Below are 72,089 nucleotides of genomic sequence, written 5' to 3'. Positions count from 1 at the left end.
CAAACTATTATTTGTAGTACTCTAGACGCTCGTATATTCGTGACACCAGTTCTAGAATTTGATTAGGATATCGACGTTTATCATTTTAATTACTCTATTTCACTTTATTCAGCTTATTGATTTTCATTTGATTTGAATTGTTAAAAATGGTTAATAACTACATCTAACGTTGGCTTGCTTAGCAAGTAGATATTAGGCGCCATCATGACCCCAAGATTGGGATTTCGGGTCATGACAAGTTGGTATCAGAGCACTAGGTTGCTTAGGTCTCACGAGTCATGAGCAAGCTTAGTAGAGTCTGGAGGATCGGTATGGAGACGTCTGTACTTATCTTCCAGAGGCTATGGAGTTTAGGAAAAATTTCACTTCTTTCCCTCTCTATCGTGCGATTTTATTCTACCATTGCTAATTGAACTGTTCTATTCTTGTTCTCTCACAGATGGAGAGAACACACATGATTTGCGGCCAAACTAGAGCCGGAGTCCCCCTGCGGTAGCTACTACTAGGGGCAGAGGCAGAGCTCAACCTAGAGCTAGGGTAGCAACACGTACAGTGGAGCCTCAGGTTGATCATAAGGAGAATGTCCCAGCTCAGACCATGCCCGTCGGACCAGCTCATGTCCCGGTCACTCCAATACTTCAAGACACTCTAGTCCACTTGGTGGGCCTTATGGAGAGTGTGGCTCAGACCGGTGCATTTCCGATGGCACTAGCTATCTCGGGCTTGGGGAGGAGCTCAGACTCCCGCTACTAACTCCCCGGAGCAGGTGGCTCCCCTATATCAAACTCCAGCAGCCCAGCCAGTTGGGATGGTTCAGCCGGTTGTTACGGCACATGCCGGTGATCGGCTTGCTATGTCTTCTGAGGCCTTGTTGAGGCTGGATAAGTTTACCAAGCTCTTTCCTATTCATTTCAGAAGTGCACCTTCTGAGGACCCAAACGATTACTTGGACTGTTGCCATGAGGTGTTACACAACATGGGTATAGTTTAGACCAATAGGGTGGATTTTGTAGTGTTCAAGATGATCAGTTCTTCCAAAATATAGTGGAGGCATTATGTGTTGACTAGACCAGCGCGTTCACCTCTACTTACCTGGGATCAATTTTCACGGCTATTTTTGGAGAAGTTCATTGTAGTCACTCTAAGAAAGGATTACCGCAGACAGTTTGAGCGCATTCAGTAGGGTGGTATGACTATTACCCAGTACAAGACTAGATTTATGGACCTAGCTCACCATGCCATTATTTTACTCCCTACTGAGAGGGAGAGAATGGGGAGATTCATTGATGGGCTCATTTTCAGAATCAGGCTACAGATGGCCAAGGAGGCTAGAGATGATATTTCTTTTCAGATGGTCATAGATATTGCTAGATAGATCGAGATAGTTCATGGTCAAGGGAGGGGGCTGGTGTCTGATATGAAGCCTCGTTACTCCGGTAGTTTTAGTAGTGCCTCATCTGGAGGCAGGGGTACTCTTGGTAGAGGCCATTTCAGATAGCGCTTCAGGTATCCCACAGTGCTTCAGGTTGTCATGGTCCTTATGTATCACATCCTAGGCAACTAGCCTATAGTGCACCATCAGCTCCTATTAGTGCACCTTCGATCCAGAGCTACGGGTCATTTTCAGCTTCAGCAGCCATAGCAATAGGAGGGGTGTTTTGAGTGTGGGGGTACTGGTCACATCATGAGGTATTACCTGAGATTATTGAGCAGTGTGCCACAACAGAGTTCTCATGCCATAGTTCCAGCACTAGTTGCTCCAGCGCCTTCTCAACTAGCTAGATGTAGGGTCAGGTTGCTAGAAGTGGAGATAAGGCCGTTAGAGGTTGAAGTTAGGCCGTTGAAGGTGAAGGTAATCCAACTAGAGGTTGTCCGAGAGACGGAGGTCAGAGTGGTGGGGCCCAGCCCTGATTTTATACATTCCCAACAAGACCTGAGGCCGAGTCATCTGACGCTGTTATCACGGGTATTATTCTAGTTTGCCATAGAGATACTTCAGTTCTATTTGATCCGGGCTCTACTTATTCCTACGTGTCATCCTATTTTGCTTCATATCTAGTTATGCCTCGTGATTCTTTGAGTGCTCCTATGAATGTGTCCACATCGGTGAGAGATTCTATAGTTGTAGACTGTGTGTATTGCTCGTGTGTGATTACCGTCGGGAGTCTTGAGACTAGTGTAGATCTCCTACTTCTTGATATGGTAGACTTTGATGTTATTTTGGGCATGGATTGGTTGTAACCTTCTCATGCTATATTAGATTGTCATGCCAAGATGGTGACCTTAGCCATGCCGGGGTTACTTCGATTAGAGTGGAGAGGGACTCCTGGTCATTCTACCAGTAGGGTTATTTCTTATGTGAAGGCTCGGCACATGGTCGAGATGGGATGCATAGCCAATTTGGCATATATCCACGATTCTAGTGTGGAGTTTCCTTCCATGGATTTGGTACCAGTTGTGCGTGAGTTTCTAGAGGTGTTTCCTGCATATATTTCGGGGATGCCACCCGATAGAGATATTAACTTCTATATTGACTTGGCTTCGGTCACTCAACCCATTTCTATTCCACCCTACCGTATGGCCCTGCAGAAGTTGAAGAAATTGAAGGAGTAATTACAAGATTTGCTTGATAAGAGATTCATTAGACCTAGTGTTTCACCTTGGGGTGTGTCCATGTTGTTTGTGAAGAAAAAACATGGTTCAATGAGGATGTGTATAGACTATCGGTAGTTGAATAAAGTCCTTATCAAGAATAAGTACCCATTGCCGAGGATTGAAGACTTATTTGATTATCTTAAAGGTGCCAAGTGTTTTCGAAGATCGATTTGAGGTTTGGCTACCATCACTTGACGATTAGGGCATCCGTGTCCCTAAGACAGCTTTTCGAACTCGGTATGGACATTATGAGTTCCTAGTAATGTCATTTGGGTTGAAAAATGTCCCAACATCATTTATGGATTTGACGAACCGGGTATTCAAGCCCTATTTGGATTCTTTTGTGATTGTATTCATTGATGATATCTTGATCTACTCTCGTAGTCGAGAGGAGAATGAGAAGCATCTTCAAATTGTACTTCAGACTCAGAGATAGTCAGTTATATGCCATATTTTCAAAGTGTGAGTTTTGGTTGGACTCGGTTTCCTTTTTGGGGAATGTTGTATTGGCCGTGGGTATTAAAGTGGATCCTAAGAAGATTCAGGCGGTTCATAACTAGCATATACCTACTTCAGCTACAGAGATTTGGAGTTTCCTAGTTTGGCGGGTTATTATCACTGGTTTGTGGAGGGGTTTCATCCATAGCAGCCCCATTGACTAGATTGACCCAGAAGGGTGCTTTGTTCAGGTGGTCCAATGAGTGTGAGTTGAGTTTTCAGAAGCTTAAGACTGCTTTGACTACAGCGCTAGTGTTGGTGTTGCCCATAGGTTCTGGATCTTACGCGGTGTATTGCGATGCATCGCATATTGGGCTCGGTGCAGTATTGATGCAGGATAGCCGGGTGATTGTATATGCATCATGGTAGTTGAAGGTTCATGAGAAGAATTACCTTGTTCATGACCTAGAGTTGGCAGCCATTTTTCATGCGCTCAAGATTTGGAGGCATTACCTCTACGACATGTCGTGTGAAGTATTCAAAGATCATTGGAGTCTACAATACTTGTTAGAGCAAATGGATCTCAACTTGAGGCAGAGGAGGTGGTTGGAGCAATTGAATGACTATGATATCACCATTTTGTATCACTCCCGGAAGACAAATATGGTGGCCTATGCCTTGGGTAGAAAGGTTATGAGTATGGGTTGCGTATATTCCGGTTGGTGAGAGAGCGCTTGTATAAGATGTTCAGGCTTTGGCCAATCAGTTTGTGAGGTTAGATATTTCAAAGCGCAGCCGTGTTCTAGCTTGCACAGTCTCTCGGTATTCTTTGTATGAGCGCATCAGAGAGCGTCAGTATGACGACACCCATTTGCTCATCCTTAAAGATATGGTACGGCACGGTGGTGCCAAACAGGTTACTATCGATGATGATAGGGTGTTATGGATGTAGGGTCGGATTTGTGTGCCTAATATGGATGGGCTTCGTGAGTTGATTCTTGAGTAGGCCTACATTTCACGGTATTCCATCCATCCAGTTGCCGCCATGATGTATCAGGATATGCGATAACATTATTGGTGGAGGAGGATGAAGAAGGACATAAATGCATATGTGGCTCAGTATTTGAATTGTCAATAAGTAAAGTAAGAGAATTAGAGGTCTGGTGGTTTAGTAGAAGTGGGAGTGTATTACCATGGATTTCGTTTTTGGGCTCCCACGGACTTAGAAGAAATTCGACGTAGTATGGGCCATTGTGGACAGATTGACCAAGTCGGTACATTTCATTCCAGTGGCAGTTGCCTATTCTTCAGAGCAATTGGCTGAGATCTATATCCGCGAGATCATTTATCTTCACCGTGTGTCGGTGTCCATCATTTTTTATCGGGGTACGCAGTTCACATTTCACTTCCAGAGGGACGTATAACATGAGTTTGGCCCATGGGTTTAGTTGAGTACAACATTTCACCCCCAGATGGACAAACAGTCCAAGCGCACCATTCAGATATTAGAGGATATGCTTCGCGTTTGCGTCATTGATTTTGGGGGTTCTTGGGATCAGATCTTGTCACTTGCAGAGTTTGCCTACAATAATAGCTACTAATCGAGTATTTAGTTGGCTCCCTATGAGGCATTATACGGGAGGCGGTGTCGTTCGCCAGTTGGTTGGTTTGAGCCGAGAAAGGCTCGGTTGTTGGTTACCAATTTGGTTCAGGATGCCTTGGAAAAGGTTAAGATGATTCATGATCGACTTCGCACTGCTCAATCTAGGCATGAGTTATGCCGATCGTAGAGTTTGTGATGTTGCATTCATGGTTGGAGTGAGGGTATTGCTTCGGGTTTCACCTATGAAGGGTGTGATAAGGTTTGGAAAGAAGGATAAGTTGAGCCCTAAGTATATCGGACCCTTTGAGATTATTGAGAGAGTGGGTGAGGTGGCCTACAAGCTTGCATTGTCACCTAGCTTATAAGCAGTTGACCCGGTTTTCTATGTCTCCATGCTCCGAAAGTATCATAGTGATTCATCCCATGTGTTAGATTTCAACTCAATCCAATTGGACAAGAATTCGACCTATGAGGAGGAGCCACTGGCTATTCTAGTCCACAGAAGTTGAGGTCTAAAAGTTAGCCTTCAGTTCGAGTGCAGTAGAGAGGTCAGCCGATCGAGGCAGCCACTTGGGATTCTGACTCCGACATGCGGAGTAGATACCCACATCTTTTCCCTAGTCCAGGTGTTGATACCCAATTTTGCCTTTTTAGTTTCTCAACTAGTATATATATACTCTCAAAATAGCATGTTTGCGTCATTATTTAGTTTACAAACCTTTACAAGCATTTTCCATAATTTTCCATAATTTTTAAGGGCCCTAAATTAATTAATTTCTACATTTTATTATATAAATATCTAATAATTATCCTTTAAATTATTTTGGGATGACTTAATCATCCAAACTTATTATTTACACCAACATGTATGTTTTATAATATTTTACTTTATTTTTCTATAATTGCATTTGCATTTTTAGGCTAATTGCACATTTTTGCAATAATAGCCTCATTCATGTATAATTACATTATTTGTGCTAAAATAGCATTTTTATATTTTTATAATATTGAGTTATTATTTTAATCATTTTATAAATTATTTTGATAAATTTTAGGTATTTAAATAACAACCCAATTTTTAATCAATTTCGGACCAAATGAATGGCCCAAACACTCAAATAGCTAGCCTAATTACCCCAGCACAAAGCCAAATGACCCTTGATTAATACCCGGTCGTGACCCACTTCTAAACGACCCGCCCCATCTAACTTTTTATCTCAACCGTTGATCTCTCAAGATTAATAGCCATCGTCCCTTCCCCCCTTTTAATTAACCTAACCCCAGACACCCTACCCCATTTCATAGAGACTCTCGCTACCCGCACTCCGGAGCAGATGGCTCCCTAGTTTAAGACTCCAGCAGCTCAACCAGTTGGAACAGTTCAACCGGGTGTAGTAGCTCACACCGAAGATGGAGCAGCTATGTCTACCGATGCTTTGTGGAGATTGGACAGGTTCACCAAGCTATTCACTACTACCTATGGTGGTACATCCTTAGAGAATCCGCAAGATTATTTAGATAACCGTCATGAGCTTCTTCGAAACATGGGGATAGTGGAGACCAATGGGGTCGACTTTGCTGCTTTTCGCCTGTCAGGTTCTGCCAAGACTTGGTGGAGGGATTATATTTTGGCTAGGCTAGCTGCGTCGCCTACCTTTACTTGGGATCAGTTCTCTTAGCTATTTCTGGAGAAGTTTCCTCTTATCACTCAAAGGGAGGACTATCAAAGGCAGTTTGAGCGTCTCCAGTAGGGTTTTATGACTGTCACTCAATATGAAACTAGATTCATTGCTTTGGCCCGTCATGCTCTTATTATACTTCCTACCAAGAGAGAGAGGGTGAGGAGGTTCATTGAGGGACTCGCTCAGCCGATTCGATTGCAGATGGCTAAAGAGACTGGGAGCGAGATTTCTTTTCAGGATGCGGCCAATGTGGCGAGGAGAGTTGAGATGGTTCTATCAGAGGGTAGTGGTCAGGGGTCTGACAAGAGGCCCTGACATTCAGGCAAGTTCAGTGGTGCCTCATCTGGAGGCAGGGATTCTTTTGGTAGGGTCCATCCTCCCAGGCCATTTCATTCAGCACTTCAGACTTCTCATGGTGCTTCAGGTAGCCGTGGTTCTCATATGCAGTAATCTATCAGCAGTCATACCATGCACCATCATCTCCTATCAGAGAACCTCCTATAGAGTTATTCTCTTGATCAGCCGGCCCGCCAAGGTTAGTCTCAGTTACCTCAGCCGCAGCACTCAGGTGGATGCTTTGAGTGCGATGAGTATGGTCATATCCGGAGGGCTTGTCCGAGACTAGTGGGTGTTCAGTCACAGCAATAGGGTTTCGGTGCTATGGTTCAGGCACCTGATATTCCACCACCTGCTCAGCCAACTAGGGGTGGGGGTAGAGGTGCTAGAGGTGGAGGTAGAGGTATTAGAGGTAGAGGTCAAGCCGCTAGAGGTGGAGGCCAGCCAGCAGGATGTCATCCCAGGGACGTAGCTCATAGTGGTAGGGCCCAGCCCCGATGCTATACTCTTCTAGCCAGGACTGAGGCCTCCGATACAGTTATCATAGGTATTGTTTTGGTCTTTAGTAGAGATGCTTCAGTTCTATTTTATCCAAGGTCTACATACTCCTATGTGTCATCTTATTTGCCCCATATCTGGTAATGCCTAGTGATTCTTTGAGTGCTCCTGTATATGTGTCTACACTGGTGGGTGATTCTATTATGGTGGATCATGTCCATCGTTCATGTATAGTTATGATTGGGGGTTTTGAGACCCGAGTAGATCTGTTACTTTTGGATATGGTTGATTTTTATGTCATATTGGGGATGGACTGGTTATCACCTTACCACGCTATATTGGACTATCATGCAAAGACTGTGACCTTAGCTTTGTCGAATTTACCTCATTTAGAGTGGAAAGGGACTTCTGGTTATTCCACCCGTAGGGTTATCTCATATATGAAGGCTCGGCATATGGTTGAGAAGGGATGTTTGGCCTATTTGACGTATGTTCGTGATTCTAGTGCCAAGGTTCCTTCTATGGATTCCGTGCCTATTGTACGTGAGTTTCCAGAGGTATTTTCTGCAGATCAGTCGGGTATACCGGCCGACATGGATATTGACTTTTGCATTGATTTAGCTCTGGGTACTCAGCCTATTTCTATTCCGCCGTATCATATGGGCCCACCAGAGTTGAAAGAATTGAAAGAACAGCTGCAAGACTTGCCGGACAAAGCCTTCATTAGACCTAGTGTATCACCTTGGGGTGTGCCGGCGTTGTTTGTTAAGAAGAAGGACGGGTCGATGAGGATGTGTATTGTCACACCTCCTTTTACCTCGCGCCCCCGAGAAGGGGCGCGGAAGGGAGTTTTTCCAATTAAAGGACAATCGAAACGGGATTTATTTATTTATTTCAGAGTCGCCACTTGGGAGATTTGTGGTGTCCCAAGTCACCGGTTTTAATCCCGAATCGAGGAAAAGAATGACTCTATATTACAGTCCGCAAACCAGAAATCCGGATAAGGAATTCTGTTAACCCGGGAGAAGGTGTTAGGCATTCTCGAGTTCCGTGGTTCTAGCACGGTTGCTCAACTGTCGTATTTAGCTTAATTATCTGATTTTATACAAATACGAACTTATGTGCAAATTTTAACTCTTTACCGCTTTTATTATTATTATTATTATTATTATTATTATTATTTTGAGAGAATAATTTTGGTTGTCGACACACTTCGACTCCATTGAGATTTGAATTTGGGTCATATCAATGTACACCTGCGTTTAAAAAAGTAATTTGTTAAAAGCGCGCCTAAAGCGACTAACGCATTATTATTTTTTGAGAAGGCCGTGAAATCTTGCTAAAACGGCCCATCCAAAGTCTAATTAATTATTAACCATTTATTGAGGGCCCCGCAGCTTGCGTTTTGTTTGGTGAGGCTCGTCTCATTTATTTTGAAAGGATAATTCTAAAGTGCCTACATTTTTTCTATTAAATTTGTCTCTAAAAGAAACGAGAAAAGTCTTAATTAATTACATGCTTGACAAGTAGTTATTAGATTACCGTAGATGATAACGGTAATTTACACTCGAACTCGTAAAAATGGAGAAATGTTTCGTGCATTTATTCTATAAGTGAACTACTAAAGCTGAAATTACAAAATGCATACAAAATTGTCAAGATATTCAAAACAAACTGACCATTCTCCAAATTGATTTAAACTAACATTCCTAAAATTGATTTAAACTATTGGAATTAACGGCTAGGAAATGTTATCAACACGGATTCGAATATTGGCCTATATGCTGCCTAACGGAATCAAACACTGCCTATTTAAAATCTGCCTCAAATACAAAAGAAAGCTAGAGATGAAATATGGCAACTAATCCCTTAACTTATTTGTTCATTCTACAAATTACATATTTAACTACATGGAATCTGTAATTGACAACTACAAACTATAGTTTGAAAACCAAACAGTTCCAGTTAAATACAAGACTACGTCATGCATTCCAGTTGAGTTATAAAACTAAACTATATAAATACTTGTCACATATCTTATTAAACTATAGATACAACACTAATTCATCAAACACCTTAACATTTCATTTCACTTTTACATCTCACAGCCACATCAGTATTGATTCGAAAGTGTACCTGGTATTGAGATAAAATAAGAGGAAGATGAGAAATCAGCAGGGCAGTAACAGTGCAGCAACAATAACAACAACAACCAGTAACAACCAGCAACGAGAAACCAGTGACAGATTTTAAAATCAAGTAAAACATCCAGCAATAACCAGTGAAGTAGTAGCAAATATCCAAGTAGTAACCCAAGAAGAAAAAACCCACTTGAGACCCTAGCAATACCAAATGCAATCACAGGAAGCAATAGAAAGGACCAGTCATAGGTGGTAGTTTTTTGGTTTTCAAACACTCAAAGAAAAGAAACTTGAAGCTTCAATGATACAGTAGCAAGCTAGCACTGATTTTTAACAGCGGAAGAAAGACTTCACTTTTCAGTTTTTTATCTCTCAACCCTCTCTTTTAACTTTCTCCAATTGCTGAACTTTTAGGTGTTAAAAATTCAGCCTATTCAACTCTAAAAATTACTGAATTCTGATGATAAAATCCAGCAGGTTTTTAACTTGAACTATGAATATTTTTCCTTTCTTCAAAGTTCAGCTTCCATTCGCTCTTAAACTCTCAAAGAGAAACTGAATATTTTAGCTTTCAAAATGCTGTCTAAGACTTCCTGAAGAACTGATTTCCTTTTTAGTATTTTTCAGAAGATGTTTTTTTTTAGTTCTCTCCCCTTCCTATAGACCTCCCTCTACCTTCTTATACAGACTTGCCCTCCTTTTTCACTTACTTCCCGACCCCCTTTCTCCCACTAAATCTGAAATTTTCCACTTAAAATCCACTAAGGAAAACTTTTCCTTAATTTCAACCCCCCCTCCCCCCATTCTCTTTTGTTCCCCATTACCACATTAATTTATAGACACCAACATCCCACTAACAAAACACTAACATTAACATATTATTCTAACTATTTCATTCCCAAATCACCCCTGAAACCCCTTAATATTACTGCCCCCCTAATACAACTATTCAAATATATTAAAACTTTTGATTCTAAAATCTGCTCAACTATCAATTAACCAAAACTAATTTGATTAACAGCTATAACCAATTCCAGCTAGTAATTTAACACAGAAAAATATATCAAATACAAGATTTTCAGTGATTCATAACAATGCTTATAATCAAACAGAATCTTAATTAATCAGACAATTTACAATTGAAAAACTATAAACAACAGAATGCCAAATAATTCAAACTATACGAATGACCTAATCAACGAAGCTTAATTAATCGATTACATATTACAATTGACACTAAACAATCAGAAACAGAGAATCAGGCAATTCACGGGTAATTTTAGTGGTATTGACAGAAACAGGGACTAACAGGAAACTAATTAATCGACGCAACTTATTAATCGATTATACATACACAATTGGTAACAACAAATAGAATCAAACATACAAACAGGGTGATTCATGGCTTTGGACAAAACAGAGGACTTATGAAACTAATTATTCGACGACATTAATCAAATCGAATGTGTAGTTTATAACAGGTACAATTAATCAACAAACAGAAAAATCGATCAAATAAAAAGGTCACTGGAGATGAGAAGATGAATTGATAAAGAATGGAAAAATCAACAAAACTAAACTAAACAGATACACAGATAAAAAAACATTAACACAGAACAAGGGAAAAAGAAAAAATACCTCAAAACATCAGAACTATACGGACCCAGGCTCGAACTCGGACTCAGACACTTTGAGGTCGAACAGACCTTAGTCGAAGTGTTCTCAACTGAGAACACTTCGATTAAGGTCGATTTGACCCCAAATCCTCACTTAATTTGGACGGATTCCATGATTTGGAATTTCTAGGGTTCTTACTTTTCGATTTAGGGTTCGAACGTTTCTAGGCAGATTTGAACGGAACCAAAGTTATTTATGGTATGAGGGAGGTCTGGGGATTGCCTGGTATGAGTTTGGAGTGGATTGGGATAGGTTCATGTTTGGCTCGAATCTTCAAATGAAGATTCGAGGAGTTTCAGGAAGATTCAAGCCAGATGGTTACTGGATCTGCAACAAGGGTGGTTAGATGGCTTAGGGGTGTTAATTTGGTAGTCATCAGAAGAGGTGAGGTTTCAGGCGGACTCTTTGATTGAAGATTCGAGACGTTGGGTATAGATTCGAGGAAAACTGATACCCGATCTGGAAAGAGGATGTCGTGGGGAGGATATGGTGTAATTTTGGGCGTGTTTGGACCACCGGAACCGCCGTGAGGCGATTTCCGGTGGGCGGAGGACGGTGGTTAAAGGTGGCGGACATGTCTGGTCTCTGAAGATCAATGACGAATGTGGAAAGGGGGGGTATGGCTTTGGGGGCGTGGGGGTAAGGAATTGGCCTTATATACGGAGGGGTTGTTTCAATCTTGGCCGTTAGATCAATTAAGATCAACGGCCAGGATCAAGGGGGTTAAACTATACGGCGTCGTCTAGTTTAAACATGGGGGGTCGGGCTTAACTGGGTAATGGGTCAGGGGTCGGGTTTGGTCACAACTTTGGGACCGTTTGATCAGCTGAGATCAACGGTCCAGATTGAGACGCATGAAACGACGTCTTTTGATAGAGGCTGGAGCCGGGTTGGATTGGGGGGTGACATTGGGCCTGGGTTGTTTTGTTGTAAAGCTGGCCCAATCCGAAATTTCTTTCTTCTTTCTTTTATTTTATTTTTTTTCTTTTAAAAACTTAAATTCTAAGTTGAATTATAAATTAAATTAACTTATTAAAATACTAATTAGCTCTTAATAATAATTATCAAACATGATTTAGTACCAATTAAAATATAAGATCACACAATTAGACCTTAAATGCCTAAAATGCAAAGTACATTATTTTGTGATTTTATTCTTAACTTAACAAATAAACAGGCACGAACGAATGCAAACAATACAAAAATTCACGACAATTGCAAATAACACAAAATTTATTCAATTTTGAATTTTCTGGGAGTAGTTCTCATAGGGCAAAAATCACGTGCTCACAGCTGCCCCTCTGTATCCGAAAACATAAAGGGTTTTCGTGCAAAGATGAAGTGAGCGGATACGAGCGATTTTTGCATGTTATGATACTCCATGTGAAGCATTTTATTAAAAAGATTTAACCGAACCTTTGCTTCAAAGGTTTCCTACATATCCCTGGCTAGAAGGGAATCAAGTTAATGTCGTTCAGAATTTTTTTATAGCTGGGACTACCATGGGACTGCAATTTTGTTATTACTGCTGCTGCATGTTGTTACTACTGCTTACCGATCTCCTTGTTACAATGTGCTCAAAAGAAAACAAGAGGCTAGACTAAACTAGGAATTACAAAATCTTATCTATCTTCCACTCGCTCTGGTTGCCTTGCTTTATTGTAGGCTTGTGTTTCCTCTGTTGTTTTTCTTCCGAAAACTGCTAGGGATGACACTGGCCTTTTGCTTTTCTGAATACAAGTTTTATCATTTCGTTCTGTCTGCTGGGGACACTGCTTCCTACATTAAAGCTTGTTATGCTGGAGATTTTTGTTGTAACCCTCCTCATTACTGACTTCTGATTTGATCTTGAAATATATTCCTCTGTTTTGCAGGCGGGCTCCTGACTCCAACTTGACTTTTGAAAGATGACACAACCTCCATTCTCCAGGCGGGCTCCTGACTCTTCCACAATTTAAAAATATAACAACCTCCGTTCTACAGGCGGACTCCTGACTTCTCCAACTTAGAATATAACAACCTCTGTTCTACAGGCGGGCTCCTAACTTCAATAACTTCTTCAAAATAATTCAGTCTCCATTCTCCAGGCGGGCTCCTGACATAAACAACTTCTTAAATGTAACACCTCCATTCTCTAGGCGGGCTCCTGACTTCAACAACTTCTTCAAAATATTTCAGCCTCCATTCTCCAGGCGGGCTCCTGACTTCAACAACTTCTTAAATGTAACACCTCCGTTCTCCAGGCGGGCTCCTGACTTCAACAACTTCTTCAAAATAATTCAGCCTCCATTCTCCAGGCGGGCTCCTTACTTCAACAACTTCTTAAATGTAACACCTCCATTCTCCAGGCGGGCTCCTGACTTCAACAACTTCTTAAATGTAACACCTCCATTCTCCAGGCGGGCTTCTGACTTCCACAACTTTTTAAATTTTAACACCTCCATTCTCCAGGCGGGCTCCTGACTTCAACAACTTTTTAAATTTTAACACCTCCATTCTCCAGGCGGGCTCCTGACTCCTTTAATTTGAATCATCTTCTTTCAACTGCTTCCCTCAAAACTGGTGTTTTATTCCTCTGAAAACTGTTGGGGATAACACTGATATTTTATTCATAAATATGTCATTTTCCTTCTTCAAAGACTACTTCCTTTAAAGCTGGTGCTTTCATTTCCCTGAAACCTGCCGGGAATAACACTGCTGGGAAATTATCTTCCTTCTTTTAATAATGGTGGGGATGATATTGATTCAAAGGCCATTACTTTTAAAACTTTGGGTTATCTTGCTTCTTCCAAGATTGCTTTTCTTTTAAAACTTGTATCTCCCTTCTCGTATACTATTGGGGATCTTGCTTCCTTCAAAACTTGTGTTATCTTCTCTCTTTCCCAAATGGCTATCTGATTTCAAGAAAATTTTCGTAATGAGAGAAATTTTTTTGCCCTAGTTTGATAATCTTCTTTGTGACCCTGTCTTCATGCTGTCAATAATATTTCTTTTCCCTGCTTTAAATCAAAGAAAAATTTGTTAGTTTAAAACGTGGCGAGTGGTCGTGCCATTTCTGTTGGGGATGGTTTTTCCCTTTTTCTTTTCCCTGCTTTGCTATAAAACTTGTTGGGGATGATATTATTTGTTGGGGCTGATATTCCTACTGGGGATGGTTTTTCTTTTCTCTTCTTTCCCCGCTTTGTGTTGTCCGACCATTGTGGAACTTGGTCGAGAATCTGTCGAAGTTGTTCCTGTATCTCGCAAATCTGCTGGGGATCCTCTTGGAATTTGATCCATAACTTTTCAACTGTTGTTCTTTCTGTTTTTCTCTGACTTCCCCTGGAAATTTGGTCCTCTTGGGATCTATACCCATTCGTCATTTGGTCTTGCGACAAACTTCTTTTCGCTTTGTCGTCTTATCTTTGGCCTGTCCTATTTGCATTTTGCTTTGCACCATTTTGGCCACTGGTAGTAAGCTCTGAAAATCCTTTTCAAAAACAAACTGTTGGGGAGGTAAAGTCTTTTAAACCAAGAAATGAAAAAGTGATAATTTCAAAAGATAGAAAAAGAAGAAGTCTTTCTGAATAAATGCTGGGAAAAAGGAAAGAAAAGAACTTATCTGAATGATATAACCAATCCCAACGATCATGTCATGCATTTCGGATTGATCAACCCAGTCTATTTGTATCAATCAATCTTTCGGATGGCCTCATCTTGGTAGGGATAAATAAACACTCAACTCTTTGCCAAATGTGGACCCTTTCCGCCAATCTTGCCTTGTCGCCTTATAGTGCCCTTCAAGGGATTTTCACTAATAAGACTCTCTCATTTCTCTCAACTCCCGTCGTCTCATGGTGCCTCTGAAGGTTTTCACCGATAAGACTCTCTCATTTTATTTTATTTTTCAGCTGGGGATTGGAGTGCTATTGATATGACTCTCTTTGCTGGGGATTCTTTCAGCTATCAATTCATTTCCAGCTTATGATCTTCTTCATTGTTGGGGATCAGAGTGTTATTCCCGACTTCCATTTGCGTTGACTTGGCACTTCTCAGATACTGATCGGGAGGTCTTTTTTGTACATCAATATGGGTTTTTGTGTATGGTTAAAAAGGAAAAAGGGGTATCAAAAGTTCAAAACACGACATTGATGGGTAAAACAGTACAACTCTTGGAATCAAACTTTCTTACCAAAATTACAAACGCAAACTTTTGCCCCAGTTTTTCTTGCTTGGGGATTTTTATTTTGTTACACTATGTTACATTATGCACACTATGATACATTATGACCGAGTCATGAGGCGCCTACGTATCCTTCTTTGAGGAATCAGGTCAAACGTAGTTCTCACTTCCTTTATTTTCTTGTGACTTTCTTTTGCCTTTATTATCATTATTTTTCTCTTTTTCTTTTTTTTTCTTTCATTTTAATTACTGATTCCAAAAGAGGGATATGAAAGAATAAATAAGGCTCAAAAGGGGAAGCAAAGGTTAAAGTGTTTGAATAGAAGAAAGAATTGCCTCCGTCATTTCATTCTCCGATAAATGCCAGCTACAAACAAACAACAATTACAATCAAAAGAAATCATACATAATTTCTCTTAACTGAGTCAGAATTGATAGCCATGTCGACGCATTTACCTTTGATATCTGTTAAACATAAAGCACCATTGTACAACAATCTTGTTATAATGAATGGTCCTTGCCAATTCGGGGCGAACTTGCCCTTTGCTTCGGCCTGATGTGGCAGGATTCGTTTCAACACCTGCTACCCCACTTCAAATTTTCTGGGGCGCACCTTCTTGTTGTAGGCTCTCGCCATTCTCTTTTGATATAACTGGCCATGACACACAGCTGCCAATCTCTTTTCATCAATTAGGCTCAACTGCTCCAATCGGGTTTTGACCCACTCGTCATCATCAATCTCAGCCTCAGCGATAATTGAAAGGGATGGAATTTCAACTTCTGCCGGTATTACTGCTTCAGTTCCGTATACCAATAAATAAGGAGTTGCCCCTACTGGAGTACGGACAGTGGTGCGATAACCCAACAATGCAAACGGTAATTTTTCATGCCATTACCTAGAACCTTCTACCATTTTCCGAAGTATCTTCTTTATGTTTTTGTTGGCCGCTTTAACTGCTCCATTCGCCTTGGGACGGTATGGGGTGGAATTGCAGTGTGCAATCTTAAACTGTTGACATACCTCTTTCATCAAATTACTGTTAAGATTAACACCATTATCCGTGATGATCACTTTTGAGACCCCAAATCTACAGATGATATGGGAGTGAACAAAATTCACCACTGCCTTCTTGGTTACCGACTTGAAAGTTTGAGCTTCAATCCACTTAGTGAAATAGTCGATGGTCACCAGAATGAACCTATGACCATTGGTAGCTGCCGGTTCAATAGGTCCAATGACATCCATGCCCCAGGCAACAAATGGCCATGGCGCTGACATTGTATGCAATTCTGTCGGTGAAGAATGAATCAAATCTCCGTGTATCTGACATTGATGGCATTTTCGCACGAAATTGATACAATCACGCTCCATAGTGAGCCAATAGTACCCTGCTCGAAGAATCTTTTTCGCCAATACATATCCGCTCATATGTGGCCCACAAACTCCAGCATGTACCTCTGTCATAACTGTCGTGGCTTGACTGGCATCTATACATCTCAGCAATCCCAAATCTGGGGTTCTTTTGTACAACATTTCTCCACTGAGGAAAAATCCATTGGCCAATCGCCGAATGGCTCTCTTTTGATATCCGATGGCCTGCTCCGGGTATATCCCCATCCTGAGGTACTCCTTGACATCATAAAACCATGGCTCACCATCCATTTCTTCCTCTATCATGTTGCAATAAGCATGCTGATCACGAACCTGGATATGTAGCGGGTCAACATGAATTTTATCTGGGTGATGCAACATTGATGCTAAAGTGGCCAAAGCATCGACAACCTCATTGTGAACTCTTGGGATGTGTTTGAACTCCACTGATCGGAATCACTTTCTCAGATCATGCAAACATTGTCGATATGGTATGAGCTTCAAATCCCATGTTTCCCATTCACCCTGAATCTGATGCACCATGAGGTCCGAGTCCCCCAAAACCAAGACGTCCTGGACATCCATGTCTGCAGCTAGTCGTAGACCCAAAATGCATGCCTCATACTCATCCATGTTGTTGGTACAATAGAAACGTAGCTGAGTCGTAACAGGATAATAACGTCCTGTTTCAGAAATAAGTACCGCTCCTATTCCAACTCCCTTCGCATTTGCGGCTCCATCAAAAAAGAGCTTCCAACCTAGTTCCTCAGGTAATTCCAACTCATGTATATGCATCACTTCTTCGTCAGGAAAATACGTCCTCAACGACTCGTATTCTTCATCAATAGGATTCTCAGCCAAGTGATCGGCCAGTGCTTGGGCTTTCATGGCCATCCTTGTCACATAGACGATGTCGAACTCCGTGAGTAATATTTGCCATTTCGCTAACCTCCCTGTGGGCATAGGCTTCTGGAAAATATACTTTAGTGGATCCAAGCATGAAATGAGATAAGTAGTATATGATGACAGATAACGCTTCAATTTCTGGGCCACCCAAGTCAGGGTGCAACATGTCTTCTCGAGTTGAGTGTACTTAACCTCATATACTGTAAACTTCTTGTTGAGATAATAGATGGCTTGCTCCTTCCTTCCTATATTGTCGTGTTGTCCTAGTACACAGCCAAACAAATTCTCCAGGACTGTTAGATAAAGAATTAACGGTCTCCCCGGCTCAGGTGGAACCAACACAGGTGGATTTGATAAATATCCTTTGATTTGGTCAAATGCCTCCTGGCATTCTGCCGTCCATTCTACCACAGCATTTTTCTTCAGTAGCCCAAAAATGGTTCACAAGTTGTTGTGAGTTGAGCAATAAATCTGCTGATATAATTCAACCTTCCCAACAGACTCATTACTTTTGTTTTGTTCTTCGGCGGTGGCAAATCTTGGATGGATTTGATCTTTGACGGGTCCAACTCAATACCTCGCCGACTGACGATGAATCCCAAAAGCTTCCCAATAAATGCACATTTGGCCGAGTTGAGCTTAATATCATACCTTCGAAGTCTTTGAAAAAACTTCCTTAGGTCTGCTACATGGTCTTCCTGATGCTTGGACTTTATGATCACATCGTCCACGTACACCTCAATCTCTTTATGGATCATGTCATGAAACACAGTGGTCATTTCTCTCATGTACATTGCCCCAGCATTCTTCAAACCAAATGGCATTACCCGGTAGCAATAAGTCCCCCACGGCGTAATGAATGTCGTCTTTTCCGCATCTTCTTCATCCATCAGAATCTGATGATACCCAGCATAGCAATCTACAAAAAATCCGATCTCACGTCCGGCACAATTGTCGATCAATATATGGATGTTGGGTAATGGAAAGTTGTCCTTTAGGCTCGCCCTGTTCAGATTGCGGTAATCGACACACACCCTGATCTTCCCATCTTTCTTCGGCACTAGCACCACATTAGCCAACCAATCAGGATATCGAGTGACCCGAATAACCTTTGTTTGTAGCTTCTTGGTTACTTCTTCTTTAATCTTCACACTCATGTCTTTCTTGAACTTCCTCAATTTATGCTTGACGGGAGGGCATGCCGGGTCAGTGGGCAATTTGTGAACCACTAAATCTGTGCTTAACCCCGGCATGTCATCGTACGACCATGCAAAAACATCTTTGAACTAAATAAGTGTTTTGATTAGTTCTTCCCTAATATTTGGTGCAATGTGGATGCTTATTTTAGTTTCCCTGATATCGTCTGCATCCCCTAAATTGATGGCTTCTGTGTCATTTAAGTTGGGCTTGGATTTCTCTTCAAACTAGCTTAACTCTCTGTTTATCTCTTCGAAGGTTTCATCCTCATCGCATTCCGATTCATTATCATAATCGACCTCTTGTATAGTTAGTTCGGAATCAGATTGATCTTTTAGACTAGGTTGAATATCCGTTGTGCATGCCATGTCATTAGAACCAGTATGAAAAGAACTGTTCAGAAAAAGAAAAGAAGGAAACAAAATAAAAAATAAAAAATAAAATAAGGAATGAAGAAGAAACTTTTCATTTTATTGAATTATGGGATAACAAGGTTTCACACTTTGATGAACACAATAAAATAGAAAGGAATCTGGATTACAACCCTGGAATAATCCAGAAAACAAGAAGGAAAATCAGAGTCAACTACCAGGACTCCCTCCGAGTAGGAAGAGGAGTAGCTGTCCAATTGTTGACATTGGCCCTCGGCCCTACAAACTGTATGTCTGCCTTACTGGAACCTTCTCCAGCTTCTATCATGTTGACATCGGCGAACAGCCTTTCAAAGCCTTCATTCAAATCTCCATCTGGCCCGATCAGTGGTCCGAGAACCTTTGATACCGATAACTCTCTAATACCTGCTCCGACAAATGATCTAGATAGACGTGGGATTGGCTTAGGAAGGACCCAGACTCTTTTATTCAACTTGCGGGCTCGCTTTACATCCGCTGCGGTAGGCTTGAATCTTAACCCAAAAGTATCCAGGTTCTTGGGTAAGGAAACTGGCTGAACAATACCCTGCAGATCAACCCCCAAACCTTTCCCTGGAACAAATCCGCTGTTTAACATTTCCGAGGCTATCATGAAGGTTGCAGCCGCGATTCTGGGAAGTGGAAGGCCCCCACCCTCAGGAATTTTGTCTACTAAGACTGCGTCAAAAACCTGATAAACCCATGGGCCCTTGTCATCGTCGGTTTCTATGAAGGGCACAATGGCATCACTAACGACATGTGTACCGTCATCCCCGTGTACCATAATCTCTTGTCTATCCCATTCAAATTTGACCATCTGATGCAGTGTAGAAGGCACTACTTTGGCTGCGTGGATCCAGGGTCATCCCAAAAGAAGATTATACGACACTGCCACATCTATCACTTGAAATTCCATGGTGAACTCGACCGGACCAATTGTCAATTCCAGTATGATATCACCCACTGTGTCAGTACCGCCCCCATCAAAACCTCGGACGCAGACGTTGTTCTTGTGGATCCTATCATCAGCAACCTTCAGTTTTTCAGAGTGGCCAAAGGACATATATTGGCACTTGACCCATTATCAATTAGTACTCGAGTGACCACCGAGTCTTCGCATTTCACCGTCAGGTAGAGTGCTCTGTTGTGTTCTGTACCTTCTACCGGTAACTCATCGTCAAAGAATGTCACTCAGTTTACCTCGAAGATTTTGTGCGTTATTTTCTCCAAATGGTTCACGGAGAGATTGTCCAGAACATGGGCTTCGTTCAGAATCTTCATTAATGCCCGACAATGATCGCTTGAATGGATCAACAAGGATATCAACGAAATCTGGGTCGGGGTCTTCCTCAACTGCTCTACAATGGAGTAGTCCTGTGCCTTCTTCTTCTTCAAAAACTCCTCTTCTTCTTCCTCCGTCACTGGCTTCTTCATTGTTACAGGATTGGCCCTTCTCAATTCTGCGAGAACAAAACACCTTCCCGAACGATTTAACCCCTAGGCCTCGCATGCTTCTTCCACAATCTCCTTCCCCTTATGCATCACTGTCACTTGACTGTAGCTCCATGACACAGCTTTCTCACTTGTTATTGGCAACTGCATTACTGGCCGGATAACACCTGGTTCTATGCGGGCCCCCTTTACTACCAACACTGGTGTGCTTGATACTCCCTGCAGCACTACCCTGACTGATTCTGGCTTCTTCGCAGCAATAGACGAACCTTTCCCCACTACCACAAATAGCTTGTCATCTACCTTTCCCAACTATACCGCTGCCTTTCCACTGGTCGGCTTTTCGCTTGGACTGGCACGAATCATCATTACCGTTTGTGAGGGTTTTTTGGGTTTCCCTCCTTCGTGCACTAGTTCGGTCATGTGGGCCTCATGGTGCACTGGTAACGGGTTTTCATTGATGTTGGGTGCCTTTGGTGCCTGAACCTCGATCCTATTTGTGTCAATAAGATCTTGTACGACAGTCTTCAACTTCCAACACTTCTCAGTATCATGCCCGGGAGCCCCTGAACAATATTCACAGCTTACTGAATGGTCCAAATTTTTGGGAAGAGGATTTGGCAATTTGGGCTCAACAGGGCTTAATATGCCTAACTGCCTCAACTTGTGGAATAGAGTAGTATAGGTTTCTCCCAGTGGAGTGAATGTTCTCAGCCTCTGCACCCTTTCGTTCCTGAAAGCCTGATTTCCGCGGAAGCTTGGCCCTGAAGGATTCCTGTAGGCCCTTGGTGGTGGATATGTGCTTTGTAGAGGTGGGTATGTGTTTTGTGGAGGTGGATATGTATTCTGGGGAAATGGCGCACGCCATTGCGGGCGAGCCAGAGGCTGGGTGTAAGTTTGGGCGTGATGGATGGAGAAATGTGGCTCTTGTGGTGGATAATAGAGTTGTGGAGGGTTGTATGGAGTGTGTGGATAATTTGGGTAATGGGGTCTGGGTTGGTAGCGAGGGGAAGGACCTCTGGATTTGGACCAAGTACCTGCTTCGACTGTTGCGACCTCCTCTCTCTTCTTTTTCCCGAGCGCACCTCTCGTGCCACTTTGGATAGCCTGAGTTGTAGCCTTGATTGCTGAATAACTCATTATCTTGTTGGACCTGAGTCCTTCTTCAACCATACCGCCCATTTTTACTACATCATTGAAAAATTTACCAACTGATGTCACCAGGTGACCAAAGTAAGTTGGCTCCAATGTCTGTAAGAAGTAGTCCACCATTTCACCTTCCCTCATTGGTGGATCGACTCTTGCTGCTTGTTCTCTCCAACGGAATCCGAATTCCCTGAAGCTCTCTCCAGGCTTTTTCTCAAGTTTTAACAGTGTGAGACGGTCGGGGACGATCTCAAGGTTATACTGGAAATGACCTGCAAATGCTTGTGCTAGATCGTCCTAGGTATACCACCTGCTAGGATCCTGCCTCGTGTACCATACTAATGCGGACCCGCTTAAACTTTGATCGAAATAAGCTATCAATAGCTCATACTTTCCACCTTCCCCTCTCATCTTACTACAGAAACCTCGTAGATGCGCCATGAGATCACCATGTCCCTCATATAGATCAAACTTTGGCATCTTAAAACCTGTTGGCAATTGAACATCGGGGAAGGGACACAGATCTTTATAGGACACACTGACTTGGCTGACCAATCCATGCATATTCCTAAAGGATTGCTCCAGGCTTTTTACTTTACGGAGCACTTCATCCTGCTCCGGATTCTTAGTTGGCCTCTCAGTTTCTGTCGGGAGCTGAAGGTGAGGGGTGTAAGTGTACGGCTCGGGTGCTTTGAAGGTGAGTTCAGGAGGATAGTATTGGTTGTCGTGAACCTGAAATACTGGTTCATCAGATGATTTTTGCAATGTGGCGGGTGGAGGTGCCACGAAAACAGGAACAGCTGGTGGAGGAGGGTTTTGTTTGGGTGGTGAAGCTTGAGGATTGTATGAAGTTTCCCCTTGATAGTATCGGGCAATGGGGAAGCTCGTTGATGGACTAGTGGAAGGGTGTTTCGGAGTCCGAGCTGGTAAAAGGGTAGGAGTAGGGGGAAGTATTGGTGATGTTTGTCCCTTAGCCCAGGCTTGGTGCATCCCAGCTATCTCTTGTCTCAACCTGTTTACTTCCTCCTTCATCATTTGCATCTCCGTCTTTTCCTCCTCAACACTTTTGTCCGAACCAGACATACTTTTCGGAATGGGCCCTTTTGATCTTGTGTGGTAATGGTAATCTGCCAGAACGTTCTAACGAGCTAACTGTTTTGAAATCTCTTTCTGATATAAACAATAAACTTGTTAGCGTTAGAGTTTAATACATATTGCAATTTCACATTGGGGAATGCAATGTTCCTAGGCAGTTTAACCATTTCTAATATGTATTTGCTTTGACTACATGCGTCATTCCGACTTATGTCCTTTCTTTTATTCGCTTTACCTTTTCTTTTTCTTTTTAGTGGTGGTCGAATCTTATGTGGATTGCCTACGTATCATGTCCCCGCATGAATCAGACCGGGCGTAGTTCTGCCACAAGTAAAAATAAAGACACAATTTTTTTATTTTTTTTTTGGAATTGTTTTTTCATTTTATTACCAAAATATTCTATTACAAGCTACCCATTTGAAAAAAAAGACAAACAAAATACAGACTCCACACTATTAACATTGTTTGATATGAAAAGAGAACAAAATGGTAGACAACAGACTCTTAAAAACAACAAGTGCAGACTTGAACTAGGGATACATTAAGGTCTTGAATTTCGGTGCCCGCGAGGCATCGTTCGGCCTTTCCGCGGGCTTTGGTTCAAGGCCTCTTTGCAAGCTTTTTAATTCCTCCATGATCCGGTGGACATAACCCATGATTGAGGCAAAAAGGGTATCACGGGGCATTTCCTCACAGGTTAGGCACCTCGTGGTGATGTTGTGCCCAATCTCATCGATCCTACCCCTGATTCTATCCCTTTCCATACACAGCTGTTCTATTCGTTGATTCTTTAATCCCAATACTTGAGTGTTGTCAACGAGCCGATCTTGGAACCTTTCCATTTGTTCTTCCATTCGGGCTATTAAATCATAGCAGCGCTCCCTGTCCGTTCTAGCATCTCGGGCTTGTTTAAGGACCCGATCTCTGAGAGTGGAATTTGTTTCTCTTCATATTTTAATGCTCCCTTCATAATCCCTTCTCACTTGCCATAGGTGCTTTTTCCGCGCTGCTGCACCTTTTGCCCATCTGGCCCGCATTCTTGCTATGCTAGCCTCGGATCTTTCCAAGTCCTTTCGGCTTTCAATGACCTGATTTCTTAACCCTGCTATCAGCCTTTTATCGGACCGGCTTCTCTGTTGGTTGTCGGCATCCATTATGACTTGTCGGTTTTGAGCTCTAAGGGAGTCATTTTCTTGGGCTGATTTCTTTCTGTTCCCTTCATCGGCCGCGGTCTGAATTTCTCTTTCAAACTGAAGATCTGTGACCTGCTGCTTCAACTTGCCTATTGTGGCCCTGTATTCTTCTTCTTTCGCCAACTAGTCCCAATGCTCTTGTGAGGACTTTGCAAACTCTTGAAGGTGAGGTCCTTTAGCCGACCTTCCAAACGACACTTCCCCTTTGTACCAAGCTTGATATCCGGGTGAAACTTCCCCTCTTGCCTGATTCAGTACACAAGTATTTGCCTCCAAGTATTGACATTGGCTCCAAATCTGGCGGACCCTTGCTTCAGGAAACTGGCCATCGGAACTGATCTCAGTCACTTGGGTGCTCAGGTCCTCATCTTTCGGCACTATCTGACACCTCCCAAGTTGCCTCAAAACCCGATACGGTGCATAAGGTTGAATGCTCTTAAGCCCTATCAAGAGAAAATGAGGCCTAGCTGCTGGCATATATATGACTTCGTCGATTGGTAACCATCCCATTGTCCACTGTATTTGACTGGCGTTGAGGGTCCGAAAGTATGAGGTCCATGCCGAGACTCCTTCAGGTAAGCGGACCTCATTAATTCTGGTGTAGAATTCCTCTATGCAGGTTTTCTCAAAAGATTCATGGCTCAGGAACTGGGCTCGGTGACATAGGTGTTCGTTCATCCACATTTGCAATAACAAGTTACACCCTTCGAAAAAGTTCCCTCCGGCTTTGCAGGCCGTGAGAGCTTGGAAGATATCAGATACAATCATGGGCGCAAGCGTGCTGTCATCTTGAGTGGGCAAAGTACTGACAATCCCAGCTACCATTATGTCAATATTCCCATCTTTTCTTGGGAACACTAAAAGCCCTAAGAAGGTTATCATGAAGGCAACCCGTCTATGTTCATCCCACTTTCGACGGTTACTTTTGTTGCACAACTTGTTTTCTGGCTTGTCGAATCCTCTTATGTGGTCGTATCTTTGGTATATGAAGCTCATAGTGCAAAACCCTTTCGCCAAGTCTGGGTTATGGATCGTTCTGACTATCTTTAACCAATCCAAAAACTGGTGCACCGCTACGGCTCTTGGAGAAACCAGGTATTTACGCCTCAACGGAACCTCAGCACTGCCGATGTACCCTGCTATTTCCTCTAAAGTCGGGGTGAGTTCAAAGTTCGAGAAATGGAAGAAATTGTGTGTCGGGTCCCAATAAGTGACCAGTGCCCTTATAATATCCCCTCGAGGCCTGATACCCAACAAACCCGTGAGACCTTTCAGATGTTTCTTGACTTCGTCTCGCCCTTCTTTGCCTAAATCATTCCACCATAGCCGCAACTGGAGGGGGATTTTATTCATGATTGAAAAAGGTTCATTTTGAGTCGTGCTCATCCTGCACATTTATTAATGTGATAAAACAAAACAAAATTTATTTGATTCAAAATGATTTGACTATTTAACTCAACACAATTTGATTATTTTTCATAAAAGAAAGACCCGATTTTCCGAACACGACCTTTCAGCACTTCAGAGACGAAGATTTTAAGGTTATGTGAATCAACCGATCAAAAATCCAAAAAATGACAGAAGTGGCCGTTTATGCAAAGTCAGCCTTACGACGTCCCTTTCGGGAACATTCAGCTATTTTTGACAAAAACGGCATCTCCCGACTCTATGACAAAAATTAAAATTTGACATTTTTGTCTATTTTTGCAAAATGGGAGGTTGGACCCAACGAGGGTTGCCTACGTATCTCACGCCCTGTGAGAATCAAACCGGCGTAGTTCACCCAACATAAACTAAACTTGTAAACAAAACTCCCTTCTTTTGTTTTTCAAATAAATAAAACTTAAAAAAAAGACAATTTTTTTTCATTTTTCAAAATTTCAGCAGGGTTTTGACACTACTTGGACACTGGTTTTATTTTTCTAAAAATAAGTAGTTATCTCCCTACACTGCTATTTTTCTTTTTCTCTTTTTCAAAATTTTTCAAAAATTTCCGATTTCAGAAGCCGGTCAGCATGCAGATCTGAAGCAAATAAATGTGCAAAACAAATAGGATGCAGCAGGATGGTCTTTTTTCATTTCAGGTTGCTTGTCCTAGACGGACCCAACCCCTGTGTTGAGTCCCCTAAGTCAAATGCAACATGATGAAAATAAACGTTCCTACTAGGGATCCGGCATGAAGTCAAGTTATTCTATGTTCAACTTGGGTATATGTTCTAGACAATGTACCCGAGCGGACAACTCGAGTTGAGGAAGGAGCTCCTTTCCGGGAACCAAAAGGCCAGCCGGCTTAAAAACTTTCCGAGCCTCTTTTATTTCAGGGTACGACACTAACAGAATAGGGAGTCTCAACCAGTAAGCACATCCCCGGAGGTGAGAAGAGAAGGTTTCGGCACAATTTATATGTACAGTTCAAATAATATCAAATCGGTAAAAAAAGCATCATTTTGCACATTTAAGCTCAATCATACGATAAAGCCAAATACAACAATTATTCTAAGCTCGAATTTCTAACCCTGAACCAGTGGTTCTAGGTTAAAAGTTATTTCCCCAGCAGAGTCACCAGAGCTGTCACACCTCCTTTTTACCCCGCGCCCCCGAGAAGGGGCGCAGAAGGGAGTTTTTCCAATTAAAGGACAATCGAAACGGGATTTATTTATTTATTTTAGAGTTGCCACTTGGGAGATTTATGGTATCCCAAGTCACCGGTTTTAATCCCGAATCGAGGAAAAGAATGACTCTGTATTACAGTCCGCAAACCAGAAATCCAGATAAGGAATTCTGTTAACCTGGGAGAAGGTGTTAGGCATTCCCGAGTTCTGTGGTTCTAGCACGGTCGCTCAACTGTCGTATTTAGCTTAATTATCTGATTTTATACAAATACGAACTTATGTGCAAATTTTAACTCTTTACTGCTTTTATTATTATTATTATTATTATTTTACAGAGAATTGCAACGTTGTGAAAATGTATCTCGAACCACGCCATAATCAATGTACCCGTGGTCGTCGACACACTTCGACTCCATTGAGATTTGGATTTGGGTCACATCAATGTACACCCGCATTTAAGAAAGCAAATTATTAAAGGCGCTCCTAAAGCGACTAGCACATTATTATTTTTTTAGAAGGCCGTGAAATCTTGCTAAAACGGCCCATCCAAATTCTAATTAATTATTAACCATTTATTGAGGGCCCCGCAGCTTGTGTTTTATTTGGCGAGGCTCGTATCATTTATTTTTAAAGGGCAATCCTAAAGAGACTACATTTCTATTAAGTTTGTCTCTAAAAGAAACGAGAAAAGTCTTAATTAATTACATGCTTGACAAGTAGTTATTGGATTACCGTAGATGATAACGGTAATTTACACTCGAACTCGTAAAAATGGAGAAATGTTTCGTGCCTTTATTCTATAAGTGAACTACTAAAGCTGAAATTACAAAATGCATACAAAATTGTCAAGATATTCAAAACAAACTGACCATTCTCCAAATTGATTTAAACTAACATTCCTAAAATTGATTTAAACTATTGGAATTAATGGCTAGGAAATGTTATCAACACGGATTCGAATATTGGCCTATATGCTGCCTAACGGAATCAAACACTGCCTATTTAAAATCTGCCTCAAATACAAAAGAAAGCTAGAGATGAAATATGACAACTAATCCCTTAACTTATTTGTTCATTCTATAAATTACATATTTAACTACATGGAATCTGTAATTGACAACTACAAACTATAGTTTGAAAACCAAATAGTTCCAGTTAAATACAAGACTACGTCATGCATTCCAGTTGAGTTATAAGACTAAACTATATAAATACTTGTCACATATCTTATTAAACTATAGATACAACACTAATTCATCAAACACCCTAGCATTTCATTTCACTTTCACATCTCACAGCCACATCAGTATTGATTCGAAAGTGTACCTGGTATTGAGATAAAAGAAGAGGAAGATGAGAAATCAGCAGGGCAGTAACAGTGCAGCAACAGCAACAACAACAACAACCAGTAACAACCAGCATCGAGAAACCAGTGACATATTTAAAATCAAGCAAAACATCCAGCAATAACCAGTGAAGTAGTAGCAAATACCTAAGTAGTAACCCAAGAAGAAAAAACCCACTTGAGACCCTAGCAATACCAAATGCAATCACAGGCAGCAACAGAATGGACCAGACATATGTGGTAGTTTTCTGGTTTTCAAACACTCAAAGAAAAGAAGCTTGAAGCTTCAATGATACAGTAGCAAACTAGCACTGATTTTTAATAGAGGAAGAAAGACTTCACTTTTTAGTTTTTTATCTCTCAACCCTCTCTTTTAACTTTCTCCAATTGCTGAACTTTTAGGTGTTAAAAATTCAGCCTATTCAACTCTAAAAATTACTGAATTCTGATGATAAAATCCAGCAGGTTTTTAACTTGAACTATGAATGTTTTTCCTTTCTTCAAAGTTCAGCTTCCATTCACTCTTAAACTCTCAAAGAGAAATTGAATATTTTAGCTTTCAAAATATTGTCTAAGACTTCCTGAAGAACTGATTTCCTTTTTAGTATTTTTCAGAAGATGTTTTTTTTTAGTTTTCTCCCCTTCCTATAGACCTCCCTCTGCCTTCTTATACAGACTTGTCCTCCTTTGTCACTTACTGCCCGACCCCCTTTCTCCCACTAAATCTGAAATTTTTCACTTAAAATCCACTAAGGAAAACTTTTCCTTAATTTCAACCCCCCTCCCCCATTCTCTTTTGTTCCCCATTACCATATTAATTTATAGACACCAACCTCCCACTAACAAAACACTAACATTAACATATTATTCTAACTATTTCATTCCCAAATCACCCATGAAACCCCTTAATATTACTGCCCCCCTAATACAACTATTCAAATATATTAAAACTTTTGATTCTAAAATCTGCTCAACTATCAATTAACCAAAACTAATTTGATTAATAGCTATAACCAATTCCAGCTAGTAATTTAAGATAGAAAAATATATCAAATACAAGAGTTTCAGTGATTGAGAACAATGCTTATAATCAAACATAATCTTAATTAATCAGACAACTAACAATTGAAAAACTATAAACAACAGAATGCCAAATGATTCAAACTATACGAACGACCTAATCAATGAAGCTTAATTAATCGATTACATATTACAATTGACACTAAACAATTAGAAACAGAGAATCAGGCAATTCACAGGTAATTTCAGTGGTATTGACAGAAACAGGGACTAACAGGAAACTAATTAATCGACGCAACTTATTAAACGATTATACATACACAATTGGTACCAACAAACAGAATCAAACATACAAACAGGGTGATTCATGGCTTTGGACAAAACAGGGGACTTATGAAACTAATTATTCGACGACATTAATCAAATCGAATATGTAGTTTATAACAGGTATAATTAATCAACAAACAGAAAAATCGACCAAATAAAAAGGTCACTGGAGATGAGAAGATGAATTTATAAAGAATGGAAAATCAACAAAACTAAACTAAACAGATACACAGATAAAAAACATTAACACAGAACAAGGGAAAAAGAAAAATACATCAAAACATCATAACTATACGGACCCAGGCTCGAACTCGGACTCGGACACTTTGAGGTCGAACAGACCTTAGTCGAAGTGTTCTCAACTGAGAACACTTCGATTAAGGTCGATTAGACCCCAATCCTCACTTAATTTGGACGGATTCCATGATTTGGAATTTCTAGGGTTCTTGGTTTTCGATTTAGGGTTCGAATGTTTCTAGGCAGATTTGAATGGAACGAAAGTCATTTATAGTATGAGGGAGGTCTGGGGGTTGCCTAGTATGAATTTGGAGTAGATTGGGGTAGGTTCATGTTTGGCTCGAATCTTCAAATGAAGATTCGAGGAGTTTCAGGAAGATTCGAGCCAGATGGTTACTGGATCTGCAACAAGGGTGGTCAGATGGCTTAGGGGTGTTAATTTGGTAGTCATCAGAAGAGGTGAGGTTTCAGGCGGACTCTTTGATTGAAGATTCGAAACGTTGGGTATAGATTCGAGGAAAACTGATACCCGATCTGGAAAGAAGATGTCGTGGGGAGGCTATGGTGTAATTTTGGGCGTGTTTGGACCACCGGAACTGCCGTGAGGCGATTTCCGGTGGGCAGAGGACGGTGGTTGAAGGTAGAGGACATGTCTGGTCTCTGAAGATCAAAGATGAAGGTGGAAATGGGGGGTATGGCTTTGGGTGCGTGGGATAAGGAATTGGCCTTATATACGGAGGGGTTGTTTCAATCTTGGCCATTAGATCAATTAAGATCAACGGCCAGGATCAAGGGGGTTAAACTATACGGCGTCGTCTAGTTTAAACATGGGGGGTCGGGCTTAACTGGGTAATGGGTCAGGGGTCGGGTTTGGTCACAACTTTGGGACCGTTTGATCAGCTGAGATCAACGGTCCAGATTGAGACGCATGAAACGACGTCTTTTGATAGAGGCTGGAGCCGGGTTGGATTGGGGGGTGACATTGGGCCTGGGTTGTTTTGTTGTAAAGCTGGCCCAATCCGAAATTTCTTTCTTCTTTCTTTTATTTTATTTTTTTTCTTTTAAAAACTAAAATTCTAAGTTTTATTATAAATTAAATTAACTTATTAAAATACTAATTAGCTCTTAATAATAATTATCAAACATGATTTAGTACCAATTAAAATATAAGATCACACTATTAGACCTTAAATGCCTAAAATGCAAAGGACATTATTTTTGTGATTTTATTCTTAACTTAACAAATAAACAGGCACGAATGAATGCAAACAATACAAAAATTCACAACAATTTCAAATAACACAAAATTTATTTCATTTTGAATTTTCTGGGAGTAGTTCTCATAGGGCAAAAATCACGTGCTCACATGTATAGATTATCGGCAGTTGAACAAGGTCACAATCAAGAATAAGTATCCATTGCCGAGGATTGAGGATTTGTTTGATCAACTTTAGGGTGCCAAGGTGTTTTCGAAGATTGATTTGAGATCTGGCTACCATCAGTTGAGTATTAGGGCATCCGATGTCCCTAAGACAGTTTTCGCACTCGGGATAAGCATTATGAGTTCTTAGTGATGTCATTTCCGTTGAAAAATACCCCAGCAGCTTTCATGGATTTGATGAATCGAGTGTTCAAGCCTTATTTGGATTCCTTCGTGAATGTCTTCATTGATGATATTTTGATCTATTCCCGCAACCGAGAGAAGCACGAGCAGCATCTTCGAGTCATTCTTCATACTTTGAGGGATAGTCAGTTCTATGCCAACTTTTCAAAGTGTGAGTTTTGGTTTAGTTCGGCTGCATTCTTCGGTCATGTCGTATCAGCAGAGGGTATTCAAGTGGCTCCTAAGAAGATTGCGGTAGTCAAGGACTGACCTAGACCCACATCAACTACAGAGATCCGGATTTTCTTGGGGTTGACGGGTTATTACCGTCCGTTTATGGAGTGGTTTTCATCTATTATAGCCCCGATGACCAGGTTGACCTAGAAGGGTTCGATTGAGTGTGAGGCGAGCTTTCAGAAGCTCAAGATAGCTTTGACTACAGCGCCAGTGTTGGTTTTGCCCACAGGTTTAGAGCCATATACAGTATATTATGATGCATCGCTTATTGGACTTGGTGCGGTGTTGATGCAGAATGACAAGGTTATTGCCTATGATTTACGACAGCTGAAGATCCACAAGAAGAATTATCCAGTTCATGATTTGGAGTTAGCAGCCATTGTTCACGCACTGAAGATTTGGAAGCATTATTTGTATGGTGTGTCATATGAGGTGTCCACGGATCACAAGAATTTGCAACACTTATTCAAGTAGAAGCAGTTAAATTTGAGGCAGATGAGATGGTTGGAGCTATTGAAAGACTATAATATCACCATCTTGTAACATCCGGTAAAGGCCAATGTAGTGGCTGATACATTGAGTAGGAAGTCAGCCAGTATGGGCAGCCTTGCATATATTTCAGTCAGTGAGAGACCGCTTGCTTTAGATGTTCAGGCTTTAGCCAATCGGTTCGTGAGGTTGGATGTTTTGGAGCCTAGTCGTTTTCTAGCTTACACAACCGCTCGTTCTTCATTATTTGAGTGTATACTAGATCGGTAGTATGATGATCCTCATTTGCTTGTCCTTAGAGACACATTGTGGCACGGAGATGCCAAGCGGGTTACAGTTGGAGATGATGGAGTTCTGAGGATGCAGGGTTGTATTTGTGTGCCTAATGTGGATGGACTGCATGAGTTGATTTTAGAGAAGGCACATAGTTCCCGGTATTCTATTAAGACGAGCGCCACTAAGATGTATCAGGACTTGCGGCAGCATTATTGGTGGAGAAGGATGAAGAAATACATTGTTGCATATATGGCTCGGTATTTGAATTGTCAACAGGTAAAGTACGAGCATTAGAGACTTGGTGGTTTATTTCAGAAGATTAAGATTCCTGAGTGGAAGTGGGAGCGGATCACTATGGATTTCGTTGTTGGACTCCCACAGACTCAGAAGAAGTTCGATGCAGTGTTGGTTATTGTGGATAGAGCGCATTTCATTCCTGTGGAAGCTTCCTATTCTTCGGAGCGGTTGGCTGATATCTATATCCGAGAGATTGTTTGTTTTCATGGTATGCCTGTGTCAATCATTTCTGACTAAGGTACGCAGTTTACCTCACATTTTTGGAGGGCAGTTCAGCGTGAGTTGAGCACACAGGTTAAGTTGAGCACAACATTTCATTCCTAGATTGACGGATAGTCCGAGTGTACTATTCAAATTTTGGAGGATATGCTCCGAGCTTGTGTTATGGACTTTAGAGGTTCGTGGGATCAATTTTTGCCTTTAGTAGAGTTTGCCTACAACAACAGCTATTAGTCAAGCATTCAGATGTCTCCCTATGAGGCATTATATGGTAGACGGTGTCGGTCTCCAGTTGGATGGTTTAAGTCGGTAGAGGCTCGGTTGTTGGGTACAGAGTTAGTTCAGTATGCCTTAGATAAAGCTAAGATCATTCAGGATAGTTTTCGTACAGCTCAGTCCAGGTAGAAAAGTTATGTCGACCGCAAGGTTAGTGATGTGGCATTGATGGTCGGAGAGTGGGTGTTGCTCCGAGTGTCTCCCATGAAAGGCATGATGAGATTTGGGAAGAAGGCCAAGATAAACCCTAGGTTCATTGGTCCTTTTGAGATTCTTGATCGAATGGGAGAGGTGGCTTACAGACTTGAGTTACCGCCGAGTTTATTAGCGGTGCACCTAGTGTTTTATGTGTCCATGCTTCGGAAGTATCACGATGATCCATCCACATGTTAGACTTCAGCACTGTCCAGTTGGACAAGGATCTGACCTATAAGGAGGAGCCGATAACCATTCTGGACGGGCAGGTTCGTCAGTTGCGATCGAAGAGTTACCCTTCTGTTCATGTTCAGTGGAGAGGTCAGCCTGCCGAGGCAGCTACCTGGGAGTCTGAGTCCGATATGCGGAGCCAATATCCTCATCTTTTCCCTGACTCAGGTACTTCTTTTCTATGTTTGTTCGAGGAGGAACAGTTTATTTAAAGGTGGAGAATGTGATGACCCAAGAGGTCATCACTTGTTTTAAAAGTAAATTTTGTATTTTGAGGCCTTAAAAACCTATTTTTATCTCACCTCAATTTGTGTGTGCGGTCAGGGCATATATCCAGAACGCTTTTATGTGGAAATTTGATAAAAATGTTAATTTGGCCTTTGAAATTGAATTTAAGTTGACTTCGGTCAATATTTTAGGTATACGGACCCAGACCTGTGATTTAACGGTCCTAGAGGGTCCGTAGAAAAATATGGGACTTGGGCATAGGCCCAGAATTGAATTTCGAGGTCCCAAGCTCGAGAAATGAATTTTTGAAGAAAGTTATTTAACTGAAATTTTAAGAGTTTTTGAAAATTTAAATGTATTTGAAATTGATGGTATCATACCTGTATTTTCTGTTTCAGAGCCCGGTACATGTCTTATATGGTATTTAGGTTGAGCTTATAAAATTTGGTAAGAAACGGACTTGATATGACGTGAATTGGACCCTCGGTTGTTAAAATTTGAACTTAAGAGTTCTTGAGATCTTTCTTTGATTTCGATGCTAAATTCGTTGTTAAAAGTGTTAATTTGGCGATTTGATCACACGAGTAAGTCCATATGATATTTTTGAATTAGTATGCATGTTTGGTTTGGAGCCCCGAGGGCTCGGGTGAGTTTTCGTAGGCCACGGGATGTTTTTACACTTACAAAAGTTGCAGGTTTTGCTGTCTCAGGTGCTTAGTGATTTCCCTCTTCACGTTTGCATGGCTTCGCTCGCGAATGCGTAAGGTAATTCCCTCAGGTGTCAATTTTTTCTTCGCGAACACAGAGCTCAGGACGTGAATGCGAAGCTTTGAGGGGAGTTACTCTTCGCGAACGCATTCAGGCTCACGCGAACACATAGGGTTAGCGGGCCTGGGGGAGGGAGTTCAATTTGTTCTACGCGAACGCGGCCCTTTGACCGCGAATGCGAAGGCTTGAGGAGCTAAAGCTCCGAGAATGTGGGGAACCCAACACGAACGCGAAGGTCATATGAGCCTGACCCATCGCAAACGCGGCAGGCCTATCGCGAACGCGATGAAGGCCTGGCCAGTCTTTTAAAAACAGTAGCAAAAACGGGCAGAACCCATTTAGTCCATATTTTCGAACTCCCAAGACTTAGAGGTGATTTTCTTCTCATAAATTCATTCCCAAAGTGTTAGTAATCAATTCTATACTTTACTCTATCAATTACCCAACTATTTTCATCACTTTTTAATCAAATATTAAGAGTTTTCATGGTAGAAATTGAGAATTTGGGTAGAGTTATGGCTTTTTGAATAATTGAAATTTAGACCTCATTTTGGGGTCAGATTTCATAACTAATTGCATATTTGGGCTCATGGGTGAATGGGCGATTGGGTTTTGGTCCGAACCTCGAGTTTTGACCAAGCGAGCCTGGGGTCGATTTTTGATTTTTTGGGAAGAATGATAGAAAACCTATAATTTAGCATTGGGGTTGAATTCTTTAGCATTTATTGATGTTGTTAAATTAATTTGGGCTAGATACGAGTAAATTGGATTCGAATTCTAAAGGAAAAGCAGTGTTTGAGGCTTCATTGGCCGTGAAAGTTCGAGGTAAATGTTTGGTCTAACCTTAGCTTGAGGGAATATGTATTGTGCTTTAGTTTCTATGTGCTAATGTAGTGTACGACGTATAAGTGTGGTGACGAGTATCTATATGTTGTTGTCAAGCATGCCCGTGAGTCTTAAATTGTAATCATTGTGTTTTAATAAGTACTACAAATGCCTAAGTCATTGATTCTTCGTGTTGGGCAAGAATTATGATTATTCTCGTGGTATTTATTTATTGTTGAGTATTGGTTCCAGTTGAGTTTTCATTTGTGAAGTTAAACGTTGGTACAAGTTTGGTTATAGCAGATTCCCTTGCCAGAACGTATTTAATTCTTACTATTGGTTCCCTTGCCGGGATGTGTTTATTCTCGTTGTTGATTCCCTTGCCGGGATATTGTTGTTTCTATATTTTTCCTTTGTCGGGATTCTGTTATGATTGGTGTTGAATTGTATATCTGGATCGGATTGCAAGTAGTAACAATATTATATGAGATCGGGTTGCACGCAGCAATAATATTATATGGGATAGGGTTGCACGCCGCAATATGGAGTAATAAGGGAGTACATGAGGGGTCGGGTTGCACGCCGTAACAGTGATATATGATTGGATCGGGTTGCACGTTGCAACAGTGATATATGATTGGATCGGGTTGCACGCCACAACAGTGTTATATGAATTGGATCAGGTTGCGCACCGCAACAATAAATAATAAAAGTGGATATTGATTTGTTACTGTTTCCTTATTCTTATTGATGCGAACTTTAAAACGTTCTTTATGTTCTGTCTCCTGAGTTAGTGTTGGTACTTGATATCCCCACCACAACATGTTCCCATTCCCATCTTTAACTGCTAGTTCTCGTTATTATTACTTGTCGTATATGCTTTAACTGCACAGGTTTAGTTGGTAGACTTGTCCTAGCCTCGCCATTGCTTTACTGAGGTTAGACTCGACACTTACCAGCACATGGGGTCGGTTGTGTTGATACTACACTCTGCACTGTGTGCAGATCCCGGTGCTGGAGCTTTTGGTCTACAGTGAGGTTGCTGCCTTCAGTCCAGTGGCGGAGACCTGAGGTAGTTCTGTAGGCATCTGTGGGCCTTGGTGTGCCCTTCTATCTTTCCATTATGTTTATTTTATGTATTTCAGAGACAGATTTGTATTTAACTTTCAGACCATTGTTTGTAGTATTTGTAGATAGTCTGTGATATTGTGACACCAGTTCTGGGTAGAGATGTATTTTGTAATTTTCGTACTAGTAATTGGATAAGTTATCATATTTCGTCTTCTGCATTTCTTTAATTATTATTATTATTCCGCTATTGATCGGATGTTGATTTAAAATTGTTAAAAGGTTAAGAAAGAGGTTAATAAATCTATAATACTCGAATTACCTAGCTTTCACGTGTAGGCTCCATCATGACTCATGAGGGTGGGAAATATGGGTCATGACACTAAGGCCTGAGGTTCGTTGGCCATTTTTCCTGATTACTCAATTCTGCATCTCCCCTGCCTACTGAATAGACCAATTGGCTTGTGTAAATAACTATTTTCCTGGATCCTTTGATCAACTATGGTTGTTGGGTTTGGTCCAAGTTCTCTTGTGGCTTCTAGGCTATGTTGATATTTGTGTGGAGACAAAATCGAAGGCCTGGCTGGGCTGGGTACATTTTGGGTCTGTCTTAGGCCTACTATAGTTATTTGTACCACTTTGTAATTTATTTCATTATTGGGCCTATAACAATTTTGTAATAACAATTGGGGTATTAGTGAAAATTGAGAAAACAAGTCTATTCTAATGTTTCCATGAAAGGGTAGAAATACTGCCTATAGGATCTGAGTGTTTAATTTTGCTCAACATGCTCTATTTCTATGTATTTGATAGATAACATGCTTATAGGACATAAATATTTCATCTTTTCACATGTTCCATTCCCACACGTTGTTATCTGCCTATTATGTTACAACATGGTTATTATTTGTTCAAATTGCTTTATGTTAGATATCATGCATATAGGATCACATTGAATAATAAATACTTGCTCTTCATAGTATTTGCGTAGATATCACGCCTATAAGAATATAATTTAATTGGCTACTATTACTGTTATTCCCATCATATTGCTCACCTAGAAATCATGCCTATAAGGATAAAAGGATAAAGAATCAGTCTGAACGGCCAATTCTTAGAAATCCTACCTATAGGATCATGTTGCTCGCCTAGAAACTATGCTGATAAAGTCAATGCTGGCAATTTTGAACGATCAAACTATTTCACTGCCTTATTTTGTAAGAGATTTAGAAAGCATGCCTATAGGATTTGTAATATTTACGATCTGCAAATTTGTTGTTCTAAGAAAGCAACACTGCCTGTATGTTTAAAATTCAAAATCACATAGAAGCCATGACTATAGGATTTAAAGACTCTATTTCGTCTTAGTTCTGAAATTAGCCTACTGCCTCATTATGAACCTGTTAGCGTACATTTGTTGTTTACATGTAGAGGCTAACTTGGTCTATGTATTGCCTTTATGTGTAGTCCTATATGTTTTGAATGTCGCTTAGATTTATTATTTTTGAGCAACATAAGTAAAGTCTTGAACTATCCAAATAGTTGGTCCAAAGCCTCCTGGGCCATAGGCATGGGTCGGGTAGTGCACGCATAAGGAACGATTTAGAATTAGTTAGTGCGCTCTAGGTAACAAATATAAAGATGGTAATCAGGCAGCAGGAGATGATAGTTTGTGCCCACTGAATAATACGAGTAACACCCTATCTCGAAAGAGTTATGAAGTACTATTTATGTTGCACGGGGCGATCCTTTAGGCTAAATAACTTAGGATCTCCTATCTCATCTTGTCTCTAAATCAAGTGTTTGTATTTATTCCAAGTCTTTGATAATAAAACTGCCCAAACTTCTTATTCTTCTATCTATATTTATTTATCTAACTAATTCATATAATTGAAGTTCGGTCGGGACCCACAGTTGTGGACCTCGAAAAATGCCTAACACCTTTTTTTCGAGGTAATTTGAGCCCTTACCCAATCTTTGGTGGCGCAAACTAGTTGAACCTGAGTCATATGCAAATAGGTGCCCTAACATACCTTAAACCCGTTAGGTGGTGACTCTCCTCTTTTAACACCTCCTTAAAAGAGTTATCACATGTCAAAACCCGATTTCGCAAGAAAAAGGGGCGCAACACCAGGTACCTTTTTATGTTCGATCGAGGACAAATGTTTATTTTAGAGGTGGAAAATGTGATTACCTGATAGGTTATTTTGAGTTTTAGCCTTTATTTCTGTGTTCCGAGACCTCGAATAGCTCCATTTAGCGTCCTCGATGTAGGTGCACAGTCCGTATCTTTTTCCAGAAATTTGTATGTGAAAATTTGAATTTCAACCTTAAAAATAATTTTAGTAGACTACAATCAACATTGTGTAAACAGACCTAGATCAGTGTTTTGATGGTCTCGGTGGATCTGTATCGTGATTTAGGACTTAGGTGTTTTCCCATAATCGGATTCGGAAGTCCCAAACTTAATTTAACGTGATTTGTTGAAAACTAGTAATTTGAAAGCTTAAAGAACTCCTAAGTTTGACCATAGATTGTTTCTACCGGATTCGAATTTTCGATTCCGGAACTCGGAATAGGTTCATTTCACTATGTATGACTTCTCTGTAAAATTTGGTGCAAAACGAAGTTAATTTGACATGATTTGGACGTCCAATTGTAAATTTGAAAGTTCTTAATCTATGCTTGTTCATGGTAGAAATTACGGATTTAGGTAAAAATTAGGGATTTAGGTAGAAATTGGGGATTTTGAGAAATTGAGTTTAGACCCAAATTGAGGTCGGATTCCAAAACTAATCACATAATTGGGCTCAACAGTGGATGGATAATTGGGTCTTAGTTCGAATCTCGAATTTTGACCAAGCGGGCCCGGGGTTGACTTTGGTGACTTTTTTTAAAATCAAATAAATATTGAATATTTTTCATTTATGGGTAGTTTCTAAAGCTTATTTTGAATTATTTGAACTATATTAAGTTAGATTCAATTGGTTTGGAGGCAAACTTAGAGGAAAGGTCCTAGTTGAACTTTGATTTGATTACGGAGCGAGGTAAGTATTGGGACTAACCTTGATTTGAGGGAATTAGGAACCCTTGAACTATATGTTATTTGAATTATGTGTGTAATAGCATCTATGTGAGGTGACAAGTGTATATAAGCCGTCAAAATAATTGTTTTCATGTCTCCTCATATTTCATGAATTATCTCATTCCATGTCTTAACTGTTACATGCTCTAATTGTTTTCTATGTCGTGATTTGTTACTTGTCATTAATTATTTTTGTATTAAATTATTCGTCCCTTCCATGACTCCGTGATTAATTTTTACTTTCCTTAATTGTCTTACTTGCGCACCTAAATTGTCACGTACTTCTTCACTTGTCTTGTTGCTTTTATATTATTTGTAGCATTCTTTTGATTAGTATGTGGTTCCTTTATTTCTTTGCTTCATATCCTTTGGTTGTAGAGATTTTCTTGTACATTGAGCTATTGGATTGATTACATTTATTGAAATTATTTGTGGATCGGATTACACGTTGCAATGATATATGATATGGTGGAATAAGAGAGGATTCTGACATTGATTCTTATGATATGGTGGGATCGGGTTGCGCGCCACAACGGTTGTGTATGTAATACTTGGTATTGATAAATGATGATATGGTGTAATAAGGGAGGATTATGACATTTGATTATGTGATATGATGGAATCGGGTTGCACGCCGCAATAGATTTTATATGTGATTCTTGATATTGCTAAGTGATGTTATTGTGAAATAAGGGAGAATTGTGTGTATACGGTGGGATCGGATTGCGTGCCGCAACGGATTGTGCATGTTGTACTCATTGTTGTTATTGTGTTGGTTTCTAGCATTTTTATATGAAATCATGAGGTCTGTTATTCTAGGTTCCCTGATTGCGAGGATTGAGTTCTTTTCCATAGATTAACTGCCTTACTTTCATTTACTTCTTTCATTCTCTGTTATTATTATCATACTATGTACAGGTTATCGTAAGTAGCGTGCCTAGCCTCGTCAGTACTTCGTCGAGGTTAGGCTCAACACTTACAGAGTATTTGGGGTCGATTGTACTCATATTATACTCTACACTTCTTGTGCAAATTTCGGAGTGGGTCCTAGGGGCATTTGATAGATTTGCTCGGGTCTAGTTCTTGACTGATAATTGATGTATAATTTCACAGCGTTCGCAGCCATGAAGTCCCCTTCTATGTTACCTTAGTTATTTTTTACAATGCAGATAGTTATGCTTTCATTTAGACTATTATTTGTAATACTCTAGGCGCTCATGTATTCGTGACACCAGTTCTGGGATTTGTATTTGGATACCATCGTTTATCAATTTAATTACCCTATTTCAGTTTATTTAGCTTATTATTTTCTGTCACGACCTCAGTTCGCCCTTCATGAACCGTCGTGGCGGACCCCGATTCACCCTTCGTGAATCGTCGTGACAGACCCTGGTTCACCCTCCGTGAACCGTCGTGACGACACCTAGTCCTACGACTAGGTAAGCCTAAATTACGGAAAATAAACCAAGTTGCGGAAGTAAAACAATTTAAAACGGGATTAAAATAATAAAACAGTATTTAAAAGTGTTGCTCGGTATATACAACACAACGTTATCATAATCAAGTACACTATCCCAAAACCCAAAAACTCACGGAACCACAAGCCTTTGGATATCTACAATGTCTGACTTTAGAATATCTAACAAGGAAAGAAATACAGAAGGGCAAATGTTTAAAAGCTAGAATAGAAAGAGACTCCTCGGTATGCGGATGCGGCAGATGTACCTTGAAGTCTCTAGAGCAGTAGCCTCGCTTCACCGGTGATAGGACTGAGTTGCAGAACCTGGATCTGCATATGAAAAACATGCACAGAAGGGGCATGAGTACACCACAACGATACTCAGTATGTGCCAAGCCTAACCTCAGTCGGGTAGTGACGAGAAAGGTCAGGGCCCTACTGAGATAAAATAAAGAATATAAGACATGATAGTATAAGATAAGCAGTACAATTGAAAACTAACGATAAGAATTTAATATAGGAAAATAAGGAATTCACTAACTGAAAATAGAGGCAAAAACAACCACAAGGAAATAACCGGGGATCTCTCAGTATCCCGAGGATCTCTTAGTACACTCAATATATATGCCAGGGATCTCTTGGTATCCCGAGGATCTCTCGGTATTCTCAATATATGCTAGGGATCTCTTGGTGTTCAATGGCACACGTGATTCCAGGTTTCATCTAAGGACTTATTGTGACAAGCTTATCAAAGAGGGAAAGATGAAAAGATCCAGATGAAACTCTTTATGAGGAGTCTTACTGGGGATGCTTTGTCTTGGTATATAAGCCAGAATCCAAAGAAATGGCCCAATTGGGTAAGTATGGTGTTGGATTTCATAGACCGGTTAAGGTTCAACACAGAAAACGCACCGGATGTTTTCTACATTCAGAATTTTAAGAAGAAACCTACTGAAATTTTCCGTGAATACGCTACTCGTTGGAGGTCAGAAGCAGCCAAAGTCGGGCCCTCTTTGGACGAAGAACAGATGAATAAATTCTTCGTCAAGGCACAGGATCCACAATATTATGAGAGGTTGATGGTTATCGAAAATTGCAAATTCACTAACATCATTAAACTCGGAGAAAGAATCGAGGAAGGAATCAAGAGCGGTATGGTAATAAATTTTGAGGCACTACAGGCCACAAATAAAGCATTACAATCAGGTGGCATATCAAAGAAGAAAGAGGTTGGAACAGTAATGGTGGCTCAAGGCCCAAAATCTCCATTTATCTATCAAACACCTCCACCCACATATCAAACACCTCCACCCACATGCCAAGCATCACCGCCTATATATCAACCTTCATCTCCCAGATATTCCCAACCAACCACTGTCCATCACACCTATAACTCCCAACCATCCCATTTCCAATCACCTCCAACCCGCCAAAGGTTTCCAAGACCAAGACCCAAATTTGACCGCAAGCCACCCAGACAATACATCACCATTGCTGAGCCCATCGACCAACCGTATGAAAGGTTGAAAGTCGTAGGTTACGTCACTCCTGTTCCTACTGCGGCATTAGAAAATCCATCCAATGGGTCAATCCAAACAAGACTTGTGCGTACCATTCCAGTATGAAAGGGCGCACCACTGCTGAGTGTCGAAAATTGAAGGATAAAATCCAGACACTAATTGATAACAAGGTCATACAAGCAAAGGAAGTCGCACCTAATGTCCGCAACAATCCCCTCCCTGATCATAGAGGTGATGGTGTACATGTGATAGAGACAAATGAAGAATGAGACCTTGAAAGGTCGATCGAGCTTATTCGAGAAGGCGATGACTTTAAGGTTGCGGTCATACTTACTCCTATTGTGGTTCAGACCCAGTTACCAATCGAGGTTGAGGTAACTACATCAGTTCCATTCGAGGTAGAGGTGGCTCCGCCTGCAGCCATCCCCGCTTCATTTGAAATAGAAGTGGTCACTCCTTTCACCGTAACAGTATTAACCCTACCTCCATTCAACTCAAAAGCAATACTATGGGATTATATTGCTGAGGCTCGGTGAAAAGGGAAGGTCAAGAGTCTATACACTGGAACATTTGGGAGGATCAAATAAGGATGCCACTACTAGGCAGCCTATCATTGAGACTGGGCTAGATGACCTGTGGAGGAAAGTACAAGCAAGGGAGTATTCTGTTGTTAACCATCTGAACAAAGTTCCTACTCAGATATCTATCCTGTCACTATTGCAGAATTCAGAGGCACACAAGAATGCTTTAATGAAAGTGTTGAGCGAGGCTTATGTACCCAATAACATCACCGACGGAGAAATGGCCAATATGGTTGGGCAAGTACTGGAAAGTCATATGATCATCTTCTATATATCTTTCGTTTTAGAGATTATTATACTTAGCTAAGATTTATCTCTTCACTTTCTTTGATTGATTTATTCAAAAAGGTTTCAATATCTTTTGAGACAAAAATTAACCAAGGTGAAGTATAATATATATATATATATATATTATATGTAATCATCCAACACAATGATAAAGTGTCATGATTTTAAGGTACTATATGATTGACCAAGCAACTTCATTGTCGTAAATGAAGTTATTGAATGTACGTCCTCTAACATGAAACGTGATAATGATAAAAAGGGAATGACTTATTAATTAGCTTTGCTTTTCTGCCGACAGAAGATGTGGATCTAGTTTGTAATCTATGGGTTCACATTTAGTGACTACTGTCCACACTATTAGCTTATTTGACCAAGTTTCTAAAATAAGCTTATTTTGAAGTTCACACTATTAGCTTATTTGACCAGGTTTCTAAAATAAGCTTATTTTGAAGAGTGATTTTCTCAAAATTACTTTTGAAATAAGTATTTTTGATGAGAAACAATTTGTATTTGTTAATTTGAAAGTACTTTAATAGTAATTATTGTTTGGTCAAACTTTTAAAAATTGTTTCTAGGTGTATTGTCTCAAAGCTTTTCAAAAAAGTGAAGTGTAGTAAACGACCAAGACGCAACTACCTCAAGAATGGACTTATTGAATATTGATGGGTAACATTTAATTGGGAAGAAACTAATAAGGGCAGACAAAAGTTGAATAAGACGAATGAATATTCTATCGTCAAATAATATATATATATATTTTTTTGTGAAAAGATACAAATAACGTTTGGTTTTCTGCTATGTTATGGATCCTGAACTTACAGTTATAAGTTCAAAAGTTAAGGACACTTGATCTATATCATATCATTTTATATTAAAAGTACGAAGGTCCTTAGCTAAATGTCGTTCGCCTTTTTTATCCTTTAAAAATTAATTTTACATCGAATAAAATTGTCACTTACTTATCGTCCTAATATTTAAGACTTTTATATCAACCAAAATTCTATTTATTATATCTTTTCTAATTTAAACTCCGAAAATACTAAATTTAAAAATTATTGAAGATTTTATCTTATATAAATTATTCACTTTAATTATGACACAACTATAACTATTAGGGTTGTGCATGGATCAGATCGGATTTAGCACATTTTGAATTCGAATTTCCGATTTCGGATTCTATAAAATGCAATCCATTCGAATTAATATCGGACTGAATCGGATTTTAAAGTTTGGATCGGATCATTATTTCAGATTTTAGATCGGATTATGCGTATTATTAAGGCAATTGCTAATCTAATCGTCTAGTGCATCTACCTTATCTGCTTCTTCTATGTTCTGTGCTACAAACATCACTTTGCTTTTCATCCCTTTTATAAGCATTACACCTCTAAGAAAATATTCCTATGGAAGTTCAAGTTGTTATTCCTCAAAGTTACAAGCTCATATGTATATTTTCTTTGTAAAAGAAGCAATACAGCAAGAAAAATTCATGTTTCTGCAATTATGAGGGTACTATGGTGCCAATATAACTAAATGCAGCTATTGTAAAGGTAATAACTTGGAGAAAGTTGCAAAAGGAAGTACTAATTATTCGAAATTAAAGCTTAGTATTTATATACACCTAAATAATTTCGGATTTCGGATCGGATATGGTTAAAATTATACCAATTTGAATCCGATCCAAATATCCGAAATTTTAATAAATATAATCTAAAATCCGAAATTGAGCAGATTGGTTCGGATTTTGAATATCCGATCCAAATGAACAGTCTTAATAACTATAATCTTTTTCTAATATTTAGGGAAAAAGGGAATAGAAGATGACACGACCCAAACCGATGAACCGTAATAGGTGCCTGAGTCCTACCTGTCAAACACCCCTAAGCATGTGTCTAAGATATGAACCTGAATAACATCTGCTGAATTAAGAAAATAACATACATGAAGGAAACCTGCCAACAAGGCATATGTACGTATATATGCAGAATACAATGGGTGAGCCGGCAAGGCTGCTATAGACAACTATACATCCAAAATTGAAAGCCGACAAGGCCACATACAACCCAATTAGACATACTGTCTACAGACCTCTAATAGAAATATAACTGTATAAAGACGGGACTGAGCCACGTCATACCCATATATATATATATATATACACACACACACACACACAAATATATCGTACCAAAATCAAAAGCAGCTCCGGATCAAGTGGAGTACGTCAACTCTCGCTGATCAAGGATCTTAAGAAGTGGGGCTGTCAGCTTTCCTACCTGCACCTGCGGGCATGAAATGCAGGCCCCATGAAATAGGGTGTCAGTACGATAAATGTACTGAGTACGTAAGGCATGAAAATTAGTACGTAAAAGACGTAGATGAAACATGGAATAAGGAAACACATCTTTAAACCTGAATACTTTGTAAATTTTGAAACATTTATAACGTCATGCACACGCGTATAAATGTCGTGCTATGTATAGGTATGAATGTGCACAGTATCATCAAGCCACTGAGGGCATCCCATCATATCGTCTCGGCCAATGTGGGCAATATCATCAACATATACCAGCTGATGAGGTGGTGGTGCGTATATAACGCCATAACTTTTTTTCATATCCCATATACATATATTTACATATATACGCGTATATAACGTCATCTCGTCATAGGTCAGTGCACATGTATAAATGGGTGAAATGCATGAAAAATACGTAATAATCTCAACATTCCTTCTGGATAACCCTTTTCAACTGCGTATTATTCTGAGACTCATGAACAGAAGATAATAATAATTCTCATAGGGAATCAAGAATATAGACATCCCTAGTATTTCTATAAATAGAGTAATTTATAGAAACTGTGCGTTTGCTGATTTCTTCTGTATAATTTAGACCATGCCAAAAGAACGAAGGGATGACCTTAACATACCTGGAGTAGGGAAAACTACGTCTAACATTTCTTTACCTTCGTGGATTGAACTTAGAACCCCCAAAATCGGATTAAGCTTCTGCTTTTTTTTTGAAATTGTTGAACGAGATTAGCTTCTGCTTCTTCGAAATTCTTGAACGAAACTTCAAGTTTCTTGCTTGTTGAGGTACTGAACGAATTTCTTAAATTCTGTTCTTGAATTTTTCAAATCAAGAAAGAATGCATTCTTGCTTCTTGGAATGACTACATTACTTTGGTCTATTTTTGTTTCATAAAGAATTGTAACAAGACTTGTATAAGTCTTGTTTTGGATAATCATCCGTTCCCTTTTAAGCCTAGGTTGCCACCTAGGCATAAGTGATTACTTAGTCACTTTTTGATTGTGGCTCCTTGCCACGTGTTGGGAGATAATTTATAAAATTTTATCCATTTATTAGTTAATTGAGTAATGTCCCGTTATCCGGTAATTAATCAATTACCCGTATAATTAAGAATTATCTCAAATTATCTAAAAATACTACTCATTTTTAATATACTTTATATATATATATATATGTTATCACGGCCATATGGTACCTTGTATGGTACTAGTCCATAATTATCGGGTAGTATCCCTCGACCCATACTTTATCCCAAATTGGCCATTTTCAACGAAACTCGTTTTCTTTAATTCGTGTACCCTTTTATCCTTTATGACACTTATTTCTCGCTTGTTATAATTAGTGTAACTACACTAACCTCAAGATAATCTTATCCCCGAGACTATGTCGATTAACTGAAGACGAAACTTTTAACGTACGAAAACGCGAGATGTAACGGATGTGACCGAAAAATAGCCTAATTTAACGTTTTCAATTTTTCTTGCTACTACAACTACTTAATTTAGTTTGGCCAAAATCACTCAACCCGAACATTACATGTTTCTATTTCGTTTAAATTTTTGTTTTGTGAAAATAAATCATAATAACATTGTATATAATCAGCTACTAAGTTTTTTAGCATGATTCATGAAAGAGTTGTTCTTACCAACTAAAAGTATTTGGTTGACTTTTATATTTATTAAATTAGATTATATACTAGACAAAATAGTTATTCAACTATTTTCCTAATAAATACAAATACTTTTATTTACTAAATATTTATTTATTAGAATTATGATGTTCTAATATTAAGGACTTTAAAACTAATTAAGATAAACTATTAGTAAAACTTAAATACTAAGGGCTCTTAGAATCTTCTTAACATTATTCGTTCATTATCACAAATCTATATTTATATCTATTTATTTTATTAAATGTTATGAAGTTCCTAAGCAATATATTGTTCGCCTTTTTTACTCTTTCAAAATAGATTTCGCATTGAATAAAATTATTGTAAGTTATATTTTATAATATTTAAAATTTTAAAATCTATTAAAATTTATGTATTAATCATTCTTTATTTGAACTATGTATGAAATCCTATTATTTAGGATTTAAAAAAAAAACTTATGCAAATAAGTAATCAACATGTAAAACTTTCTCCAACAAAGTAAACCAATCCAATTAATAACATCTTTAAAATTTTATTAAACTTAAAAAAAAAAAGTTCTCGACAATAAATGATGCAACTTTTCATCTATTTCGACTTTCATATATAAACTTTCTATAGAATTTAATAATAATATAAATAGACATAAATTCATAGTAATACACTTGAACTCCTTTGATACTTGGATAATATTTTCTCTTCATCAGTTTTTATTTTCATAAGGCAGAACGTTGGAGGTCAATAAAAGACATTATTTAAATATTATTTATGTAGTTACATATTCATTAATGTAGGGTACATGCGCAACGCGCGTACCCTAAGACTAGTATTATATAATAATTTGAAGTCATCGTAAAAACTAAAAAGGGCAGCTCTATACACAAAGTATCTCGCTTTCATGCAGGGTCCGAAGAAGGATCGTACCCTACGCAGTGGCGGACGCATGTGGAAGCAAACGGGTTCAACTGAACCCGCTTCATAAAAATATAATATTGTGTATATGTATAAATTACGATTAAAGTTGCGTAAATTTTGTATAAATATTTTATTTGAACCCACTTGACAACTATTATTTTACGACTAAAGTTATGTACTTTTAAGATTGAACCCGCTTGCACAAAATCCTGGGTCCGTCACTGACCTTACGAGAATATGATATAAGCAATCTACTTTAATGCAAACATCAATGGTTGATTATACGTATCGAACTCTTGACCAAATAGATGACAACTTAACTTAAGATCATCATAAAAACTCAGACTTTAAATTATGAATTTGCCTCTCCTCGGCAGAAAATCATTGTACTAAGATAAAAAGATTGTGGAATTGGACTATGGACCAGCAAATGGCTGCTTTCACGTGTCACAGATAGGCCATAATACAATACCAGCCAGACAGCCAGAGATATATTTCCTTACGTGTAGAGAAAAACAATCAAACAAATAAAGACGAAGGACCCATTACAGCCATACATATGAATTCCGAGTATCGATAATTAAGGTGCGTACATTTTAAAGTCAGTAAAGGCGCCTATAACTTTATGTATATGAAGTCACCTCTCAAGTCATCAAAATCAACAGTTTCATTCACCTCTACAATATATATTGATAAGTCAATCCAACACCCATTGTGTTATTTCTTAACCAAAGGTTACAATAATGGCGTCTGTGATTGAGCAATGTCAAGTTGCGCCATCTCCCGGCAGTGCAGCTGAATTGACACTCCCTCTTACTTATTTTGATCATGGTTGGTTAGGTTTCCACCGTATGCGGCGGATTTTATTCTACAAGCTTCCTATTTCCAGACCCGATTTCGTCCAAACCATTATTCCGACGCTTAAAGATTCACTCTCCCTCACTCTCAAACATTATATACCCCTAGCTGGCAACGTTGCTTGTCCACAAGATTGGAGCGGTTATCCTGAGTTACGTTATATAACAGGAGATTCTGTATCTGTTATTTTTTCTGAGAGTGATATGGATTTCAATTATCTCGTTGGTAACCATCCCCGTGATGCTAACGATTTTTATCACTTTATTCCTCAGTTGGCGGAACCTAAGGATGCACCTGGGTTCCAATTAGCCCCGGTCTTAGCCATTCAAGTGACACTTTTTCCAAATCATGGCATATCCATAGGTTTCACGAATCATCACGTTGCTGGTGATGGAGCTACCATAGTAAAGTTCGTTAGGGCGTGGGCTTTGCTCAATAAATTCGATGGAGACGAACAATTCCTAGATAAAGAGTTCATTCCATTTTACGATAGGTCCGTAATCAAAGACCCCAATGGAGTAGGGATGTCTATATGGGATGAAATGAAGAAATATAAGCACATGATGACGATGTCTGACATTGTGACTCCTCCTGATAAGGTTCGAGGTACATTTATTATAACACGGAATGACATCGGGAAGCTCAAAAATTTAATATTGTCAAGAAGACCGAACCTAACTCATGTAACATCTTTCACAGTAACATGTGCTTATGTATGGACTTGTGTAATAAAATCAGAGGCCGCAATAGTGGAAGAGATAGACGAGAATGGAATGGAATTCTTCGGGTGTGCAGCAGATTGCAGAGCGCAGTTCAATCCACCACTTCCTCCATCTTATTTCGGGAATGCCCTAGTCGGGTACGTTGCAAGAACAAGACATGTGGACTTAGCAGGAAAAGAAGGTTTTATAATTGCTGCGGAATTAATTGGAGAAGCTATTCAGAAAAGAATGAAGGATGAGGAATGGATCTTGAGTGGTAGTTGGTTTAAAGAATTTGGCAAAGTAGATGAAAAACGGTCGGTTTCAGTTGCTGGATCACCAAAGCTTGACTTATATGCTGCTGATTTTGGTTGGGGTAGGGCTGAAAAATTAGAGTTCGTTTCTATTGACAGTGGTGATAGCATATCAATGTCCCTAAGTAAGTCCAAAGACTCAGATGGAGATTTAGAGATTGGTTTGTCTTTGTCCAAAACTCGAATGAATGCTTTTGCTGCTATGTTCACCCACGGGATTAGCTTTCTGTAGCAAGCCTGGTTAACTTTATATTTTTACCCCAAAATAGAGTTGCGTTTACTTTTTACTTCAACTTGTAGCTGCAATACTTGGATACTTTGGTACTAGTCAAGATAAAAGTTCTTTTTTGAAATGCGTGCCATTCGGTGTAGCGTCCAAATGTTACTTTCTTACTCATCTACTTCGTCATTCTTCCAATATTTGGAATATTTCAGTTCGTTTTTTTTTTTTTTATAATTCCCAATTTGTTTAAGACCATTCCACTCAGGGGCGGACCTACCTTAATGGTAGGGGTTACCGGACCGTTGGCCTGACAAAATTACTGTATATATATATTGTGTATATAGGTATATATGGAGTACCGTTATATATTTTTTTTGGTGTCCTAAAAATTACAACATGCTGCATGGTAGAGTTGGATGATTGAATTATTTAAGGCCCCTACTCGCATAGTTTGTCTTGGGATCGAAACCAACTGCTTTCAATGATTCTTATACTTAAGTAAACATCTTTTTAAATTCAATTATCATTTAATATTTGTATATAATAATCAACTTAATTTAATTAATGTTATTCTTTTTCAAGTCCCTCCCTCAATATCAAAAGCTTCAAATTGTAACTCCTATTTCTGCAAATAGAAAATTAAAAATCCTTCTCCCTTCCTTCAACAATTACTCCGATAAAGTAGCAGCATCTATCGATTCAGCGACGATGACTGAAAATTTGCACTTTTTGATAAGTTATCATAATCGTTATGTTTTTAAAAAGATACAACCCGGAATTTGTCGCTAGTAATTGGCATATCTAAAGATAGTGTGCCCCTGTTGCACTCAAATTTAAGGTTATTTAAATTTTACACTTTTGAAAGCTTAATGGGTTCAAGATAGTACTTGTTTGACTACTTGAGGTCTTTGCTATTTTATATACATTTGCTGATTTTTCCTCCTCGTTTTCCATATATATATTCCTTCGCCATAATTATGTTGAATTGATCTACTTCTAAGGAGCATTATACAATTGCTTAATATTTCATGCAAGATAAATGGATTATAGAGTCTACACTCCCTCGTGTGATAAACTTCATTAATTTTGTACTCTGGATTTCCACTTATACCTTTATTTGGGGTTGGATCAAACCATTGAGATAGAAAGAGTACAACTTTGTTTTTTTGACGAATCAAAATACTCTAGTTTTAAAATTTTGTGCAACACACCATAAAAATCAATATCCCTATCCTGATTATCATCGATACCTTTCACCACATTCCAATATTAATAATGAATATCTTCTTCTTAGACAATTTTTTTGTATGAAACTTGTATCCATTAAAAAGTACTTAGGTTCCCAGTCATCTAAAAATTGATCACTCATACCGTTATTTGAATGATGGACCTATATAGAGTTAAAGAAAGATGAAAATACAAATTAATTAACACTTAAAAAATCTCTGAATCATTCTAAATATCTTGGATAAACAGTGTTATGGCAAAACTGACTCACAAAATAACCGTTTGACACATTTACAAATTTCATTAGTTAAGTATATGGATGGATAATGCATATAAGTAAATAATATAATTTAAACTTACTTATAATATGATTGAACTTCCGGAAAATTCAACAATATATGTGGTGTAATTAACCTTTTCACCATATCAATCAAATATTGTTTACACAGGTTTTTGAATCACTATCTGGTTGATTAAATATGGATATAAGTCGTGCCAAAGGATCTATCTCATCTTTGGCATCATGCCTATTTGGCTTATTTTTCAAAAATATGGCAGTTGAATCTCGAAATTAGGTCACGATCCAAGTTCTACTTCGTGAACCGTCGTGACGGCTGTCACACCTCCTTTTTACCGCCCCGCGAGGGGTGAAGGGAGTTTTTTCCAATTAAAGGACGATCGAAACGGGATTTATTTATTTATTTTAGAGTCGCCACTTGGGAGATTTAGGGTGTCCCAAGTCACCAATTTTAATCCCGAATCGAGGAAGAGAATGACTCTGTATTACAGTCCGCGAACCAGAAATCCGGATAAGGAATTCTGTTAACCCGGGAGAAGGTATTAGGCATTCCCGAATTCCGTGGTTTTAGCACGGTCGCTCAATTGTCATATTTGGCTCATTTATCTGATTTTTAAACAATTAAGAACTTATATGCAAATTTAACTTTTAAAACCGCTTTTATCATTATTTATTTTATACAAAATTGCAACGTCGTGAAAACGCATCTCGAACCACGCCACAACCAGTGCACACGTGATTTGTTGATGCATTTTGACTTCGTCAAGATCGTGATTTGGGTTACATAAATGTACACCCGTATTTAAGAAAATAACCTTATTAAATATGCGCCAAAATACTACGCGTTATGATACTATTAGGTAGGACTGTGAATTTTACTAAATCGCCCATCTCGGAATCTAGGTATTTTCTTATATTAAAATAAATAAATAAATAAATAAGATTGGAGGACTGCAAATTTTTTTGTATTATTTATATTTATTTATTTTTTAGCGAGATCCTCCCTTATTTTATGAATACCCCTTAATGATTACATCTTTATTATTACTAAGTTTGTCTATAATTATGAAGTCAATCTCTACATACTTAAAGATAACATATTACTAATTTAAAACAAATATTTATGGAAAGTAATATTACTAAAATTATAATTACAAACAACATGGAATTGTCAAAAAAAAAAAATTAATTATCCCATAGTTGGATTAAAATTCATATTGTTAGTATGACTTAAGCTTATTGAAATTAATTATTTACAAATACTGAAAATTGAAAAAAAAACTTGATTACTAAACCATATTTCTAAAAATTAAACAATTTAACCTTAACTAACCTTGTTTTAATTCACATCATGTCCTAATACTTGATTCGCAAACTAATTCATGTTTTAATTGAAATTAACTACATGATTCCGATTAACTTAACGTTGACAAAAAACCTTATGAATAAGGAACTTAGTCAATTTTTGCCAAACTGATTCAATAACGCCATTTTTACGTTATTTCTTCTATTTTTTTTATTATTAAACAGTTTTAATTAGTAATCAGGCTTAAATATATTTCCTAATAATCCGGTTAAGGCGTTATTTAATATATCGCTATAACATGCCTAGTTATGCCAAATGACAGTGATTTACAGAATAATAATACATGAATAATCTAAATACAATACAAAAAATTAAAATTAAATTAAAAATTTAACACTCCATTCTTCATTTTAGCTTACAAAATGCCAAAATTACAGTTGTGTACCTGATATTGTCAATATAAGAAGAAGAAAATCAGCAACGTAATACGTAACACAGCAACAACAACAATAACCAGCAATAACCAGTCAGCGAAAACCCCAGTGACAGATTTGAAAAAAATTCAAAATAAAATCCAGGAATGCCGAAAAAAACGGACAGAAACTAAGGGAAATTTTCAGATTTTTTAAAAGCTAGTTAATCTTCAACCCTTAATTTCTACACCTGTATACCAGAATATTTATCAGGTGTGTACTACTCTCTCTTCTAATTTTCAACTTTTTTTTATTTATTTATTTTTATTTTTCTTTGTATGTTTTTTCTTTTCTTGAGAGTTTCAATATTTTTTCGGAATAAATGTTCAGCTCTTTTTTCTCTCTCTAATCTGTTCTCTCTCTATTCTCTGTCTGTCCTCTTTAAAATCTGATTCAGCCTCCTATATATCACATCCCCAAACCCTTTAATTAATTAATAAAACACCCATTTTCTCTTACCAAACCCATTATCTTCCCACTCATCCCCATTTTAATCCCACTAAATTAAACAAATATATCAACCCCACCCCATTACATTTTGTCCCCCATGCTTATCATAAACAATTATATCAAACCCCACCCCATTACACTTTGTTCCCCATGCTTAATTACTTTAATATTATCTTAATTTTAATGGAAAGAACATTCAAAATAAATAATTATTCAGAAATTAACTTCCAAAAATACCCCTCTGCCCTTACTGAAATTACCAAACTACCCCTGGACGTACTGCAAATTACCAAACTACCCTCATCAGCTATAACCAATCAATTAATCATACTCAACCAAAATATAGCCAATATGACCAATTTCTACACAAATTCAAACAACAAATCACATGAACATGATTTCTTCAACATTTCAACAACAAATCACATGAACACAAATTGAACAACAAAGAACAACTAAAATTTGATTGAACAATATTTTTAGCAACAAACAAACCTATTTTCAGATTCAACAACAACAACAACAAACAAGTATATTCAGATTTCTAAATTCAACAATATTGAACTTAAAATCAACTCTAACAACATTACAACCAACAATTCCTATATTAAACTTTAAATAAGATTATGAGACAAATTCAAGAAATAATCACAAATGGTAAACAAGAAATCAAGCTATACAAATTTCGGATTCAAGAACAATCAAACAAAGTATGAACATGAATTAAATCTATTTTAAACAACAACATGATGGATTCAAACGATTAAACCAACATATTTCCCTATTACAACTAAATTCTTTTAGACCAATAACAAGATCGACGAAGAAACAATTATGAACTTAAACTTGAACTTAACAATATTAACAATTTCTAAAAATACATAAAACACATGAAACAAATTGAAGAAACAATTAATTAAACTTCAATTTGTATCTCACCAACATTAAACTAACAACTTTTACCTAAACAATAAAACAAACATGAAATAAACATGACAACCCACTAATTAAATTTCCATTTGAAATCTGAAAATTAATTCAATCAAAACACATGAACAAACTAAAAATTAATTCAAACGATAGACATGAAGAAAGCAAGGATCGAACATTTATCAACTTTTACTTCGAAAAATATAAAAACGAAATAAACTCAAAACCAACTAATCGGTTCAAAACAACGACGAAGCACGAAGAAGATGAAGGAGTATGAAGCAGAAACCTGAAGCATACGTAGCTGGCCAACGCAGCATCAATGCTTGCTCGTCCATGGCGGACCACTGCAGTATGGTCGACGGACTGCTGTACGAGCTGAAGCGGCAGTGAAGCAGCAGCGGCGGGGAGCTGGACGCGGCATAAGCAGAAACGTGAAACCGAAGCAGTTGGTCGACGCAACTGTGCGTACTTGTCCATGGCGATGAGGGAGCTTCGAAGACGATGAAGTGATCGTTCATGGCGGTGTCAAACATGGAGCTCGACGAAGAAGGCAGCCATGGGAGCTCGAGCTCGACGACGAGTTCGAATGTACAGCAACCTCGGGTAGTAACTCGAATTGGCTTAGTCGAACTCTATTTGTTATTCCATTTCTTTTCCGATTTCTGACCAAAGACCTCTCCAGATCTTCGTTCTTCTCCCCACCGTTTCTATCTGTGTGTGCGTATGGGTGTTATTGGTGGTTGAATTTCGAGCAGCTAGGTTGGAATCTGGCGGCAGATTTCTGGTGTTAGGGAGATGGTGTCTGGCGACCTGCGGCTTGAGGTCGTTTGTGGGGTGCTGTTGCCGTTTGTTTTCTAGGGGTAGGGTTCTTTTTTTTTTTTTTTTTGATTTTGTGAAGATGGATAAGAAAGGTTAGGGGCGTGGATGGGTTTTTGGTTTTAATGGCGGACGGGGGGGTCGACTTGGGTGTGAAGGAGAAGACGATGGAGGCTCGGGCAGCCATTGGAGGGGGCTTGGGGAAGCTTGAAGGTGGTGAAGGAGAAGAGAGAAAAGGAAGGGGGGGAGGGCGGATGGATTTCTTGGCTTAGCTCTTAGGGTTTTTTTTTGTTTTGTTTTTTTTGTAAAATGTAAGATAATAGGATGTTGGGTTATGGACTGGGTCGACCCGGTTCGAAATGGACTGGGTCGTTTGGGAAGATTGGGCCATTTTTTGGGCCTGTGGCTTGAAATCGAAGAAGAGACCCAATTCCGACTTTCTTTATATTTTCGCTCTCTTTTCTTCTTTTATTTCTCTAAAACTAAATTATAAAAATACTTAAATTATTATTAAGAACTAAATTAAGTTATAAAAGCACAAATTAACTCCAAATAACAATTAACGCACAATTAAGTAATAATTAAGCATAAAATTGTATATTTGGACATTAAATGCTAAAAATGCAAACGATGCCTATTTTTGTAATTTTTTAATTTTTTGTAAAACAAACTTAATTACTAATAATTGTAGGATTAAATCCTAAATGCAAATGCGACATATATTTTTTTTTTATTAATTTAACAAATAAACATGCACAGATAAAAATAATTATACAAAAATACCACAAAAATACAAAAATTGTATACAAAGGAAAATTGTTTTATTTTGAATTTTTTGGGAGTGATTCTCATATAGGGCAAAATCACGTGCTCACAGCTGCCCCTCTTTGTCCGAAAACACGAAGGGTTTTCGTGCAAAGATAAAGTTAGCGAATACGAGTGATTTTTGCCCGTTCGAGTACTCCGTGTGAAGCATTTTTTTTTTGAAAGATTTTGACCGAACCTTTGCTTCAGAGGTTTCCTACATATCCTGGGCTGAACAGGAATCAGGTCAATGTAGTTCGGGAAATCTTGGTAGCTGGGACTACCATGGGACTGCAATGTTACTGCTGTTGCATGCTACTTTTACTGTTTGCTGACCTCCTTATTACACCATGCTTAAAAAAATAAGAAGCTAGACTAAGCTAAAAATTACAGAATCTTATCTGTCTTCCCCCTTGCTCCGGTTGCCTTGCTTTTTGTCAGCTTGTGTTTCTTCTGGTGCCTTTCTACCAAGATTTTTGGCCCTTCGCTTTTCTGAATACTAGTTTTCATCATTTTGTTCGGTTCGCTGGGGACAGGGCTTTCTTCATTAAGCTTTTTGGCGGTTCCTCTGGGGATACGATTCTCTTCATCAGATTTGTTATGCTGGGCATGATTTAATGTTCACATGCCATTTTTCAAGACGCGTCTTTTCTTTCTTTTGACTCATGCGCTTGAATTTGCGCTGGGACTTCTTGTTGCCACCATCTACCTTCCGGTGCTGGGATTTTTGTTGTTTCCTGCTGGGGATTATTGTTGTAACCTTCTGCCTTCCGGTGGGGTTACTGACTTCAAAATCTGCAGTATAAGACTGAAAAGTATTCCTCTCGTTATACAGGTGGGCGCCTGAATGCAACAATATGAAATGTATTCCCTCGTTATACTGGTGGGCGACCTAGGACATGAAATGAATATGTATACCCACATTATACTGGTGGGTGACCTAGAAATGAAAAACTGAAATGTATGCCCGCATTGGGCGACCTAGAACATGAAATGAAAAGAGAAATGCATACCCGCATTATACTGGTGGGCGACCTAGAACATGAAATGAAAAGAGAAATGCATACCCGCATTATACTGGTGGGCGACCTAGAACATGAAATGAAAAGAGAAATGCATACCCGCATTATACTGGTGGGCGACCTAGAACATGAAATGAAAAGAGAAATGCATACCCGCATTATACTGGTGGGCGACCTAGAACATGAAATGAAAACATAAATGCATACCCGCATTATACTGGTGGGCGACCTAGAACATGAAATGAAAACATAAATGCATACCCGCATTATACTGGTGGGCGACCTAGAACATGAAATGAAAACATAAATGCATACCCGCATTATACTGGTGGGCGACCTAGAACATGAAATGAAAAGACAAATGTATACCCGCATTATACTGGTGGGCGACCTAGAACATGAAATGAAAAGAGAAATGTATACCCGCATTATACTGGTGGGAGACCTAGAACATGAAATGAAAACATAAATGCATACCCGCATTATACTGGTGGGCGACTTAGAACATGAAATGAAAAGAGAAATGTATACCCGCATTATACTGGTGGGAGACCTAGAACATGAAATGAAAACATAAATGCATAGCCGCATTATACTGGTGGGAGACCTACAACATGAATTGAAAACATAAATGCATACCCGCATTATACTGGTGGGCGACCTAGAACATGAAATGAAAAGAGAAATGTATACCCGCATTATACTGGTGGGAGACCTAAAACATGAAATGAAAAGAGAAAAGCATACCCACATTATACTGGTGGGCGACCTAGAATATGAAATGAAAAGAGAAATGTATACCCGCATTATACTGGTGGGCGACCTAGAACATGAAATGAAAAGACAAATGTATTCCCACATTATACTGGTGGGCACCTAATTGGTAAAGAATAATTTGAATTTGTTTCCTCGATTCTCCGAGAAAATTTTCACTTGTGGCAGAAAATTTTCTGCCCCGATTCTGGCGATCTTTCTTATGGCATATCTTTAGGCCATCATCAACACTTTATTTTCCTGTTCAAATCAAAGAAAATTTAGTTAGTTTTTTTTTGAAATATGGCGAGTGGTCATGTCACTCCTGACGGGGATGATTGTTCCCTTTCCCTTATTCCTGTTCGGCGTTCTCAAAACTTGTTGGGGATGATGTTATTTGCTGGGGATAACATTCTGCTGGGGATGGTTTTTCCATTTATCCCTTCCCCATTTTGTATCTCAAAAATTTCTGGAGGTTATTTTGCCGAAGATGGATTTTCCTTTCTTCCCTTCCCATTCTGTGTTGTCCGACCACCTCGGAGCTTGGTCGATATTCGGTCGGAGTCCTCTGGGGATCGTCTTGGAACTTGGCCCACAATTTCCTCAACATGTTTTTTTTCCGGCTCTTCCCCGTACTTTCCTTGCCATTTTAGGACAATATTATTCGGCCTGGCAACCAACGTCTTTTGTCTTATTGCCTTGTCTCTGGCCTGCCCTTTTTGTAACATTTTGGCAACTGGTAGTAAGCTCTGAAAGACCTTCCTTAAAACATAAATTTCTAGAAAAATTCTTTTAAACAAAGAAATGAAAAGATAGAAAAAAAAAGAAAATCCTTCTGAACAAATGATGGGGAAAAAAATGAACTTATATGGGTGATATAACCGATTCCAACGATCATGTTGTGCATTCCGGATTAATCAACCCAGTCTATTTGTGTCGATCAATCTTTCTGATGTCTTCACTTGCTGGGGATAAATAGGTGCCCAATTCTTCGCAAAATGCGGATCCTTTCCGCCAATCTATCTTGTCGCCTCATAGTGCCCTTCGCGGGGTTTTCACTAACAAGGCTCTCTCATTTCTCACAACTCCCGTCGTCTTATGGTGACTGTGAAGGTTTTCACCGATAAGACTCTCTCATTTTGTATTTCTCAGCTTACGTCGCCTTATGGCGCCTGTGAAGGTTTTCGCCGATAAGACTCTCTCATCTTATTTTCTCAGCTTGGGATTGGAGTGTTGCCGATAAGATTTTTCTCTGCTGGGAATTCTTATGGCTATCAATTATTTCAACTCATGATCCTCATTCAGTCGAGGACCGGCGTTTTATTCTTGGTTTTCATTTGCCTGTCTTAACACCTCTCGGATACTGATCGGGAGGTCTTTTTTGGACATCAATATAGGTTTTTAGAAGAAAAGGATATAAAATTCAAAATAACTTTGATGGGTAAAGTATTACAACTCTTGGAATCAAACTTTTTTTTTTCAAAATTTAGAAACATAATTTCTGCCCCAGTTTTCTTGCTTGAGGATTTTTCTTTTGATTTTTTTTTTCCTTTTTTTTGTTACCTTATGACCGAGCCGTGAGGCGCCTACGTATCCTCTTTGAGGAATCAGGTCGAACGTAGTTCACTGACTCCTTTGTTTTCTTGCGACCCTCAATTTTTTCTTTCATATATTTTCATATTTTCATTAATGATTCCAAGAGAGGGGTATAAAAAGATAAGTATGGCTCAAAGGGGTAAAGCAAAGGTTAAAAAGTGTTTGGATAGAAGAAAGAATTGCCTCCGTCATTTCATTATCCGATAAGCACTAAATACAAACAAACAAATAAACAACAAAAGAAATTACACATAATATCTTTTGACTGCATCAGAATTGATAGCCATGTCGACGCATCTTCCTTCGACATCTGTCAGACGTAAAGCGCCGTTGGATAATACTCTGGTCACAATATACGGCCCTTGCCAATTCGGGGCAAACTTGCCTTTTGCTTCAATCTGATGTGGGAGGATCCGTTTCAATACTTGTTGCCCTACTTCAAATTTCCTGGGGCGCACCTTCTTATTGTATGCTCTTACCATTCTCTTCTGATATAACTGGCCATGACATACTGCTGCCAATCTTTTTTCATCCATTAAACTCAGCTGCTCTAGTCAGGCTTTGACCCATTCATCATCGTCAATCCCGGCCTCAGCGATAATTCGAAGGGATGGAATTTCAACTTCTGCTGGTATTACTGCTTCAGTTCCGTATACCAACAAATAAGGAGTCGCACCTATTGAAGTACGCACAGTAGTGCGGTATCCTAACAACGCAAATGGTAGCTTTTCATGCCATTGTCTGGATCCTTCAATCATTTTCCTCAATATCTTCTTTATATTTTTGTTGGCTGCCTCAACTGCTCCATTCGCCTTGGGCCGATACGGGGTGGAATTACGGTGTGTAATCTTAAACTGTTCACAGACTTCTCTCATCAAGTTGCTGTTAAGATTAGCACCATTGTCCGTGATTATTATTTTTGGGATCCCAAATCTACAAATGATATGTGAATGGACAAAATCCACCACTGCCTTCTTGGTTACAGACTTGAAAGTTTTGGCTTCAACCCACTTAGTGAAATAATCGATGGCTACTAGAATGAACCTGTGACCGTTCGAAGCTGCCGGCTCGATAGGCCCAATGACATCCATGCCCCATGCCACAAATGGCCGTGGTGCTGACATTGTGTGCAATTCCGTTGGTGGAGAATGAATCAGATCTCCGTGTATCTGACACTGATGGCATTTTCGTACGAAACTGATACAATCATGATCCATAGTGAGCCAATAATATCCCGATCGCAGAATTTTCTTTGCCAACACATATCTGCTCATATGGGCCCCACAGACTCCAGCATGTACCTCTGTCATCACTATCGTGGCTTGACATGCATCAATACATCTCTGCAATCCCAGATCTGGGGTTCTTTTGTACAACATTCCTCCACTGAGGAAAAATCCATTTGCCAGTCGTCGAATGGCTCTCTTTTGATCTCCGGTTGCCTGCTCCGGGTATATCCCCATCCTGAGGTATTCCTTGACATCATAAAACCATGGCTCGCCATCCATTTCTTCTTCTATTATGTTGCAGTAGGCATGCTGATCACGAACCTGAATATACAATGGGTCAACATAGATTTTGTCTGGGTGGTGCAACATCGATGATAAAGTGGCCAAAGCATCGACAACCTCATTGTGAACTCTCGGGATGTGTCTGAACTCCACTGATCGAAATCGCTTGCTCAAATCGTGCAAACATTGTCGATATGGTATAAGCTTCAAATCTCGTGTTTCCCATTCACCCTGGATCTGATGTACTAGGAGGTCCGAGTCTCCCAAGACCAAGACGTCCTGAACATCCATGTCTGCAGCCAATCGTAGGCCCAAAATGCATGCCTCATATTCAGCCATGTTGTTGGTACAATAGAAACGTAGCTGAGCTGTAACAGGATAGTGATGTCCTGTTTCTGAAATAAGTACTGCTCCTACTCCAACTCCTTTTGCATTCGCAGCCCCGTCAAAGAAAAGCTTCCACCCTGGTTCCTCATTCAGTTCTAAATCATCTATATGTATCACTTCTTCATCTGGAAAATACGTCCTCAAAGGCTCGTATTCTTCATCAATAGGATTCTCAGCCAAGTGATCGGCCAATGCTTGGGCTTTTATGGTCGTCCTCGTCACATAGACAATGTCGAACTCTGTGAGTAATATCTGCCATTTTGCCAATCTTCCTGTGGGCATAGGCTTCTGGAAAATATACTTTAATGGATCCAGGCGTGAAAAGGTAAGTAGTATGTGACGACAAATAATGCTTAAACTTCTGTGCTACCCAAGTTAGAGCACAACATGTCTTCTCAAGTTGAGTGTACTTATTCTCATAGACTGTAAAATTCTTGCTGAGATAATAGATGGCTTGCTCTTTTCTTCCTGTGATGTCATGTTGACCCAACACGCAACCAAACGAATGATCCAGGACCGTTAGATAAAGGATTAATGGCCTCCCTGACTCAGGTGGAACCAACACAGGTGGATTGGATAAATATCCTTTGATCTGGTCAAATGCCTCCTGACATTCTGCCGTCCATTCTATCGCGACATCTTTCCTCAGCAATCGAAAGATGGGTTCACAAGTCGTTGTGAGCTGAGCGATGAATCTGCTGATATAGTTCAACCTTCCCAACAGACTCATTACTTCTGTTTTGTTCCTCGGTGGCGGCAATTCCTGGATGGATTTGATCTTTGACGGATCCAACTCAATGCCTCGCCGACTGACGATAAATCCTAATAGCTTTCCAGATGGAACACCAAATGCACATTTGGCTGGGTTGAGCTTAATGTCATACCTTCGAAGTCTTTGGAAAAACTTCCTAAGGTCTGCTACGTGGTCTTCCTGACGCTTGGATTTGATGATCACATCATCTACGTACACTTTGATCTCTTTGTGTATCATATCATGGAACACAGTAGTCATTGCTCTCATGTACGTTGCCCCAGCGTTCTTCAAACCGAATGGCATTACCCGATAGCAATAAGTCCCCCATGGCGTAATGAAAGCTGTTTTCTCTGCATCTTCTTCATCCATCAGAATCTGATGATACCCGGCGTAGCAATCCACAAAGGAGCCGATTTCTCGTCTGGCGCAATTGTCTATCAAGATATGGATATTGGGCAATGGAAAGTTATCTTTTGGGATTGACCTGTTCAGATTGCGGTAGTCGACGCATACCCTGATCTTCCCATCTTTCTTTGGTACTGGCACCACATTAGCCAGCCAATCAGGATATCGAGTGACCCGAATAACCTTTGCTTGCAGCTGCTTGGTTACTTCTTCTTTAATCTTCACACTCATATCTGTCTTGAACTTCCTCAGTTTCTGCTTGACGGGAAGGCATGCCGGGTCAGTGGGCAATTTGTGAACCACTAGCTTGGTGCTTAAACATGGCATGTCATCATACGACCATGCAAAAACATCTTTAAACTCAATGAGTTCTTTGATTAATTCTTCCCTGATGCCAGGCTCAATGTGGATGCTGATTTTGGTTTCTCGGACATTATCCGCATCCCCTAGATTTACAGCCTCGGTGTCATTCAGATTAGGCTTGGGTTTCTCTTCAAATTGGCATAGTTCTCGATTTATTTCTTCGAAGGCTTTATCCTCATCATATTCAGACTCATCGTCATAATCGATCTCTTGTATCATTAAATCAGAGTCAGATTGATTTATTAGACTAGGTCGAAGATCCGTCGTGCATGCCATGTCATTAGAACCAGTAAAAAGAGAACTGTTCAGAAAGAGAAAAGAATAAAACAAAATTAAAATGAGACAAGAAAAAGAATTTTATTAAAAATGCGTGATAACAGGGTTCACACTTTTACAAGACAAAATGAGATTTGGATTACACCCTGAATAATCCGAAAAACAAGAAAGCAAAAGTCAAAGCCTACTACCAGGACTCTCCCCGAGTAGGAAGAGGAGTAACCGTCCAATTGTTGGTTTTGGCCTCAAGCCCCATAAACTGTATGTCTATTCCGCTGGAACCCTCTCCGACTTCTACCATATTGACATCAGTGAACAATCTTTCAAAGCTCTGATTCAGATCCCCATCAATCCCAATCAATGGCTTGAGAATTTTCGGGACCGGTGACCCTTTAGCGCTTTCTCTAACAAAAGATCTTGAGAGACGTGGCACAGGTTTGGGAAGAAATCAGACTTTCTTCTTCATTTTCCGCGCTCGCTTTACATCTGCCGCAGTCGGTTTGAACCCCAACCCAAAGGTCTCCAAATTCTTGGGCAAGGAAACAGGTTGAACAATTCCCTGAAGTTCAGCTCCCAAGCCTTTTCCTGGAACAAACCCATTACCCAGCATTTCTGAAACCATCATGACCGTTGCGGAAGCTACCCTAGGATGCTGAATGATTTCACCCTTGGGGATCTTGTTTGCCGACACTGCATCAAAAATCTGGTAGACCCAAGGACCTTTGTCATCTTTGGTCTCTATGAAGGGTACAATGGCGCCTCCTATGGTGCATGCAGTGTCCTCGCCGTGCAACACGACCTCTTGTCTATCCCACTCGAACTTGACCATCTGATGCAAGGTGGATGGCACTGCTTTGGCTGCATGGATCCACGGTCGTACCAACAGAAGGTTATAAGATACCGCAACATCTAATACCTGGAATTCCATGGTAAACTGGACTGGACCGATGGTCAACTCAAGTACAATATCCCCCACGGTGGCTGTTCCATTTCCGTCAAATCCTCGAACGCAAATGCTATTCTTGTGGATTCTTCCGTGGTCGATCTTCAACTGGTTCAGGGTGGATAATGGACAAATAATGGCACTTGAGCCATTATCCACCAATGCCCGAGTAACTGCCGAATCTTCACATTTGACAGTTAGGTAGAGAGCTTTATTATGCTCCGTGCCCTCCACTGGCAGATCATCATCTGAAAATGTTACCCTATTCACCTCGAAAATTTTGTTGGCAATCGTTTCCAGGTGATTTACAGAAATCTCGTTGGGCACATGAGCTTCATTCAGTATCTTCATCAGGGCCCGACGATGTTCATTCGAATAGATTAGTAATGATAGCAGCGAGATCTGGGCCGGTGTTTTCTTCAACTGTTCGACCACGGAGTAATCCTGCACTTTCATTTTCTTTAAGAATTCCTCAGCTTCTTCTTCTGACACAAGTTTCTTTGTTGCAGCTGGATTGGGTCTTCTCAACTCCGCTGGAGCAAAACACCGTCCTGATCGAGTTAGTCCCTGCGCCTCACAACTATTCTCTTCTACTTGTTGTCCCTTGTACATCACCACTTCCTTCTCTTACTTCCAAGGCACGACCTTGCTATCAATCACTGGTGTTTGGACTACTGGCTTTATGATGACCGGTTCCCTGCAGACCCCCTTCACAACAACCACGGGTGCAGATGATGCTCCCGTTATTATCAACTTGGCTGGTTCTGGTTTCCTTGTAGCGGCAGATGGATTCTTCCCTAATATTACCACTGGCTTGACATCTTCCCCCTTCAACTGTACCCCTGCTTCCTCATCGATCGATTTTTCTTTCGAAGTGGCACGGATCATCATCACTGTCTGTGAGGGTTTCTTCGGCTCCCCTCCTTCGTGCACAAGCTCGATCATGTGGGCTTCAGGGTGCTTTGGCAATGGGTTCTGGTTAATGTTGGGTGCCTACGGGGCATGTACCTCGATCTTGTTGGTATAAATAAGATCTTGTATTGCATGTTTCAGCCTCCAACATTTCTCGGTATCATGTCCGGGAGCTCCCGAACAATATTCACATCTTACCGAGTGATCCATATTTTGGGGTAAGGGATTTGGCAATCTAGGCTCAACAGGATTTAATAAACCCAACTGCCTCAATTTGTGGAACAAGGCAATATAAGTTTCCCCCAACTCAGTAAAAGTTCTTTGCCTCTGCAATCTTTCATTTCTGGAGGCCGGATTTCCACTGAAACCCATCCCTGGAGGGTTCCTGTAGGCTCTTGGCGGTGGATAGGTGTTTTGTGGTGGTGGATAGGTATTATGAGGAGGTGGGTATGTATTATGAGGAGCTGGCGCGCGCCATTGCGGGCGAACCGGAGGTTGGGTGTATGTCTGGGCTTGATGGACGGTGAAATGTGGTTCTTGAGGTGGATAGTAGTGCTGCGGTGGGCTGTATGGGTAGTTTGGCCTGTGGGGTCTGGGTTGGTTGTAGTATGGTTTGCTGGACCTGGACCAACTGTTTGCCTCAATCGTGGCAATTTCTTCTTTCTTCCTCCTTCCCAGCGCACCTCCCGTGCCGCTCTGAATAGCCTGGGTCGTTGCCTTGAGCGCCGAGTAATTCAGGATTTTGTCAGACCTCAGATCCTCTTCTATCATGACCCCTATCTTCACTACTTCATTGAAGGATTTTCCAACCGTCGTCACCAAGTGACCAAAGTAAGTTGGATCCAGTGTTTGCAAGAAGTAGTCCACCATTTCTCCCTCTCTCATGAGAGGATCAACTCTGGCTGCTTGTTCTCTCCAGCGGAAACCAAACTCACGAAAACTTTCCCCAGGCTTCTTTCCGGTCCTCAGCAACGTAAGACGGTCAGGGACTATCTCGAGGTTGTATTGAAAGTGACCTACGAAAGCCTGCGCCAGATCATCCCAAGTGTACCATCTGCTGGCATCCTGCCTGGTATACCATTCTAGTGCCGATCCACTCAAGCTTTGACCGAAATAAGCTATCAGTAGCTCGTCTCTGCTGCCTGCCCCTCTCATCTTGCTACAAAAGCCCCGCAAATGTTCCATGGGATCACCGTGCCCTTCATATAAATCAAACTTAGGCATCTTGAACCCAGCCGGGAGTTGGACGTCCGGGAAAGGGCATAGATCCTTGTAGGCCACGCTGACCTGGTTGCCCAATCCGTGCAGGCTCCTGAAGGACTGCTCCAGGCTTTTAAACTTCCTCATTACCTCATCTTGTTCTGGGACCTTAACCGGCTTTTCAATCTCTGCCGGTACCTCCAAGTGCGGATTGTAGGCATGGGGTTCTGGTGCATGGAATGTGGGCTCAGGGGGATAGTACTGCGTATCGTGAGCCTGAAACAACGGCTCGCTGGTTGATCTTTGCAGGGTGGCTGATGTGGGTCCCATAAAAGTGGGAACATTTGGTGTTGGGAGAGGTTGATGGGGTGGTGGAGCTTGGGAATCATGGGGTCTTCTCTCCTGATGATAACGGTGATTCAGGAGGCTTGTTGAAGGGCCGGAGTTAGGGTATTCCGGCATGTGCCCCAGTGGCTCAGGGCTCTTTTGTGCTTTGGCTAGAGCTAACTGCATTGCATTCATCTCTAGTCCCATCCTTTCTATTTTCTCCATCGCTTCTTTTAACAACTGGCTCAACGGCCTTTCTTCCCCGGTACTATTTTCTGAAGTAGTCATGCTCGTTGTCACCGGTCCTTTGGATCTGGTTTGGTAAGGGTGTGTTGCCAGAATGCTTTAACAACTAACTGTCTGATATTGTGGAAAATAACAAACTTGTTAGCGTTAGTGCTTTAACAGATTTGATAACAACACATTGGGGATGCAAATGCTCCTAGGCAGTTAACCGTTTCTAACATGCTTTGTTTCGACAACATGCGTCATCCCGGCTTGCTTATTTGTCCTTTTTAAAGTACTTTGGGAACCACTGTATTTTATTTTATTTATTCTATTTTCTTTTCCTTTTTTTTGTTAATGGCGGCCGAATCTTATGTGGATTGCCTACGTATTACGTCCCCGCGTGAATCAGACCGGGCGTAGTTCTGCCATAAAGACCAAATTTTTTTTTACTCAAAATAATGCTATTAAAAGCCATCACACAAAAAAAACAAACAAAAATACAGACTTCATATTTTTTTGAGAATGTTTGAAAAGAACATATGGGTAGACAACAGACTCGAAAAACAACACAAGTGCAAGATTGAACTAGGGATACATTAATGCTTTGAATTTTGGTGCCCGCGAGGCATCGTTCGGCCTTTCCGCGGGCTTTGGTGTAAGACCCCTTTGCAAATTCTTCAACTCATTCATGATCTGATGGACGTAGCCCATGATGGAGGCAAGAAGGGTATCACGAGGTATTTGCTCACATGCTAGGCATCTCATGTAGATGTAGTGCCCAATCTCATCAATCCTACCTCGAATATTATCCCTTTCTATGCACAACTGTTCTATCCATTGATTCTTTAGTCCCAATATTCGAGTATTGTCAATGAGCTGATCTTGGAACCTCTCCATTTGTTCTTCCATTCGGGCTATTGTCTCATAGCAGCGTTCCCTATCTGTTCTAGCATCCCGGGCTTGTTTAAGGACCCGATTATGGAGAATGGAGTTTATTTCTCTCAATGTTGTAACACTCATTTCGTAGTCCCTTTTCACTTTCCATAGGTGCTCTCTCCGCGCCGCTGTAACTCTTGCCCACCTGATCCGCATTCTTGCTATACAAGCCTCAGATCTCTCCAAGTCTTCTCGGCTTTTGCTGACCTAACTCCTCAACTCTGCTATCAACCTTGTATCAGCCCGGCTTCTCAGTTAGTTGTTGGCATCCATTTTCATCCTCCGGATCTGAGCTTTGAGGTTCTCGCTTTCTCTGGTTAATCTGTTCTTTTTTCCTTTGTCGGCAGCAACCTGCACTTTGTTCTTAAATTTTAGATCCTTAATCTGTTGTTTCAGCTTGCCTATTTCGGCAAGATATTCCCGCCCTTTGGCCAACCGGTCCCAATGTTCTTGCGAAGCCTTGGAAAACTCTTGAAGGTGAGGTCTTTTAGCCAGCCTTCCAGACGACATTTCCCCTTTGTACCAAGCCTGATATCCAGGTGAAACTTCCCCTCTTGCTTGATTCAACACACAAGTATTTGCTTCTAAGTATTGATATTGGCTCCAAATCTGGCGGACCCTCGCTTCAGGAAACTGACAATCGGAACTGATCTCAATTACCTGAGTGCTTAAATCCTCATATTTGGGCACTATCTGACACCTCCCAAGTTGCCTCAAAACCCGATACGGCGCATAAGGTTGAATGCTCTTAAGTCCCATCAAGAGAAAATGGGATCTAGCTGCTGGCATGTATATGACTTCGTCGATCGGTAACCATCCCAGTGTCCACTGTATTTGACTGGCGTTGATTGTCCGGAAATATGAAGTCCATGCCGAGACTCCTTCAGGTAGGCGGGCCTCATTAATTCTGGTGTAGAACTCCTCTATGCATGTCTTTTCAGAAGACCCATGGCTTAGGAACTGGGCTCGGTGACATAGGTGTTCGGTCATCCACATTTGCAACAACAAGTTACAACCTTCAAAAAAGTTTCCTCCGGCTTTGCAGGCCGTGAGAGCTCGGAACATATCAGATACAATCATCGGCGCCAGCGTGCTATCTTTTTGAGTGAGCAAAGTACTGACGACCCCAGCTATCTTTATGTCAATATTCCCATCTTTCCTCGGGAAAATTAAAAGACCTAAGAAGGTTATCATGAAAGCAACCCATCTATGTTCGTCCCACTTTCGACGGTTACTTTTGCTGCACAACTTGTTTTCTGGCTTGTCGAATCCTCCTATGTGGCCATATCTTTGGTATATGAAGCTCAGAGTGCAAAAACCTTTTGCCAAATTAGGGTTATGGATTGTTCTGACTATCTTTAACGAGTCCAGAAACCGGTGCACTGCTACAGCTCTTGGAGCAACCAGGTATTTATGCCTCAACGGAACCTCAGTACTGCCGATGTACCCTGCTATTTCTTCTAAAGTTGGGGTGAGTTCAAAGTCCGAGAAATGGAAGACATTGTGCGCAGGGTCCCAGTAAGGGACAAGGGCTCTTATAATATCTCCTCGAGGCCTGATGTCCAACAAACTCGTGAGACCTTTCAAATGTTTCTTGATATCGTCATACCCTTCTTTGCCTAAATCACTCCACCATAGCCGCAACTGGAGGGGAATTTTATTCATGATTGAAAAAGGTTCATTCTGAATCGTGCTCATTCTGCACATTTATTAATATGATTAAAAAAAGAAAATTTATTTGACTCAAAACGATTTGATTATTTTCTTAAAAAAACAGATCTTCCGAACACGGCCTTTCAGCACTTCAGGGACGAAGATTTTAAGGTTGTGCGAAAAAAATGACAGAAGTGGCCATTTACAAAGTCAGCCTTTCGGCGTTCCTTCTGGGAGCATTTGGTTTTTGATAAAAAACGTCATCACCCGACTCTGTGACAGAAAACTAAAATTTAGACATATATACTTTTTTGATTTTTTTTTTTTACAAAATGGGAGGTTGGACCCGAAGAGGGTTGCCTACGTATCTCACGGCCTGTGAGAATCAAACCGGTGCAGACATAAACTAAACTTGTAAACAAGACTCCTTTCTTTTTTTTTTTCAAATAAATTAAACTAAAAAATAAAAGATTTTTATTTTTCTTTTTCAAAATTTTGGCAGGGTTTTGATACTTTTTGGACTTTTGGCTTTATTTTCTAAAAAGTAGTTATCTCCCTACACTGATATTTTTCTCTTTTTTTTCATAATTTATCTTAAAAATTGATGATTTTAGAAGCCGGTCAGCATGCAGATCTGAAGCAAATAAATAAATCAAACAGGATGCAGCAGAATGGTCTTTTTCTATTTCAGGTTGCTAGTCCTAGACGGACCCAACCCCTGTGTTGAGTCCCCTAAGTCAAATGCAACGTGATGCAAATAAGCGTTCCTACTAGGGATCCGGCATGAAGTCACGTTATTCTATGTTCAAAACCTGGGTCGGTGTTCTAGACAGTGTACCCGAGCGGACAACTCGAGCTGAGGAAGGAGCTCCTTTCCGGGAACCAAAAGGCCAACCGGCTTAGAAACTTTCCGAGCCTCTTTTATTTAGGGTATGACACTAACAGAATAGGGAGTCTCAGCCAGTAAGCACATCCCCGGAGGTAAGAAGAGAAAGGTTTCGGCACAGTTTATATACAGTTCAAATAATATCAAAGCGGTAAAAGTAGCATTTAGCACATTAGGCTCAAACATGTAAAAATCAGATAAAACCAAATATAACAATTTATCTAAGCTCGAATTTCTAACCCTAAACCAGTGGTTCTGGGTTATAATCCCCAGCAGAGTCGCCAGAGCTGTCACACCTCCTTTTTACCGCCCCGCGAGGGGTGAAGGGAGTTTTTTCCAATTAAAGGACGATTGAAACGGGATTTATTTATTTATTTCAGAGTCGCCACTTGGGAGATTTAGGGTGTCCCAAGTCACCAATTTTAATCCCGAATCGAGGAAGAGAATGACTCTGTATTACAGTCCGCGAACCAGAAATCCGGATAAGGAATTCTGTTAACTCGGGAGAAGGTATTAGGCATTCCCGAATTCCGTGGTTTTAGCACGGTCGCTCAATTGTCATATTTGGCTCATTTATCTGATTTTTAAACAACTAAGAACTTATATGCAAATTTAACTTTTAAAACCGCTTTTATCATTATTTATTTTATACAAAATTGCAATGTTGTGAAAACGCATCTCGAACCACGCCACAACCAGTGCACACGTGATTTGTTGACGCATTTTGACTTCGTCAAGATCGTGATTTGGGTTACATAAATGTACACCCGTATTTAAGATAATAACCTTATTAAATATGCGCTAAAATACTACGCGTTATGATACTATTAGGTAGGACTGTGAATTTTACTAAATCGCCCATCTCGGAATCTAGGTATTTTCTTATATTAAAATAAATAAATAAATAAGATTGGAGGACTGCAAATTTTTTTGTATTATTTATATTTATTTATTTTTTAGCGAGATCCTCCCTTATTTTATGAATACCCCTTAATGACTAGATCTTTATTATTACTAAGTTTGTCTATAATTATGAAGTCAATCTCTACATACTTAAAGATAACATATTACTAATTTAAAACAAATATGGAAAGTAATATTACTAAAATTATAATTACAAACAACATGGAATTGTCAAAAAAAAAAACTAATTATCCCATAGTTGGATTAAAATTCATATTGTTAGTATGACTTAAGCTTATTGAAATTAATTATTTACAAATACTGAAAATTGAAAAAAAAACTTGATTACTAAACCATATTTCTAAAAATTAAACAATTTAACCTTAACTAACCTTGTTTTAATTCACATCATGTCCTAATACTTGATTCGCAAACTAATTCATGTTTTAATTGAAATTAACTACATGATTCCGATTAACTTAACGTTGAAAAAAAACCTTATGAATAAGGAACTTAGTCAATTTTTGCCAAACTGATTCAATAACGCCATTTTTACGTTATTTCTTCTATGTTTTATTATTAAACCGTTTTAATTAGTAATCAGGCT

The 72,089-nt window shown here is 39.7% G+C and overlaps 1 protein-coding gene and 1 long non-coding RNA gene across 3 annotated transcripts; one reads left to right on the top strand and one right to left on the bottom strand.

Moving 5' to 3' along the window:
• Positions 1 to 45,064: 45,064 nt before the first annotated feature.
• On the bottom strand, positions 45,065 to 46,368 carry LOC142162868 (uncharacterized). 2 transcript variants are annotated; one of them, XR_012694355.1, is made up of 2 exons: positions 46,081 to 46,368; positions 45,065 to 45,431 (listed from the first exon to the last, which is right to left on the bottom strand). It is a non-coding gene; the product is annotated as an uncharacterized LOC142162868 (long non-coding RNA). The 2 variants fall into 2 exon arrangements; XR_012694363.1 differs by having other exon boundaries at positions 46,117 to 46,368.
• A 2,217-nt stretch (positions 46,369 to 48,585) lies between these two features.
• On the top strand, positions 48,586 to 50,250 carry LOC107799848 (phenolic glucoside malonyltransferase 1-like). Its single transcript, XM_016622990.2, has one exon. It carries the CDS (start codon positions 48,768 to 48,770, stop codon positions 50,127 to 50,129), a length of 1,362 nt encoding a protein of 453 aa, XP_016478476.2. The 5' UTR covers positions 48,586 to 48,767; the 3' UTR covers positions 50,130 to 50,250.
• The last annotated feature ends 21,839 nt before the right edge of the window (positions 50,251 to 72,089 follow it).

Source organism: Nicotiana tabacum, chromosome 1 (genome assembly GCF_000715075.1).
Source record: "Nicotiana tabacum cultivar K326 chromosome 1, ASM71507v2, whole genome shotgun sequence".
NCBI lineage: Eukaryota > Viridiplantae > Streptophyta > Magnoliopsida > Solanales > Solanaceae > Nicotiana > Nicotiana tabacum.
Note: the sequence above shows the minus strand (reverse complement) of the source record. Positions and strands in the feature narration are given on the sequence as shown.

What these genes read in the sequence shown, in the direction of transcription:
- LOC107799848 (XM_016622990.2), top strand. Translation starts at nt 48,768, where the DNA reads ATGGCGTCTGTGATTGAGCAATGTCAAGTTGCGCCATCTCCCGGCAGT.